We start from the raw sequence: 72,089 nt of genomic DNA, 5'->3' as shown, positions 1-72,089 counted from the left end.
AATGGCTTTCCTGCTGCAGAACTAGTGAGGCATTCCCCTAGTCCTTTGATGTCCACTAGCTTTGGTCCCTCATCCTCATACCTTGCTAAGAGTGCACCCAAAGGGCTGGCACTGAATATGCATCTCCTCTGTTCCTAATTCCAACCCCAATTCTAGGTGCTGGCCAGTTGGGAGTTTGTGTTAACTCAGATCATGATAGCTCAGTGGTATGAATAGCTATGTGTCTCTTCCTTCAGATCACCGGGTGGTTCAAGCCATTCGAAACTGCAGGGCTATCCGCACACTAGTTTTTGTTTCCTGCAAGCCCCATGGTGAAACCACAAGGAACATCATTGAGTAAGTCATGACTTGTTTTCTTAATTATTTTTTTCTGATTGGTAAGGTGATCCATGCTTATTGGATCATGCAGACAAGTATAAACAGAAAATTGTCACTATACTATCATCAAGAATCAGTTACAGAGCCAGGTCCCAAATAAAGCAAATTAGGCAATGCAGTTTGGGTACAGAATTTTAAGAGGATGCCCCAAATTGCCATAATCAGGATACGTTTTTTAATGTATTTTCAAAAAACAAAATGAACCCCCAAAATCCATGATGAACAAAATACTAAGTTTTTTTTAGAAGGTGAGATCCGTGCTGTACTTGCTAAACCCCATCTCATTCTCCTTATCTTAATCCTGGCCTGGTTCCCATAATACTTTATTAAAGTAGGCAGCCAGTACACAGACTGTAGTTTTCCAATCTGATTTTATAAAGTATTACATTGAACTATTTTTTTGATTACTTAGTTACTGAGTTCATTGGTACCCTGAAATTTTTCACCCAAGGCAGGATTGCTTCTTGCTCCCCTCTTGCTCTGGCCTCAGTCAATTATTTTGATTTTATTTAAAGATTTATTTATTTATACAAGAACTGGGGTGCAGGTCAGAGGTACGGGAGGGTGAGAGAATTCACCAGAGACAGAGACAGAGCGGAGAGCAGAACAGGCAGATGGACCAAAGACATTGCTGAGGGGAATAGCAGGCGAGGCAGGAGAGATCTGCTGCGCCATGTGGGTTTCTCCCTGGCCATTGGGGAATCGAACCCACACTGCAGAAGCTGCGGACAGCTCCACAGCGCAGTGCTCAATCTGCTGCGCCACCAGGGAGGCCCAATTATTTTGATTTTTGAAGTATTTTATTTTTGTTTCTTTTTCTCTCTCTATCCCTCTCCTGCTCTCACATGCACACACACATATTCCTTTTCTTTTTACGTGAGTAATAGAACTTATTTGTAATATTTAAATAATACAAGTGGGTATAAAGTATAGCTATAGCTAGATAAGTGAGAAATAAAAGTAAATGAATTGAGTTTTCATATCAGTGAGCTAGAAAAAGAATAATACACCTAAAGGAAACTGATGGATGAAGTCAATGTTTTTAAAAATTTGATAAATTAACTCCAAAATAAAAAGTAAACCTATAGACATGCCAAATAAACAAAGGAGATATTATTCGAAGAAAATAAACTAGATAAGCCTAATCAAGTCTATAAAGGAGTAAAACACAAAGTCGTGAGAAAAAGAGCATAAGTACAGATAGGAATTTTGAGAAGTTTTGTAAAAATTATAAAAAAGTACTTTCTATAGCTCTTTTCCCAATGCATTTGAAAACCTAAATGAAGTGGGTGATATTCTGGGAAACTGTAAATGACTAATATTAATTGCAGAAGCTATAGTAAACCTGAACAACCAGTAATGAAGAGAACAATGAGAAAATTGTGAAAGAGCTTCTCCCACCCAAAATAAAAAAGCTTGAGGTTCATATGTTTTTATAGTCTTATTTCCTTATCTATTCTTGTACGTATACTCTCCTAGTAGTCCTTTATCTTTATTTTACTGTTTAAGATTTTTTTTTAATGTATGATAAAGGTGGCATCTTTGTGGGATCTTCAGTGGGGAAACAGTGTACTATCTAACAAATGCTGGTGGCAGAAGGCTCTTCAGAAACTTCTGGAAAAGATGACATACAATATCATTAAGGTTCACTATATTTTAAAAAAGCTTCCTTTGTTACATGATCACAGAAATTAATTCAATGGATCACAGAAGTAAATGTAAGAACTGAAGCATAATAGTAAATCTTTGTGACCGTGGCTTAGGTAAAGCCTTCTTAAGTATGACATCAAAAGCCCAATAAATAACAATATATATTATATATTTATATATAACACATGTACAGATTGTGTGTGTGTGTTTGAACATCATCAAAATTGAAAAAACTTTTGTGCTACAAGTGATACCATCAAGAAAGTGAAAAGACAAACCATAGTGGGGAAAAATATTTGTAAATCATGTAAGGATTGGTATCTAGAAGCCAGACACAAATGGTCACATAGTGTATGATTTAGTTTGTAGGAAATGTCTACTAGACAAATCTCTACAAAGTAGATTAGTGTTGCCTGGCCCTGAGGTTGGAGGGTTTGGGGAGAAATTAGGAGTGACCACTAAGGGGTGGGTGATATCTTTTGGACTAATGAAAATATTCCCAAATTAATTTTTTGTGAAAGTCGCACAACTCTGTGAATATACTAAAAGCCACTGAACTGTATAGTATGTGAATTATATCTCAATAAAACATAAAAATAACTTGATGATAAAAAGTACCAATAACAGAGAGAGGAGACAGCATACAAAGTGGAAAAAAAATTTGTTGTTCATATCACAAAGAGTTTTTACTTAATTTATAATAAACTCTAGGAATCAATAAGAAAAACAATAGGCTAATAGAAAAATGAGAAGTCATGAAAAGAAAATATAAATTGTTTATGAACCACAAAAGGATGCCTTGGCTCGTCCATTTTCATTGAAAAGCAAATTTCAAGCACTCTGAGATACTGCTTTTTACATCTTAGATTGACAGATGTTCAAATTTGATAATGCATTGTTAGCCATACAATGGGCAAACATGAATTCTTTTTTTTTTTTAAGATTTATTTATTTATTTATACAAGCGCTGGGTACAGTCAGAAGCACGGGAGGGTGAGAGAATTCACCAGAGCCAGAGTGGGGAACAGAACAGGCAGACTGATGAAATACACTGCTGAGGGTAGCAGCAGGTGCGTCAGGAGAGGTCTGTCGTGCCATGTGGGACCCTCGCCATTGGCTGGGGATCGAACTGGTGCTGCAGAGGCTGCGGGCAGCTTTGCAGCCCAGCGCTCAACCGCTGTGCCACCAGGGGAGGCCCGGAAAACATGAATTCTAAAGATTTATAGGTCAGAGTGTAAATTGGTGCTATCCATACGGAGGGGCAATTTAGCAATACATTGTGTTGTCAGAAAAGTCATGACGTATTTTTTCTTTGAAAAACATAGAAAATTGCATCATGACTTTTCCAACAACCCAATAGATTAATACTATAAATGTATATATCCCCTTTGAGGCCCAGTATTTCCATTCCTGAGGCTTTATCCTACAAATCCTACAAATATACTGATGTGTAAAATGACATATATTCAGTTACTTATAGCAAATGAAATATCTTAAATATCCGTCCAGTGAAGAACTAGTTAAATTAACTGCTATATCTTTATGGTGGAATACCATACTTCTCTAAAAATGAAGAGAGGGAGAGTGAAGCCTGTGTATATGTTGGGGTATGAAATTGTACTCCAAAAATTCTATTGTTTTATAAACAAATGGCAAAGGCATAAAATTGGATTTAAAAAAGAATGAAGATGTTCTCTCAGTACTGATATGGAAAGATTTCTAAGGTATCTTGTTTTTTAAATTTTTTATTGAAGTAACATTACATTATAACATTATATAGATTTCAGCTGTGCATCATGATAAATAAGCATCTGTATATACTACATTAAGTTTACGAGTAAAAGTCCAATTATGTCCTTCATACAGTTGACCTCTTTTACCTGATTGGGCTCACCCTATGTCCCTCCTCCCTTCTGGCAACCTAATTTGGTTTTAGAGTCTAAAGGTTTATTTTTGTTTAATCCCTTTATGTACACACATATGAATGAAATCATATGTTTGTTTTGCTCTATCTGATTTATTCCACTAAGCATAATATGCTGTTGGTTCATCCATGTTGTCGCAAATGGCAGGATTTCATATTTTTTAGAGCTGAAAAATGTTTTCCATTGTGTATATATATACTGCATCTTTATCCATTTATCTGATGATTGGTATGCTATATTTTAATACCAGCTTTATTGAGATATAGTTCACATAAAAAATTCACCCTCTTAAAGTTACAATTTGGTGGGTTTTGGTATGTTTTCAGGCTTACGTAGCCTTCATCATCTAATTACAGAATATTTTTATCACTCGAGGAAGAAACCCTGCACCTTTTAGCAGTCACTCTCCATTTTCAACAACGCCCCTGGCCCTTGTCAACTACTAGTCCACTTTCTGTCTCTATAGATTTGGCTGTGTAAATAGAATCTTAAAGTATGTGGTTCTTTGCATCTGGCTTCTTTCATTTAGCATGTTCATTGCAAGCTTCATCTGTGTTGTAGCATGTAGCAGTAATTGATTCCTTTTGTGGTCAAATAATATTCTTCTTTTTAAAAGATTTGTTTTTATTTATTAACGCATACAAGAACTGGGGTGTAGGCCAGAGATGCGAGGAGAGGGTGAGATGATTCACCAGAGACAGAGTGGGGAGCAGGACAGGCAGAGCTACTAAAATATACTGCCGAGGGGAGCAGCAGGCGAGATAGTAGAGGTCTGCTGTGCCATGTGGGTTAGCTCCCTGGACTAGGATGGGATCGTCATGCTGCAGTGGCTGGTGATAGCTTGATAATTCTGAGACTTAACCCTTGCACCACCAGGGAGGCCCCTCAAATAATATTCTATTGTTTGGGTATACCATAATTTTTTTTTATCTACCAATTGGTTGCACAAGTTTTTGTGTGGACGTCTGTTTTCATTTCTTTTGTCTATACCCAGTAGTAAAATTGTTGGGTCATATGGTAACACTGTTTTAACCTTTTAAAGAATTGCCAGACTGTTCCTGAAAACTATTCCAACGAGATTGCCCAATTTCCTCTTCCCACAAGTGTATGAGGGTGCATTTTCTCCACATTCTTACCAACATTTGTTATTATCTGTTTTTTTTTTCCTTGTATCCATTTTAGTGTGTGTGAAGTGATATATCTCTGTGGTTTTGATTTGCATTTCTCTAATGACTAACAATGTTGAGCATGTTTCCATGTGCTCATTGGCTATTTGTATATCCTTTATGGAGAATTGTCTATTCAGATCCTTTACCCACCTTTTAATTGGGTTTTCTTTTTATTACTGATTTTTAAGACTTCTTTATATATTCTAGATATAAGTCCCTTATGAGATACATGATTTGTAAAATTTTTCTCCCATTCTGTGAGTTTTCTTTAGCTTCTTGATGGTGCCCTTTGAAACAGAAGAATATTTAATTTCAAGGATGTCCAGACTATTTTTTTTTATGGCTTGTAATTTTGATTGTAAGGTATGTTACTAAATGGAATCAGCAAGGTGTACAGGACTGTTTATGTAACAGTAAAGTATCTTTGTTTAAAAAAAGGAAAAGGAAAAGAACACATGCATCTATGTACATATATGTATCTATGTGTGTATGAGTATATGTATATAAATGTATATATACAGAGTGAGAGAGAAACTGGCAAGTTCTATAAGAAACTGCAAACAGTAGCTATGTCTGATTGGGGAGAATGCAGGGACAGGAGTCATGGGTGGGAAGGAGACTTCACTGCATACTTTTTATTTATTTATTTTTTTTATTAAACTTTTTTTTTTTAAAGACTTATTTTATTTATACAAGCACTGGGTACAGTCAGAAGCGGGGGAGGGTGAGAATTCACCAGAGCCAGAGCGGGGAGCAGAGCAGACAGAAGGACCGAAGTACACTGCTGAGGGGAGCAGCGGGCGGCAGGAGAGGTCTGCGCGCCATGTGGGACCCTCCTCTGGTGGCCAGGGAGCAGCCGGGGATCGAACCGGCGCTGCAGAGGCCGCGGGCAGCTTCGCAACCCAGCGCTCAACCGCTGCGCCACCAGGGAGGCCCCACTGCATACTTTTTAATATTTCTTCTTCAGTAAAATGAAAATAATCATTATGAGAAACGATAAATTAAAATGCAATGATTAACAATAAACCAAGGATTTTGCTAACATTCATATTGTATAAAAACATGGCTTTAAAAAAATAATGAGCAAAGATGTAAAATAATGATAGTTCAACAAAAAATATATTTTTTTTGGCGAGACAAATATATTTTGAAAAGACAGTATGTGCATATGGTAGGAAAAAATTCAAATATGAAAGAGTAGGAAGCGAAAATGAATCTTATTCCTGACCTGTAATCCTTTAGATGTCACCACTTTTACCTGATTCTTACATAGCCCACCAGAGATATCCTGTGACAATACGTGTGCACATGTATGTGTGCATACCATTCTTTTCTCATTTTTTTAAACAAATAGAAATGGACTATAAACTCTGTTCTGTACCATGCTTTCCACTGAATGATTGATTGTAGAGATTGTTCTGTGATGATATGGAATCTGCATAAGAAGTATAGGTCTACTCATTTTTTAAATAGGTTATATAGTTTTAACTTATGTCATTTAACTTGTCCATTGCTAATGAATTTTTAATTCATTTTTTAAAGATTTATTTATTCATGCATACAAAAACCGGGCCAGATGTGTGGGAGGGTGAGAGGATTCACCAGAGACAGAGTGGGGAACAGAACAGGCAGACTGACTGAAATACACTGCTGAGGGGAGCAGCCGGTGAGACAGGAGAGGTCTGCTGTAACATGTAGGTATCTCGCCAGCCGGCTGGGATCCAACCTGCACTGCAGAGGCTGCAGACAGCTTCACAGCGCTGCGCTCAACCACCTGCGCCACCAGGGGAGGCCCTATTGCTAATGAATTTAAGGTTGTTTTTTCTACTCTGTTACCACACTGTTGCTGTGAATATCCTTGTATACATATCTTTGCACATATGTGTATATATTAAATACCCACTGTGGAGTTGGAGCAAAGCATCTATACTCTTAATGTTTTCATGTATTTTCTAACAGATCTAGAATGAACTTATCAAAAATACCCTTTTGGGATTGTGACTGGAAGTACACTGAATTTACTAATTTAGGGAGAATTGAAATTTTTACAGTGTTTTTCTGTTCATGGGATTACCAGGTACACGGCAGGCAGGGGTGCTGGGGGGCCCGGAGGCTAGCAGGCCTCCCAGCCCCCAGCAAGTCTTCACTCTATCTGGGCTCTCCGGCCTTCTCTGCTTCTCTCTCGGCTTCTGCTACTTCTTTCTCGGCTTCTCTTTCGGCTTCTGCTGCTGCTGGCGTCCCTGTGACGCCGCCCTTAAAAGGCCAGTCTCTCAGCCCAGGTGTACCCACTCCAGGTGCCTGCCATCAGGCATGCATTCAGGACCACAGGGTTCCCTCATCTATCCTAATGGCGGGAGGGCAGAAAAGCCTGATACCTTTTACCTACCCTACACCATGTTATGTTTATTTAATGAAATACCACATTGTCAATAAAGGCGAGGTGGCTTTGCATATAATATAGATGCTCATAATGAATATTGTTAACTGATGAAACTGACTGTAAGGTAGCATGTACAATATGTATAGCGTGACTCCATTTTTAAAAGCCCACTTAAATGTACATGTCCAGAAAAGTTAGCGGTGGTGATCCTTCTCTGAGTATTAAGTTTACAGGTCATCCTCTGCGCTCATTTTTGCGTGGCTACCTTGAAATAAGGGGAAAAAGTAATCTCTTTTGAAAAAGTTCAACAGAATACATTTAACTCAGTAATATTCATTTCTTATCTTCTGGGCGCAAATCAGAGAAAAGTATATGACGTAAGCTCATTGCTCCAATCACCATGGAACCCCTATTCTGGGGCACACACTGGGAACACAGAGATGAATAACAAGCAATTTCTGCCTCATTTCTTTGCTCAAAAAATGATACGCCAGTAAGAAAGGTGGTGAAAAAGAACCTAGGTAGTTATATTAAGTAGGATGCTGTTATAGAGCACATCAGAGGAGACTGTGGGAACACGGAGAAAGGGCTTCAATTTAAGAAATTGTGTTCCCATACGTTGTCCTTGGTTTCTCAGAAATGATATTTTGATCTGTCTCTACAGGCTGTGCTGTCCTTCAAACTCTACTAAGAAGCTTCTAGGCGAGCCTTTCATACTGAGACAAGCTGTGCCTGTGGATCTGTTCCCCCACACTCCACACTGTGAACTGGTGCTCCTCTTCACTCGATAAGCAACCTCCTACAAGGCTTCAGGCTCTTTGTTCAGGCTGAAGTTTCAGTAAATCCCAGGTCTGGCATATTGCTACTCTGCAGACCCTGAGAGCATTGCCTGGGAAACCAGTCTTTGGATCACGAGCAGAAAGAATATAGTAGGCTATTTTAAGCGAGTTTCTAATCTTAGTTTTCACGTTCCCTTGCTTTCATGTGTGTTTCCCTGGTTTGCACCACTACTTGGCCCTGGATCTAGACGGCTTCTTTCTTTTGCTATCAACTTATTGTGCCCTTGGTCCTAGTTTATTGTCTTACCTTTCTGACTCTGCCTGTGCTGGGCTGACAACAGAGCTTTCCTCACCAGCTGGTAATACTTTCACATGGATTAGGATCTCCATATTTGCCCAGAGATTTTACTAGAGCTGTTCCCAGTTCATGAGGTAGCCAAGGGTTGGAACTAGAAACAAGTTTAGCTGTTTAAATTGGCAGAATAAGCTATAAAGTGATTGCAGGTGACTCTGTGAGCACAGTAGAGCTTTATTCCTTTGGGCTTTTGAGACTTTGAGGTTTCTAGAATCTCCTTTAAAAAGTAGTTACTCCTAGGAGCAGTAGCACCAATTAACTCTCACTCGAGGAAGGAGGATTAATCATAGGAAAGAACCTATGGGAAAGTAGATATTCGAAGAAGAGACCGAATGCCTGTAATTGTGCTGTGTAGTGTGGAGGCAGAAATCTCCAGAACCCTATAATGGCCCAGTATATACTATAATAAACTGCATATTGAAACTGGCATTCTCTGGTCTATGATTTCTTTGAATCCAGAGTTGTTCTTGGACACTTGCCCAGCTGTTTAACTTGTTTTGACTCTTTTAACAGGCTAAGGACATGCAATTCAGCAAGTATTGTCTGATTTACAAAATGATATTAGGTCAACTAGTATGTTTAATTCTTTTCAATCATAAATACTTACAGAGAAGCTTCCTTCTAAGAAAAATATGGCTGTTAAAACTACTATATAAATATCCATTTTAAAAAAGACTAGAAGGGAATCATCTAAAGTGCTAAAAGTGTGGATGTATGGTGGGCAGATAGCTTTTATACCCATTTGTCTATTTTTCATTTTAAATAACAGGCTTATATTGTTTTTATATATTAAAAATTCTTAATTTTTTTTCCTCTTCCTTTGTTCCCCATATCTCTAAAAGGCAATCCCATTTATCGATATTAGTTATTTGAGCAGGAAACCAGTGTTATCATTCCTAGTCCAACTGCCTACGAGGTGGTCTCCACCTGGGTATCTCCTAGGTACTCTAAACTCAACATATCTGATGTTGAATGCTTCATCTCTTTCCCCCAAACTGTTCTTCCTCCTATATTCCTAATCTTGATGAATATCCTAATCTACTCAGCCTCCAAAAGCTGGTAATTATTTCTGAGTCCTTCTCCTATACCTCCTACTTCCACCCATTGTATGTTGTCTCTTACCAAATTATTACTGGAAGGACTGTCTTCCCAATGGATGCTGCTTGGATCTACTTTTACTCCCATTGATTCCATTCTCTATAGCCAGGGTGAGTTTTCTAAAATGCCACTCTAGTGTTGTTTCTCCAGTGCTTAAAATCTGTTTGTCATTGACCTCCTGCTTTCCAAATTCCCCCTTCATAATCTGGGCAACCTCATTTCCCTGTCCACATAGAATTCCTTTCCCTCGAAAGGACAGCTCTCTTATGTCCTTCTGGTCTTTTTCACAGTCTGTTTCTCCACTTGGAATGTTCTTTTTCTTCCCTCTGCTCACTAATTTTACTCATCTTTCTGTTTTTAAGAAATGTCTAGTGAATAGAGGAGTGAGTATGGATATTTGGCTTCCTGATAATTCAGCTAGTATAATATCCTGCAAATAAGGTGATTTTTACTTTTTAAGAATTGATTATCATCGTTTTAAAATAATACATAAATTTCAGGAGTATAGTGCAATACCTCGATAAACATATACACCACATTCCACCTACCACCAAAGTTCTAGTACCACTCACCATTATCAAATTGACCCCCTCTACCCATTCCTCACTCCTTCAACCCCACACCCTCTAGTCACCACTATCTTATTGTCAGAGTCTAAGAATTGTTTTTGTATTTTTAGTTTGCTTTGTTTCTTTATATTCCACATATGAATGAAACCATCCTATATTTGTCTTTCTCTTTCTGACTTAGTTTGCTTACCATAATCACCTCAAGCTCCATCGATGTTGTCCCAAAAGGAAAGATTTTATCTTTTTTAATACCTGCATAGTATTCCATTGAGTATATATATATATATATATATATATATATATATATATATATATCACCACTTCTTTATCCAGTCTTCTGTTTTTCCCATGTCTTGGCTATTGTGAATAGTGCTATAATGAACATAGGAGTGCAGATATCTTTTCAAATTAGTGTTTCTGTATTCTTCAGATACATACCTAGAGGTAGAATTACTGCAACTAATAGTAGTTCTAGTTTTAATTTTGGGTGGAACATCCACACTGTCTTTCATAGGGGTTGCACCAAGTTACATTCCCACCAACAGTGTACAAGAGTTCCTTTTTCTCCATGCCCTCGCCAACACTTGTGGTTTCTAGTCTTTTTATTACAGGCCATTCTCACAGATGTGAGGAAGATATTTGCATATCACATTCAACATGGTATTAATATCCAAAATATATAAAGAACTCATAGAACTCAACAACAAAAGAACAAACTACCCAATCAAAAAAATGGGCAGAAGATATGAATAGACATATCTCCAAAGAAGACATACAGGTGGCCACTAGGCACATTTAAAAAAAGGCTCAATATCTTATTATTAGGGAAGAGCAAATCAAAATAAGAATTTTAGGGCCTCCCTGGTGGCACAGTGGTTGAGCGCTGGGTTGTGAAGGTGCCTGCAGCCTCTGCAGCGCCAGTTTGATCCCCGGCTGCCGGGCGAGGGTCCCGCATGGAGCGCAGATCTCCTGCTGCCCGCTGCTCCCCTCAGCAGTGTGTCGTCAGTCTGCCTGTTCTGTTTCCCGCTCTGGCTCTGGTGAATTCGCTCACCCTCCCGTGCTTCTGACTGTACCCAGTGCTTGTATAAATAAATACATAAATCTTAAAAAAAATAAGAATTTTAGAACAATGCTGTCATTTTTGTTATGAACACTTTCACACAGGAAAGTTGAAAGAGTACAATGAACAATGGTACATCAACCACCAAGATTCAACAAATGTTAACATTTTGCCATTTTGCTTTACCTCTATGTGTTTATGTTCTTTGATAAATCATGTGAAAGTAAGTTGTGGCATCTAACACTTCACCTTTAGATACCAAGGCATACATCTTTTAAGCATAAGGACATTTTCTACATAACTATAAGCCCACATAAGAGAATTAGCAGTACCTCCAGTGAGGTCATCTATATATATAGCCCAAATGCTTCCTGAAGTGTGTTCTGCAGACTGCCTTGGGGTCCACAGGGAGATAAGGAACTTGCACCAGAGTGTGTATCAGTGCACCATGCCCTTATCAAGAGAGTCTTGCTTCTCAGGCACTTTCACTCATGTGGAATATATAGAAGAAAAAGGAACTGACAAAACAAAACTAAAACAAACCCTGGAAATATGACTGCAGAATTGAGGGAGGGTGGAAGTGGAAACAAAGTGTGGAGGGAGGCCCAATGGCTTAGGGTAAAGGACTATACTTTGATGGTGGGGGTGGTTGGGTGACACACATCTGAGGAGGTGTGACCTATGTTCCTCAATAGTGTACGGTGTCGGGGCCTCCCCGGTGGCACAGCGGTTGAGCGCTGGGTTGCGAAGCTGCCCGCAGCCTCTGCGGCGCTGGTTCGTTTCCCGGCTGCTCCCCGGCCACCAGAGGAGGGTCCCACATGGCGCGCAGACCTCTCCTGCCGCCCGCTGCTCCCCTCAGCAGTGTACCTCAGTCCTTCTGCCTGCTCTGCTCCCCCCTCTGGCTCTGGTGAATTCTCTCACCCTCCCGCGCTTCTGACTGTACCCAGTGCTTTTATAAATAAAAATAAATCTTAAAAAAAATAGTGTACAGTGTTGTAAATCAATGTTACCTCAATAAAGGGGGGAAAAGGGAGCCTAATTAAACAGTGCCGTGGCATAGTTCATTTACATTTATGGACTTGACTGAGGAACACTGATCTATACACAGATTTCTCCAGCTGTCCCCTAAATGTCTTTTATGGCCTGTTTTCATGTTGCGTTTGGTCATTGTATCTCTTTTTTCTAGAACAGTCTCCCCACTTTTATCTCATGCCACTGCATTTTAGAGACCAGGTCTACCCCACATCATGTATCTGTCTGATTTTAGGTTGACCAACCTGGGACGCTGCTGACCCTGCATCTTGGGATGCCCCTCAATCCTGGACAAACCAGGATGGTTTTGTGCATGGTGGCGATACTGAGCTACTTCAAGCCACTGAATTTCCTTTCAACTGGCCGATGGGTCTTAGAGACTATTAGATTCAGATTAAACCATTTTTTGACAGCAATGCTTTTGGTCACATCCCACCAAGAGGTGTGTCATGTCTGCTGTCCACTCTTAGTAAAGGCAGTGATTAAGGTGATTGCCCTTAGAATTCCTCATGTAATTTTCTCCTTATAATTAACAAGAAATCAGGAGGGGGAGGGTTACTTTGGTACCAGGTGACTACCCTGGTGCCTAATAACCTCTCACCTACAGATTTCAGCAGTCATCGATTACTGTTTCCTGACTTAGTAATTTTTCTCATAGGAAATGAACCAAAAAGGAGAGGTAAAAGCCTAAGCCTTTGCCCTTGACTGCCAATGTTCAGACAAAGAGGTTAATGTCATACTTCTGGTAATAGCAAACTAATTTTTTAATATCATTCAATTCAATGTTTTTATTAAATTCGATGTTCTACATTCAGTTCAGCCATTTTCATTATAATATCCAAATTTTCTTCACATTTCTTCAGTTTTCTAAGTCAGTGGGAACTACTGCAGTTTGTATCACATGACCATTTGACATGCGTTCCATGTCTCTTTCAGCACTGCCTTAGATTCTGGCAAAAGACTCTCAGACCCACGGTCCATTTCCCTGCCCCTGTCCTGGTATTATTTCCAAGGAGCCCCAGTTCCATTAATGATTGGTATTTAGAAGCCAACATCAGGATGCTGGATGTCAGTAGCAAAATCTAATGGTACTGTAGCCCATTTTGTGAGCTGTAAAATAGTATTACGACCAACTGTCCTAAACCTGGAAATTTCAATGCTGAAACTTAGAGCATCCAAAGCAAACAGCCATAAGAAGTTGATCACCCTAAATTGGTCACACTGTTAATACAATAGTAAAGATTAAGGAAAAATAGTGGAAATTGGGGTTGGGGTAATAGCTAAAGTAGCTGTGAATTTCCAGGAGATTTAAGAATTTGTACTGAATGATTTTTTTCCAGCTATAAAACATGTATGTCTAGGGCAGTGAGTCTCTGCACATTACCATCCCCCAAAGAGCCCTTTAAAATCCTGATACCCACCCTGGACAGATCCAATTTAATTCATTTAGGGAAAGCTCTAAGCATCATTGTAGAGGGCTAGACTGGACACGGTGCAGGTTTTCTGATCCAGCAGACCGGGTAAAGGAGGAGTCAGAGTCCTCAGTGGCTTCTGCAGGTCTTTTATTGGGATTTACCCAGTACATGGCAGGCAGGGGTGCTGGGGGGCCGGAAGGCTGGCTGGCCTCCCAGCCCCCAGCAAATCTTCACTCTATCTGGACTCTCCGGCATTCTCGGCTTCTCTCTCGGCTTCTTCGCTTCTACTGGTGTCCCCGTGACGCCGCCCTTAAAAGCCCACTCTCAGCCCAGGTGAATCCCATCTACCCATGCCCACACCCTATTCCAGGTGCCCGCTATCAGGCATGCATTCAGGACCGCAAGGATCCATCATCCATCCTGATGGCGGGAGGGCAGAAAAGCCTGACATTTTTCCTTACCCTACAATCATTATTTTAAAAATGCCCCCTGGTGATTCTCAACTGCTGCCAAGGTTGCAGATGAGTGCTCTAGGGGAGGTTTTACTCCTCAAAGAGGGGCCCCACCCCCCCTCCAACCCCAGCAGTGTTGGCATCACCTAGGAGCTTGTTAGAAATGCAGAATTTCAAACTTCACCCCAACCCTCCAGCAATCTGTTTTAACTTGCCCTCCAGGTGATTTTGATGCACTGTCAATTCTGAGAACCATTGGTCCCTTCTCCGGTTGCACCAGAGTCACCTGGGGACCTTTTAGAACAGAGCTTCCTGGGTGTCATTCCCTCAGGGTGATTTTATTCCTTTGGGGTGTGGCTCTAGTAGCAGTGTTTTCAAAGCTCCCCAAATGACTCTAATGAGCAACCAAGGATAAAAATCACTGTCAAGGGATTTTGTCTCCAAGTCCAGTGTTTGGCTGGATGACAAAAAATACACACCAAGTTACAAATGAAAAAACTAGTTGGGCAATACATAGGCCAAATAACTTGACTAGGAGGAGGCAGAAATCTTTGCAGTCCTTTTCAGAGGTTTTCATACTTTATTTTTTTTTTTGAAGTTAATCTTTTTTAAAAAATATTTCTTTATACAAGAACTGGGGTACAGGCCAGAGGTGCGGGAGGGTGAGAGGATTCACAAGAGACACAGCGGGGAGCAGAACAGGCAGACGACCGGAAACACTGCTGAGGGGAGCAGCGGGTAAGACAGGAGAGGTCTGCTGCGCCATGTGGGATTCTCCCTGGCTGGCCGGGAATCGAACCCATGCAGCAGAGGCTGCGGACAGGTTCACAGTGCTGTGCTCAACCCTCTGTGCCACTGGGGAGGCCCAGTTTTCATACTTCAAAGCATTTCATTTCTCAGTCCTTCTGCAATTATTTTAGCCAGTGTGGTAGAGAGAGGTGCTTAAAAACAACCGGTTGCTAGTAACGCTAGCCAAGTAGGACAGTTTTAGGAGTTGGTCTGCAGTCTGCTTCCTGCCTGTCTTCCAGAACTGTCTTCTCATTAGGCTCATCTTAGAATTGGCAAAACTCTGGGTGCAAATTTTGTCATCTTCCTTGCAGGTTTGGAGTTTAACCTCTGGTAGTTGTTCCCAGTCTTGATTGCATGTTGGAATATCTGGGATTTTGAAAAAAAAAAAATGGTTCAACATGTATGGGCCACACCCCAGAGCAATTCAGTCATCACAATCGCTGGGAGTGATGCACAGGCTTTTGGTAGTTTTGAAGTTTCTCCAGTGATGCCAATGTACAGCCAATGTTGAGAACCACAGGGTTAGGGCACTGGATTGTTTGGGGGTTGGGCAGGAAAAAGAGAATGATTTTCTTTGGTTGACATTTTTAAGCCTTTTTTACCCCTCATCTTCAAAATCATATTACCAATTTACAATTTACGGGATCGTCATGTATTTCAAGTTTGTATAACAGTAGTGCAGTCATGAACGATTTGGTGCTCCCTCTGCCCTCACTAGTTAATGCAAGTGCAAAAAGATAGCTAAAGTGGAATGTTAATATTATGTCCCAGACTTAAAAACTTTCCAGCAACTGATTTCATTCCATTATTATATGTATTTCCATATTATTTCCTATTGCTTCTCCTCAAAGGATACTAAGTGGGTGGCAATCTAGCCCAGAGCCACATGATAGAGAACATGTCAATATCCCGAGTCCATTCCTAACTGGTAGGATCCTGAGGCTATATGGAGGGAGAGGCCTCGGTTTTGAGGACTTAAAACAGGAATCTAAATATTTACAGATGTTGGCAAAAGGAACTCTCCTACATTACTGGTTGGAGTGCATACTGGTCCAACCACTATGGAAAGCTGTCTGGAGGTTACACAGTCTACTAAAAATGGAGCTACCATATGACCCAGCAATTCCACTCCTAGGGATCTACCCAAAGGCCATAAACACATTGATTCAAATGAACACCTGTACCCCTATATTTATTGCAGCACTATTTACAATAGGTGAAACCTGGAAACAACACAAGTGCCCCAAAATAGATGACTGGATCAAGAAGATGTGGTATATATACACAATGGAATATTATTCAGCAATCAAAAAGATAAACTCATGCCATTTGCAGCAATGTGGATGGAGCCAGAAGGAATTATGCTCAGTGAAATAAGTCAGAAGGAAAAAGAAAAATATCGGATGGTTTCACTTATAACAGGAATATAGGGGAACCAAATAAGACATCAGTGTAAAAAAATAATAACAGTACAAACCACAACAAAGCAAAAACAGATGATTATAAACCAGAGATATCCTGCAGGGGAGGAGGAGGGAGAGGTGATCAGAGGGGGGAGGAAGGAGCACAGGGGACCATGTTGATGGTGCACGGGTGCATTGGTGAAGGACATTCTATGGGGACTACACCTGAGGGGGTGGGGAGGAAGCAAATATTGTTTTAAAATGAACAATGATGTAAAAAATAAAAAAAATTAAAAAATATTAAAGATGCTGGCATTCACAAATTACATTTACTGATCACCTTAAGTTAAAACCAATCCAAGGCATACTTGAGAAAAAGAGGGCTGTATACTTAGCTGTTTAAGGATCTCTCTCCTCCAACTAGATTGTAAGGCTTGAAGGGATAGAGCTGTTATCCTACTCACTGTTGTAGCTGTCTGGCACCCAGCACAATGTCTGAAATGGGGCAAGTGCTCTGAGAGGCAGTATAGCATACTGGCCAAGAGGACCAGCTTTGGAACCAGGCTGACCTGGCCTCGAATCCTGGTTCTATCGCTTACATGCTGTGTGACCTTGGGAAATTTCCTGAAACTCATCAACCCTCTGTACCCTGGCCCTCTCCCTCTAAAAGATAATAAAAGCACTGACCTGATGGGATTGTTGTGACTGATTTAGTGAAACAATATTACTAAAGCACTTTGCAAACTGCCTGGCCTGTACTTGGTGCAAGTTAAATGGGAGACATTTTTTAATAATCTGATTATTTGTTGAAGGAAGAAATGGATGTCATAGCCTGCTTTCCTTTCCCACGCTTGAGATGAACTAGCAAAAATAACCCTATTCGTTTGCTTTCTATAAGAGTTCAATACTTCATTTCAGGCAAACAAAACCAAATGTGCATAGGAAAGAGTCCTTTCTCCATCACTGTGTTATGTGCTTCTCGGCATCTATGTTAAAGTCAGTTTGAAGAAAAGGAAACAGAAAACAGATGAGGAAGGCCATCTCTCTCATTTTGTCACTTCCATAATATTGGTTGCTATAATAACCTACTTGTCAAATCCCTTTGTACTACTGTGAGAAGTGTTGATGTAAGACGTGTTTTCTGAAAATAACCACGATGAGGTGTCATGAATTAAGAGCTTTGATACAGAAGAGGTGGAATTCTTTTTAGGGTAGAATAGCTCAGGACTAAAAATTTCCCAAAGCATCTACTGGCTTGCTCTTTCTACCTCCTAAAAGGAAACTTGTTTCTGGGGTGATCTTTTTTTTTTTTTTAACTGTGCATACCATAAATGCTGCATGGGATCCTGGACTGGATCCTGAGCAGGAAAAGGACCTTAGAAGAAATATTGGTGAAAGTGGAATCAAGTCTGTAGTTTAGTAAATAGTATTGTGTTGATGTTAGTGACTGAGTTATGTGAGGGGTTAGTGTTTGGGAAAGCTGGGTGAAGGATATACAGGAGCTCTCTGCGCTAATTTACAATTCATCTGTAAGTCTAAAATTACTTCAAAATACAAACTTAAAAAAATCTAAACATAATACTTGAAAACTAAACATACCGATTGAAAGTTAATTCTGGAAGCCCAGGTCTGGGCAGGTGTTGAGGCCAGGGCACCAGGAATAACATTGGTCACCAAAACAACGTGACAAGGGGTAGAGGGTAGTATGTATTGGTTCTTCTATAATAAGGAATTTCTGGCGGCCTATCAAAAAAACAATTCTTTTCTCTTGGTATAAGCTAGCCTCATTCAAAACACAGCAGCCTGACTTAAAAAATGTCCAAATATGTTTTTGTTTTTGAGTTTCAGATATTTATTAATCAGTGTAACCTCCAACACAATATACCAGCATGATTTCATGCATTTAGAGGGGAAGTATTTCCTGGTTAAGTGGAAAACAGTTCACATGGCTTCTGGAAGACCTTCATTTTAAGCATCTTTATAGTGAGATACTTCATTTAGCAGTCTGGGCCTTCTTTCTTCAGTTTGCTGTCATCTACATTCACCGAGTAGAACTTGCACTGAACTTTGGGTCCCAGTTTGTTCCCAGGGTCTAGGTTTATTCTTTTTGTCCCAACTGACATCTAGATTGAAGAAAACCAGTAGCATGACATACAGCACTGCTCCATAACCACCTCCAATAAAGACAAAGAGGGGACCAAGCTAGGATGCTTCTTGGCCTGACGAAGGATCAGGTGAAGCATGGTTGCAGGAAAGGCCTTGGGTTTCGGGCCCTTGCAGGGCCAAGGACTAAGTTTCTGCAGTGAATCTATGTGGAGTCCCCCAATACCTGTTTTCTTAAAGTGCCACTTTCGTGTTATTTGATTAACTGGATGTTTGGGAGGAATTTCTCATCATAGTGCTGAACTGGAGATGGGAAGGGGTAAAGGAAGGCTCCAGCCACCTTGAAAGCACCAATCCCTTAGCACTCAGTTCTTCTTTACTCCTGAGTCAAATGATCTGTGGGGTTAACTCCTGTGTCAGCTAAAACACAAGTGTCTCTGCAACCCAGTGTGATCAGGATGGCAATGAAAAACAAATGTTTTAAAGCAAAAGGTATTGGGGGAGGGGAGTTGAATCTGGTAGGACTATGGCACTCTTCATTTTTGTAGGTTCTTTAGGGATGAACTTTTCCAAGTATGATTCCCATAGTTCCGATCAGCACATGTATGATGCTGTTTTCACTTAACGTTATCTCACATTTTGGTTCCCACTTGCATTGTGCATATAACTGTTGTCTTTAATGGCTATGTAACATTCCATTGTATGGAACAGCATGATGGTTCTTAGCACTGGGCTCATTTTTCTGAGCAGGTATAAAAGGACTGCTGTCTCTTAGCCCCAGAAGTCTATTTTTGTTTCTGGAAGTGGCGACTAGCATGAGTGTGGGATCGCGTGGGATTCCTGAGTCATCATCTCAAGGCAGTTTGAGTGTGTTGTTAATATCGCCCTGCCCACCACCCGACAGCAGAGACTCCTGGGCTCCCTGGACTTTAGCCGGGCACTTCATGGGCACAGGGGCAGAAGTCCAAGCCTCCCTGACTCCCACAACTCTCAGCTGATACTCTCTCCCTGCCAACCACAGGAAGTTCCTGCTGCTTTCTCTCTGGCCTGGGATTATAGCTCCACCTGTATTTTCCACACAGATTGCTGTGACAGAAAAGACAAAGGGAGTGGGAAGATGGATCATTCTAGGCAAAGGGCTAAGGCATAGGTCAGGAGTGCAAGAGCTACAGGTTTTTAGGTGACTCTAAAAATGAAGTGGGACGAGGGGATGATTTCAAGTCCTGGAAAGTCGTGTGATAGCTCTCGTTCTCTCCACCCCTTCCTGTTAGAGAACCATGTTCGGGCTATCTAGCAAAGAGTTGACAGGGGTGAGTGACAAAGCAGTGAGTCTAGGCGTGGCCCCTACCCCACCTATGGCCACGGACATTTTATAGCCGAGAACGCTAGTTGGCAGGTTTTTCCTGAGAAGAGTGCCCTTGTGTTTGGTGCACTTGAGGTCTCGCCGGCAGCCACTGCCTTGAAAACTAGTGATTCTAGTAGGTTGCCAGGAGGGAAGAGTGATATTCAAAATACAAGTGGTATGGCTTAAGCACCAAACGCTCAAATCTCTAGGGAATTCATGGCAGGACTGGCTACTTACTGCTGGGGTCCATGCTCCTGCCCTAGACTTGTTCTTCCTTAACTTGTTCTTCCTTAATCCTTCCCGTGTACCAATTAACCCGTGTTCTGCAGGTCATACAGGATACCAGCCCTGTGGGTAGTATGCCTCTGATGGGTAGAAAAAAACAGATCAAGAGTGGTGACCAGACCTCAGGAATTGAAAACCATTGAGAGCAGAGGGACCCCTCTACTATCATATTGAATTCTCTAGTCAGAAGCTGTAGGGTAAAGAAAATGTCAGGCTTTTCTGCCCTCCCGCCATCAGGATAGATGATGGATCCTTGCGGTCCTGAATGCATGCCTGATGGCGAGCACCTGGAGTAGGGGGTGGGCAGAGGTAGATGGGATTCACCTGGGCTGAGACTGTGCTTTTTAAGGGCGGCGTCACGGGGACGCCAGTAGAAGCAGAGCAGCAGGAGAAGCCGAGATCACCGGAGAGCCCAGATAGAGTGAGGATTTGCTGGGCACTGGGAAGACTGCCAGCCTCCTGGCCCCCCAGCCTGCTGTCTACCGTGTAAATCCCAATAAAAGACCTGCAAAAACCATGGAGGACTCTGACTCCTCCTTTACCCGGTCTGCATGGGATCCTATAAAACCTGCACTGTGTCCATTCCTGCCCCTACAGAAGCCCAGCCCTGTCTTGTAGATCAAATGGACAAGTACCCAGAGCCTCATGGGACTTGTGGAGTGATGGGACCCAGTCGTAGGCCTGTACTGTCTTGGACAGGAACCAGGCTCTGAAAGTCCTGGAGTAGGGAGGTCAAGACATTGACAACGGAGGGAGAGAGACCCCTAGGCAACCACTTGCTGAAAAACACTGTAGGGTAAGGTAAAAAAAAAGCATCAGGCTTTTCTACCCTCCCGCCATCAGGATAGATGATGGAACCCTGCGGTCCTGAATGCATGCCTGATGGCGGGCACCCGGAGTAGGGTGTGGGCAGAGGTAGATGGGAGGGCGGCATCACCAGGACGCCAGCAGAAGCAAAGAGAATGAAAGAACAGAACAGCAGGAGCAGAGAAGCAGAGAGAATGAGAGCGAGAGCGAAAGAGAAGCAGAGACCGCCAGAGAAGGCCGGAGAGCCCAGAAAGAGTGAAGACTTGCTGGGGGCTGGGAGGCCTGCCAGCCTCCCGGCCCCCCAGCACCTCTGCCTGCCGTGTACCTGCTAAATCCCAATAAAAGCCTGCAAAAGCCACCGAGGGCTCCAGGACTCCCTCCTCCTTACCCTGTCTGCTTGGGTCATAGATATCCTGCTGTGTTCCCCTGCCTCCACAAACATTTTCCTCTCTTGGGTCACAACCTCCGGAGCATCGCAGGTATAACCTGAAACTCCCCCTCCCCCGTGCCCTCCCTCCCACCCCATACAAGGAAAGACAAGAGAAAGGCAGGCCACTCCATATTGGTAAGCGGCAATTTTAATAACCAAGGGAACTTACTTATGAGGCTTTGTCTGGGGCAGCTGTAAGACGAGAGTTTTCTGTACTACCCACTAAGTATTAAAAGTTTATATATAACCTTTACTGCCTTTAATCATGTACACTATCCAGATGGTCCCAACAGCATTTTTTATCTCAGGGATGTATCCTTGGGCAGCTTCTGGGAGCCAGGAAAGCAAGGGAAACACACATTCCAAGAACCAGGGAAGCGGTGAAAAGCCTCCAATTGCCCGGATTCAACTCATGGGTCAACAAGGGGTCACATTCTCTTGATTGCCTTCCCCAGCACCCTCCAAACTCAAGAAACGGCCCTTGATCTTGGTTCCTGGGCTGACACATGGCTTTTTAAGACCTCTTTGGCAGATTTCGGATCCTCAAAGATGGGATACGGGAGGCAATGTTTGGCAGTGGTTATAGTCACTCTACATTCTCTGTTCTTTGTGCTTTAGAATTGAAGACATTTATCTCTGGGTTATTCTCTGCAGAAAAAAGGATCCCTCTCCCAGAAAGGGGAGGTTCCTAGCTGTCTAATGATCTGACTAAGCCCCTCCCCTAGTCATAATAGTAGTAGCTAACATTTAATGAGCTACTTTGTTATGTGCCAGACCCTATGCTTAGGGTTTTTATATAAGATTGTCTCTTTTGATCCTCCCAACAAGCCTGTGAGGTAGGTACTCTTATTCCTGCTTTGCTGGGGGAAATTGGCAAGTCACCCAGCTTGCAAAGGGGTTTGAAGTAACAGCCTGCAGCAACCACATTAAGATTCAATTTTAAAATAGAATTTTTCCTTTATAGAAATAAGAGTATGCTGGCTATATTGGGGGGAATAGACTTTAAATAACCTTGTGATGGGTAGAGTCTATGTAGGTAAATATGACTGACACCCAGGAACACATACATTGGACACAACTGAAATTCGTATTTGTTAAATTCCCCACCCTGCCCACATTCACAGGCAGTACTCCCACCCCCTTCTAGCCACACTTCCCCTTCCCTCTTGACTGAGAAAGTGCTTGCCTCATAAACACATGTGCCATAAAGAGAAATGTGGATGATCCATGCTTCCTACGAACCAGGGTTTACAGTCTTGTAGGGTAAAGAAAATATCAGGCTTTTCTGCCCTTCCGCCATCAGGATAGATGATGGATCCTTGTCCTGAATGCATGCCCGATGGCGGGCACCTGGAGTAGGGCGTGGGCATAGGTAGATGGGATTCAGCTGAGCTAAGACTGTGCTTTTTAAGGGTGGCGTCACGGGGACGCCAGCAGCAGCACCAGTAGCAGCCAAAGCAGAAGCCGAAAGAGAAGCCGAGAAGCAGCAGAACGAACGCTAGAGAGCCCAGATAGAGTGAAGACTTGCTGGGGGCTGGGAGGCCTGCCAGCCTCCCAGCCCCCCAGCCAGCACCCCTGCCTGCCATATGCCTGGTGAACCCCAAATAAAAAACCTGCAAAACTACTGAGGACTCTGACTCCTCCTTTACCCGGTCTGCATGGGATCAGAAAACCTGCACCGTGTCCAGTCCTGCCCCTACAAGTCTCCTGCATGATAAAATGCTTCTTCAGTAGAGACACTTGCTGGGTGAGAATAATTGTCAGCAGAATTTTCCAATATTATTGATTGGGCAAATTGGCATGTAGGGAAAAATGGAGTGGCCCAGGCTTTTTGTCTGCCTTCCCATTGCTGGCCTCTATGGCCTGTACCTGCAATCTTGCTTTCCTCCTAGGTTTCATTGTCCACACATGATATCACGTTGGTGCAAGAGGCATTTAGGAGCATGATTACAGGGCATGCACAGATACCTGGGGCGGAGAGGTGTGAGCATGGGGCCTGTGATTGTGGACACCTGCGTCAAGAAGCCAGCGCCTGGGGTGTGCACATATATAAATGCAGAAACCTGGGCCTAGAAGCAAGGGATAAAAGGGACTCCTCAGCTCTCACATTCACGTTGGCATCACTCTGGAGCAAGATGAGATGAGATAGAGGGAGACTGAGAGAGAATGCCAGAGAGAAGAGAGAGAGTGTAGATTGTGGGAGCTGGGGGGTTTGGTTGCTACCTGACACCTGGCCTCCCTGCCTGGCCTTCCTGCCCAGCCTGTCTGCCCACCGGTCTGCCTGTTGTACCTGTTTCCCTGCTTCAGCATTAAAAGGCCTGTCAAATCTGTTGACGGCTCCAGGACTCTCTTCCATCTGCCCGAATCCATAGTGAACCTGCCTGGTCTGGGATGCTTCCCCAACATGGTGGAAAGCAGGTAGATGGAGAGTGGCCAGAGAAGACCTCGGAGAATGTAGTATTTTTGGACAGGGAAAGTGGAGCACTGACTGGGACATGCGAATCTGGATTTGAGGAGTATCCTGTCATGATTATTTGTACAGTCTTGGGCAAGTCACTTAAACATTCTGTACCGCAAATTCCTCATACATTTCACAACCAGGGTTACAACTGAGGTTTTAAGCCCCCTTCCAGCTTCATGACTAATAAGATGAGCCTCACTCAGAATCTCATCAAAGACCCACAAAATATTAGGGGGGGTTCCCTTGGAGATAAGGCCATGTGCAATATATAACAGCAAGTCATGCAGCCTTAGCCAGTATCAGGCCCTCCAGATGGGGTTTTAAGACTGAACTTTCTGTGTAAAGTTTCTATCCCTCAGAAACAATTATGGGCTAGTTGGTTTACATAGTCAGGCACGACCATATAGGGTAGGAGTTAAGAGCATGAGTTATGGAGTTGGACCTTCATTTGAAAATCAGTTCTGCTGCATCCTGGGGGCATACATAATATACCCTCTCCAAACATCACTTACTGCCTCTGTAAGATAATGATAATAGAACCGACCTTGTAGGCTCATGAAGAGGAAAGACAATAATGTATGTAAAGCACTTAGCCTGACACCTGGCAGAATGGAAGTGCTCAGTCAACCTTGTCTGCTACTACTATTGACACGCTTATTTCTATCAGTGTAATTTTCCTGACATGGGCATGGCTAAGCTCCAACATTTTTCCTGGAGATAGCTTTTCTTTCTGGGTGGAGTTTGAGAAAGCATATGTAAATCTTTCTGGCCTAAAGTAGCTCTAGAGTCAGATCAATTTCCTGCTCTCTTCTTCCAGGTTATGGGACCTTGGACAAATGATTTAACTTCTGGTGCCCTTTAGTTCCCTCAGCTGTGAAATTCAGTCAGGTACATTCCCTACCCCCAAAGGCGGTTGTGAATCAGGTGAGTGTGACCTGAGTGCTGTGTCTGCCCATCCAGAAGGCATTCAATCAACGGTGGTTGTGGAGCTGATGGTGCAAGTAATAGTCGTATCATAGTAAATAAGCGCCTCCACTCCCACCCAGTGTCACCCTTGGGATGGAGGGTTGAATGTGTTCACACGTCTACAGGTTTTGCATGCTGTAGGGTAAGTGATTTTCAGGCTTTTCTGCTCTCCCACCATTAGGATTGATGATGGACCCTTGTGGTCCTGAATGTATGCCTGATGGCGGGCACCTGGAGTAGGGTATGGGCATGCGTAAGTGGGTACACCTGGGCTGAGAGACGGTGCTTATAAGGGCGGCGTTACAGGGATGCCAGCAGAACCACGAGAACAGAGAGCAGAGAAGCAGAGAGAATGAGAGTGAAAGAGAGAGCGAAAGAGAAGCAGAGACCACCAGAGAAGGCTGGAGAGCCCAGAGTGAAGACTTCTTGGGGGCTGGGAGGCCTGCCAGCCTCCCGGGCCCCCAGCACCCCTGCCTGCCGTGTACCTGGTAAATCCTAATAAAAGCCTGCAAAAGCCACCGAGGGCTCCAGGACTCTCTCCTCCTTTACCCCGTCTGCTCGGGTCATAGATAACCTGCTTCGTGTCTTCCCACCCCCTTACACATGCCTAACCAAGGTCTTAGCAGAACCAGCCCTTGTTCCCGAAGGGACAAGAAATTGTTGCTCGGCTTCCCAGACAGTGTCTGGGAATTAAAATATTTGGAGGCATGACTGAAAGTGATTCAATAGAGCATAATTCTCAGCAGAAGAGTTCTATTTATTTTTTTTCCAGCCTTCTAATGCCTAAGAACCTTAAGGAAAAACGTAGTTCTATGTTGATCCCATATTTTCAAGGCTCAATTTCAGATGGTGATGGACATGTTGATCACCGACGTCATCAGGTGTATCTAGGTGTAATGACGTAAACGTTGTCTTCATTCTCATAGAGACCAGCTAATTTTTCCTATGGGCACAGGATCTATGTGATGCCCACACAGGAATTGGTGGTAAGATTCATGTGTATGGCTAGAATGTTGGTTTAGGAACAGTAGCAGTTCTCAGGGATGTGATATCACAGTAGGTGGTGTCGCATGGGCACTGTTGAGATGTGGCAAATCAAAATAAAAAAAACTGAGTGGCCTGCTGGATCTGGAGAGGAGGCCAGTTACTCAGGGAGGATATTAGATGTTACTTTGACTTCATTTTTCTCTTTAGTAATCTGCTAAGTCTAACAAGAGAAAGAAAATAGCCAGTCACTGCAAGCAAAGCTAAGCACCTGTCCTGCCTAGATAACTTCAGGTTTAGAAGGTGTTGGTGATTTTCTAAAGAGGTATAGACTGCACCCCACAAGGCACCCACCCTGTTCCCCCTGGCTCTATACTTTTTCGCTTTTGCCCTTCCACATTGCTGCTTCATTTAAGACATACTAGCCATAGGATCCAAAGCTTTCTTCAAGGGGACTTTCTAATAACATATCCTCCGCGTCCCAGGTATCCACCATCATTTTTGTCCTGGGTTCTGAGGTGATAGAAATAAGACATGGATTTGAGTTTTGAGCAGATATTTAGGGAAAGTTTCTGACACCTAGAAAAACACTTCCTTCCCTCTTATTAGCTAGATTACTTCTATTCAGCTCTCATCCTCATCTCCCATGCCCACATCACTATCTTTCTCCTCCTCAGTGACCCTCGCCAAGTCCAGACCCCTCCATTCTGGTGGAACAACACAAGGCTCCTGGGGTGGATGGAAGGGCCAGACACCGGGAAGATCAGGTGACATACTATTAACAGCCCACGGTCTTGGGGACTAGGGTCCCAAGGAACACTGAGGAGTGGCCTTTATTGTATTGGGAAAAATGAGAATTGTGTAAAATAAAAAATAGAACAAAATCTGAAGAAAAGCCTTTTCTCAAAATCATCTAGAATCTCACCAATCATCTAGAAATCACGACTGCTAATGTTTTGGTGATTTTCCTCTAGATATGTTCTGCATGTAGCCACATCTTGCTGTTCAAGTTGTACTCTGGTTGGCTATTTTCTCTAGTAAAATACCAGCTTGTGGATAACTTTCCCTGTCTGTAAATATAGCTAACCATCAGCTCTTTTCAGGTCTGCATATTATTTGATTGTGTGGATGCACCGTATTTATTTAGTTATTCCCCATTCTTGAACATTTAGATTGTTTCTAAGTTTTAGCTATTATACACAATGCTGTGATTGAACAACCATGAACATCCTTTTTCTTTGTATTTGTGTCATTATCTTAGCATATAGTTCAAGATTATGAGATGCTTGGCTTAAAAGGTTTCCACAATTTTAAAGTATCTCTCGGAAAATAGGAGGGACAACTAAACTACACTCCATAAAGCTTGTGGGAATTTCTGCTTTCACACTGGAAATCATAACCTTTATCATTACCCTATCATCATCTAAAGATCTTGGGTCACCCATTGCTGGGACATCATACTGGGTTACCAAAAAGTGTTTCCCAAGCACTCTTCCTGCACTTCTGCTTCTTCCACACTGTGTCCTGATCATCAGCCACAGTATGAGTAAAGAGTTTCAAACTCAAAATAATACTCCTTTATAAATTGTGAGAGATGGCCTGGTAGCACAAGGGGTTGAGTCTCAGCACTATCAAGCTACTACCAGGCTCTGCAGCACGAGTTCCATCCCCAGCCAGGGAGCTACCCACATGGCACAGCAGACCTCTCCTGTCTCACCTGCTGCTCCCCTCAGCAGTGTATTTCAGTCAGTCTGCCTGTTCTGCTCCCCACTCTGTCTCTGGTGAATCCTCCCACCACCCCCTCACCTCTGGCCTATACCCCAGTTCTTGTATGCATAAATAAAATAAAAAATAAATCTTAAAAAAATAAATAAATTGTGAGGGAAGGCCTATATATCTTTTCTTCCCTGCTAACCACTGACCCATCATTACCTTTGAAAAGATCATCATCCACAGCATGTGGAGCTGGGATTGGCAAGTTACCACCACTCTGATTGTGGCAAAACTCCACAGTGTTGGAAACACCTTTTCCTCTACTACATTCACCTTCCTCCATGAGTTCATCCAATGCAAATGTTACGGATATATTCTTTTTGTTTGATCTGAAACCTTCTTTCTGTACAACAAGGAGATGGAGGAGGAAAAAGTCAGGTGGTGCCACAGAGTGGTCCCTGTGCAGTTTTACCACCACTAGCTGTTTACCTGTAGGATTGGCTTTAGGGGTCTAGCTTCGACTGAGTGTTGACCTGCACGATGTGTTTTCCCTTTGAATCGCCGAAACCTAGCGGAGAAGCTGGGGAAGATAGAAAGGACAGAGTCAGAGTGAGAAGACATACTTCGAGCTCCTTGATTGAATGCAGCTATTACCCAGTCTGCACCATATGCCTTTGCACAATGAAAGGGAGAACAGAAAAGAGGACATTTAGATCTTTTACTGTTCAAAACCGTGGTCACCTCCTGCTATCTCTTTTCCATCTGCCTTTACTCTCCCATCTTATTGGAAGGATCAGAGAACTGGAAGCAGGGAATGTGGTGTGGCTCCAGGACATTAATCTATAGAATATTATGAATAAGCTCCTCGAGGGACTCACGCTTCCTTTTTCCTTGTATAAGCCAGGGAGTAGGAACCTTGTTTTGCAGAGGCGCTAATACCAATAGCTTTATGTTTCTACAACTCACCCCATATTGTGCTGAAAGTAGGGAGAGGGAGGCGTACTTAACAATGTTGGAATGTTTGTGGTCACTGCCCAAGTCCCATTTGGGCCAATGCATCTTGACAGTGTTGCTCAGCACTATAGACTCCCAGTACCTCCCAGAGCTCCCTGCTTATGTTGAAAACTGACTCGTGCCTCTATTCTTATCAGTATACATAGCTGAGGCAGTACAGTACCTATCTGACGAGCATCTTTCACCAGATTTTTTCATGCTCTTAGAGGTTGAGATGCTCGAGGTGAGTGGCTGCTGCTGCGGTGTGTGCAGCTCTTCGTATTTATTGTCAATGGCAGCCAACAGCCAACGAAGACTTTCAATGATGGACCGTTGCTGCTTCTTAGAGAGGGTTTTGATGACTGAACAGGGTTCCTATGACAAAAAGAGAAGAGAAGGCCCCAGCTCATGAGTCTGGGACACTTGGGGCCCACATTTCCAAACAGGAGAAGTCCACATAAGTTCTGTTGGGCCTAGAGTGGTTCTTAAGACTTCCTAGGAGACATTGAGCATTCATGCCTGAGAATGCAAATGAAAGATCCAAAAACTAAGGTCCTTTGATAAAGTTATTGTGGCTTTTCTTGGATGTGTGACCCTGAGAGAGTTACTCAATCTCTGAGCCTTGGCTTTCTTGCCTATGAAATGAGGGCATTAAAATTTCCAACTTCACAATACTCTTTTGAAGTCTCAATGAGAAAAACATGTGAAACTGTTATAAAAATGTGATACTCCATTATGACCATCAAGCCAGAAATGAACTTGATGTTGCCTGGTGGGGAGAGGCTTTGCCCCAGGTCCAACATCCAGGGCTAGTTGTGTCCTGGGCCAAGGGATGCATCAATGGGGCCCCAGAGGGCGTGGGGGTGGGGAGTGACACTTACTACATGGCACAGGATCTTGTTCTCCTTTAATAGCTTTTCCAGGAGTAGATGTTCCATGATATCACAAGGTAGGAGGGCGTCTCTGTTGTCTTGTTTGCTTGCCAGGCTAGTGCAGGGTATAAGAGAGAGGGAAGGAAGACAAGGAAGTGTGAAACAGAAATAGAGGCCAAGAGCAAGAAAACAAGGGAAAGAAGGGGATAAGCAATTCCAGTACAAGTGTTGCCAAATCCTAGGAACTAGCTTGAAAGAGGGACCCGATGGTCAGCCAGATTTTTTCTAACCAACACTCAGTGGAGGAAGGAATAGCACAAATAATTTGAATTCAAGATAACCCCCAGGCCTCATTTCTCACTTCCTCTACATTATGCCATCAACATTTAATTAGAATTGCTAACTGACATATGAACAGATTTGGAGTTTTTATATCCTCTCCCAAACTTGTTCATGCTTGAGTGGAGGAGGAAAAATGGTAGTGGGGGAGAGGGTAGGGTAGTTGGTGAGCCTGAATTACCACCCGGGCATAAGTGATAGTCACATAACTCTTGAGCAGACTGCCAAGGGAGGGGGACATTGGCGTTGATTATACAAAATAGGGATTGTTTTCTGCCACCATCTCGGGGTCAGAGAATGAAGCTAGGAAAGAGAAGCAAAGAAGGGTCCAAGGATGGGGGTGGTAGATCTGGGCATTACTCGCCCTTTTTCCTTGATGCTTGTTGTCAAAATTACCTTTGCATGATTAGGCAACATGTCCCCCAGTGGCAGTTTTTGGTAGAAAGTAACTCTTGAAAACATCCCTAGAGGACTGGGCTGCTCTTTCTCACTGAGCCAAAGGGAAGAGGACTTCTAGTTGAAATGGACAAAGGGGCCCCCCAGCCCTTCCTCTACTTCTCTTCAAAAGGGGAAATGAAGCACAAAAACAGAGTCTTACAGTAAGATGGGTTTTCCTGACACTCTCTTATCAGACAATAGACGTGTTAAGATGATCCTTGCTTCTTCCATGCGCCCTAAGTCACTGGAATCTAAGACATAAACAATCCCATGTGCCTGGGCATAGTAGTTCGGCCAGATTTCTCGGCCCTTCGTGTCCCCGTTCAGGTCATAGATGGTAAGTTGATAGTTGTCTAGCAGAAGTTTCGTTGGTCCAGATTTCAAGTAACTGTTCAGTCTTCTGGGGAGTACTATACATAGGGGGAGAGAGGAGAAGAAACCGCTGAGCATGGGGATAGATTTAGATCAAAGAATCTGTTAAACAATGACCTGAACCTTGACCACAACCTGTTCTGAGGACTGGATGATGCAGGGAACACTGCTGAGGCACCTGCCCTCCTGCTCACATTCAGAGGATCACCGTTCTCCATGGGCACTTTGCCCCTGCTCTCCTCTCCTGGCTCAGGAAACTTCAGGGGGTGCCCGCTGCTTCTAGGATGGAATAAAGACTCCTACCTGCCAGACCTGTCTCTTCCCTGATTGGTGTCCCTGGAACATACCCAGTCTCTTCCTCCCTCTGCTCCTTGGGTGGCTTGACCCCTCACCACATGTTGTGTCCTCTGGCCCTGGGTCTTCACAAGATACTATTCCCGAGCCTCCCTGGTGGTGCAAGGGATTAAGACGCAACCTATGAAGCTATCTGCAGCCACTGCAGCACGAGTTCCAGCCCCCACCCAGGGAGCTACCCACATGGCACAGCAGACCTCTACTGTCTCACCTGCTACTCCGCTCAGCAGTGTATTTCAGTCAGTCTGTTTGTTCTGCTCCCTACTCTGTCTCTGGTGAATCCTCTCACCTCCCACCCACATCGCTGGCCTGTACCCCAGTTCTTGCATGCATAAATACATAAAAAAATCTTAAAAAAAAAAAAGATACTATTCCTGCTGTTAAGAACACTACTACTGGGCCTCCCTGGTGGCACAAGGGATTAAGCACCACACTATGAAGCAATCCGCAGCTTCCGCATCATGAGTTTGATCCCCAGCCGGCCAGGGAGAAACCCACATGTCGAGGCAGACCTCTCCTGTCTCGCCCACTGCTCCCCCTCATCAGTGTATTTCTGTCAATCTGCCTGTTCTGTTTCCCACTCTGTCTCTGGTAAATCCTCTCACCCCCCGCATCTCTGGCCTGTACCCCAGCTCTTGTATGCATAAATAAGTAAGTCTTAAAAAAACCCTACTCCTGTGTTTTGCTTGATTAATGTCAATTGCTTTTAAAACAATATATTGCACTGGCCGGGGCAGCAGCCCTTCTTCTGCCCACCTGTGTCTATGCAGGTGCCTCTTTTCGCCAACTCTCTCCCTTTTCGGGGCAGCAGCCTCCTGCCTGGCCGTGACCTGCACCTGCCGGGGCTTCTCCTCACTGACCCCCTCAGCAGAGGCCGCTCTCCTCAAGGCCCCCACCTATGACCATGCAGGCCTCTCTCTTAGCAAACCTGTCCCTTTCGGGAATGAAGTAGTTTGCAACCCTGAGAATGGAAAACTGAAGCTCAAAGCTGGCTAGTACAAAGTGTGTTATTGTAACAGGGGGGTCCCTAGGAAAGCGGGGGGTTCCAGGTTCCCTGCCCCACCCAAGGAGGGTGGAGCTGAGCAGAGAGAAGAAGCTGCAAAGGAGACTGAGGAAGGAAGGAGCAGGATGGAGCCAGAAGGAGACCTGGAGGAGGCACATGGAACAGAGAGATGCGTGAAGAAACTGCGCTGGCCTTTTGGTCGTGGATGGGGTGACACAGATGTGGAGCAGATCTGCCCCAGAGAGAGGGGGGCAACTTCACCCTGATCTCAGCATGAGAAGGCACATGGACAAGAGCCCAGCACTGCTGTGCAGGACCACGGCCATAGCAACGAAAGCGTATCTGCTGCTTCTGTGATGGACCATGAAGAGCACATCATCTGCTGCACCAGCCAGTGACATCGTGAGGCTTTTATTACTACAGAAAACCTGACTAGTACAAGGAAACAAAGAGGTTCAGGTGAAATGGATAGATTTTCAGGAATGATTTTTCTGAGGTGGTGAGAAAGACAATGATTTACTACTCAAATGCTTGTCTCTGTTGAAGGTATAAATTAGCAAAGGGCTGAATGTATGCAAAAATAGTGGCTTATGTAATATAGTTAGTTATATTTATAGATATTGACATGTAGTAAGAGACAGTGACATGCACATTTATGCCATTCAGACATGAAATGAACTAGAAAATACTCTGCATATAGGAAAAACAATTCGTACTTGAGAAATGCAGAAAGCTCCATGACAGATGTAGTCTATTTCACCCTCATTTTTGGTTCTATTATTGCCACTTTGTTAAGTACCACCAAACAAATTTCTATTTTGTTAACGTCGTGTTTCTTCACTCAGAAAAACTTGATTAAATGCCTTAACATAAAAAAAAATAAATAAAACAATATATCAATTTAGATCTTGTTTCCCCTAGAAAGGTTACCCTACTTCCACTACCATCTCCTTTCAGAAGACAAGGTGACTTTCTTCCAGGCTACCACTCTCACAGCACATATTACAATGTTATACAGTCTATGAGTTTCTCACCTGGGTTATAAACTGCCACAAGACAGGAGCCCTTTCCATTTTATTCACCATATTATTCGGGTTGCTGACCACAGCTGCTGGCACACAGCTGTTCAATATGTTGAATGAATTTGATAAGCTAATGAATGAATGAATGAGTCAATGGGGGGGGTCCTTCTTTGCCACCTTCTCTTCAAGGTCCAGCTCAAGTATCAGGTACCACTTTCTTTGCCTGTTAGACCTACCCAGCTCTCTCACTTTTCTCTTTCATTGGGCACATGGTCTGTTAAACTTGTCCTTCACCTCTTTCTGTTGCATCCTATTTCCCCTGCTAAAACACAAGCTCGGTGAGGGTAGGGCTCTGTGTGACCTTATGTGCACTAAGTGTTCAATAAATGTTTATGGTACCTGTTATTGTGGGTGAGAGTATGACGTCTTCTTCCCTACATCACCTCCAACAAACCCTGGCAAACTCAGAAACATTTGCCCTTTCAAGGCTGTGACTGGATTCTAATATCCTCTAGGGCATCCCATACCTCACTCAGCCCCCGTAGAAATGGAGTTCAAAATGCAATCACATTTATAGCCATTCCAGACTGTTCAATTGACAGTCTGGCCCAGCTGTCTGCCCACGTCAGTAGCAAAATGATTTTAAAGATTGTCTACACTCACGCCTGGGAGTTCCAAGACCAGAATCAGTAGCTTCTTATTTATAGTCTCAGATCTACCTGTGACATTTCCTTGGGATTGCCAGAATGAGTCACTTGGTAGAGAAGTTAGTAAAATGCTTTCAGATCTTTGAAAATGTATGATTATACACACATTTAGTGTACACATATCTCTGCATTATTATCATTACATTTTAATGTGACCTTGTAACTCCTCTTCTGTTTTCATGTTCGTCAATTATCTTTTTAATTATAGTTTTCAAATAACATATAATTTGCAGTCACAACTTTGATGTGATATTTGCTATGTTTGTATTAGACTACTAAAAAATAATAAGTGAATAGATTAAAACCCTAAAGGTAGTTTTTAATTCTTGCTTCCTGTATTGAGACTAGCTTTATATTGTTTATTTCCCTGTCAGAGCAAAACATTTTCCCTGTTACTTTTTTCCACTTGAAGCCTTGACAATTCCTTCAGTAATGCAGCGTTTTGTTGGTGACCCCTAGAAGACGTTGTTCCCTGACAATTTACATTTTTCTCATTCTCTCTATTAATTTATAAACACCCTGAGGACAGGTACCCAGTCTAATTCATCTCGGTGCCCCTGGTGGCGTGTTTCGTAAGGCATCCTCTGGGGACTGTCTGCTTCAGCGTTATGTGGGTGTGGTTGTTAAGTCCTACCCTAGACCAAATGAATCAGAATTGCTAGGCTTGAGACCCAGGCGTCTGTATATTTAACAAACTCCTAGTTACCAGCCCCTCCCCTCACCTCTTCATGATTCTTGTGCACTTGAAAACCTGAGAACCACTGCCCTGGGGAGCGATGACCCTCATGCCTGTGCACCTCAGCACCGTCTAGTGCGCTTGTTAACATTTAGATTTCACGGGCCCTCTGCAGACCAAAGTATCTGCATGTCCAGGCCCAGGATGGGCAGGCGTGAAAGCTTCTCGGGTGATTCTGAATCTTGGCTCTCAGTCCTGTGCTCCAGGATCACCTGGGAGTTTTTGAAACCCGTGCCACTAGGCCTCATTCTCTGAAGGTTTGATTGCATAGATCTGGAGTGGGGCGCAAGCATCTGGATTTTTGAACCACTCCCCAGGTGATTAAGATGTAGAGCCAGATTTGAGAGGCACTGCTTTAAATGCCCTCAGTTAGGGCACCTGTTTGTGCTCACCCTTGGATTTCTTGTTCCACAGACTGCACCAGACAAAACAGTTACAGTGAATGGTGTCATCGAAAATAATGGCTTATGTCCCAACATATTTTATAACTGGCGTCTTCAGATGTTCACATAAGTTGCTACTTGTAAATTGGAATTCCTTCCTAGGCAATTGTCTGTTGCTGGCAATCACAAACATTTGAGGGGCAGGAAAGGGGAACCTGACTTCCACTCTGGGAGCCTGACAACCTATTAGATTGACCGTGGTGGTCCAGCATGGACAGAGGTGGCTGGAGGTGTTCTTTAGAACAACACATCAGTGGCACTTTGCTTCTTGGTCATTGGCAACTTCTCTGTGAATGGAGTCACAACCATTGACCCACTGTTTTATGCATCAGCCCCAAGTTATTCACCAAGCACAGGACAAGTTAGACAATAACAAATTTGACTCTGGGCTGTATCTTTGAGGAATTAGAAAGGAAAGCAGACACTATTCTCAGAGACAAAATAGCAGGTGGCTAATTGCACATTAGTGCTTCCTAAAACTGACTGACCGCCAGAAATGCCTGACTTCTTCAAATAAAGATTCCCAGGTGCCACCCAGACTGTGGGAATCCAGGAATGGGGCTGGGTTGGGGTTCTAAAAATGATCCCCACTTTGATCAGTATTCTTGTGAATTATCCTATTGATATTTCCTTGATTTTCATGCTGCTGTTTGCCATTCTATCAGTTCTGCCTATCAGAGAAGCGAGGAGTCAAGTTTGCTGCTTCTAAAGTGGGATATTAGACTGAGCCCGTTGACCTGAATGTGGTCCCTGGGGAGGCCACTCTTGGGGGTGGGGGTGGGGCTGTGAGAAGGGAGGAGAGAGAAGTTGTCAAGAGGTAACATGTGGACTGAGCAGAATGGTGGAATGGGGGAGAACCTTCATTCCACAAATATCCATTCAATACTCTTCTGGAGGGACTGAAAACACAGAGACTAAAGATACAGAGATGAGAAGATCCATTATTTCTCCTCCAGGGGCTCATCGTGTCGGGGACAGACTTGCAGTCACACAATGACATGTTGTAAGTGCATGATTGAGGGAGGCACAGGCTGCGATGGGAGTGGAGGCAGGAGGTGTTCTGGGGCATTAGGGAAAGGTTTCCTGAGGTCAGGCTTAGGCTGTGACTCACGGCCTTTAGTTAAGCAGGTAGGTAATAGAGGGGATGAAATGCTGGGTATAGGGGGATGGGATCTACAGAAGGTTCATGCATGTGAACCAAAAAGTTATGATGGGGGAGGGATGGCAGATCCTTCTTTTTGCTCTCTCAGGGGTCAGCTGTGGCGAGCCTGGGAAATGAAGCTGGAGAAGTCAGGGAGCAAATCATGGAGGGACTGGTGTGCTGCTCAGTAAGTTAAGTTTGGTTTGGTGCCCATGAGGGGGCCTGGATTTTCTTTAATTTTGTATGATTTTTGGATGGATTTATAATTTTTATTTTCTCAACAGAGTCATTTTTTTTTTATTGTGGATCCATTGATTTACAATGTTGTATGTGATTCAGAGGCACAGGATCAGACTTCAGATGGCTGTCCACACACCACACCCACCACCAGGGCACCCACAGTCCTCCACCATAGTCAGGAAGGGGTACAATGGACTATGGTGGAGGCATGGCATTCTATGCCTTGAATAGATAGGGAAATGTCATGAAGTCCTTCTGACAACTGTGTGTCACCTGAATACTGGAGTGGGGGTAGGGGGGGCAACTAGAGATGGCTAGAACAGCCAACAGGCTGTTGCTGTAGTCCAAGGTAATTGATGTAGGCTTCAAATAGGTCAGTGGCAGGGGAGTCAGGTTAGGCCTTTCGTGTACTTTTCTGAGGGTTGCCGGGTTATATAAAACCCAGGTGCAACATCATACCCCTTCTTTTATTTAATAAACATCAGTGGATGGCATCCTATCCTAGCCACTGTGCCAAGCTCTTTGCTTGATTGTCTGGTAGTTAGCTGGGTCTTCATAACAAGAAGAGCAGCTTCCTGAAATTCTGTGTTACTGCTTCTTGAAATGTCGAGGTATTCAACTGGAGATCTAGTATTAAACTTCCACATCTCTAAACTGACAACATTTTCAAGCTCCAACCCTCTGTATCAACTGTCACAAGGAGTTTCATGTTATTAAACTTCTTCATCGTCCCACACTTGTCTCTTTTCTAGACCAAGTTCCACTTTAATTGAGCTCTGAAAGTAGATACTGTTTCAAACATTGCTGTCCTTCATAATTGACTGAAATGCTTTACATAGTTTGAGCTAATTCATACTGACACTATGAGAGGACTTTCAATTAGGACATCACATAAAAGCACCAGGTGACAGACATTATATAAATAAGCTGCATTATATAAATAAGCTGACACCAAAAGAGAGGGATTTGTGTGTGTGTGTGTTTGTGTGTGTTGGGAAGTGTTTATCTTCAAAAGAGGGAACCTGAAGGCCATGAAGGAAAGCTAGTGATTATTTCATTGGTCTCTGAGACACATAGGAGGCTTAAACTGGTACCTAATGATTTTAAATCCTTACATCGTCGGAAGGCATCCACAAGGAAAGTTTTCCCCGAGTTGTCCAAGCCGATGACAATGATGTTTGCATTCCTGAAATGGAATAAGAAATGAGTCAAAACCGTAAAAGCCCTGTTAATTCTTAGGCTAAACCAGGAGTCCTGCTCTTCCTCAGTGTTTGGGGCTCTGCCTGTAGTAGTTCCAATACCTGTGCCATAAAAGGCATGGCCAGAATGGCAGACAGTGAGAAGCTCTCCTGAGAGGTGCCAAGGATGCTTTTCTTCCCTGATTAAGAATTTCTCATCCGGGCCTCCCCTGGTGGCGCAGTGGTTGACTGCTGGGCTGTGAAGCTGCCCGCAGCCTCTGCAGCGCCGGTTTGATCCCCGGCCGCCTGCGAGGGTCCCACATGGAGCGCAGACCTCTCCTGCCGCCCGCTGCTCCCCTCAGCAGTGTACTTCGGTCCTTCTGCCTGCTCTGCTCCCTGCTCTGGCTCTGGTGAATTCTCTCACCCTCCCGCACTTCTGACTGTACCCAGTGCTTGTATAAATAAATAATCTAAAAAAAAAAAGAATTTCTCATCCAGAGCTAGAAGGAATTATACTAGCCGAAATTAGTCAGAAGGAAAAAGATAAATACCAGATGGTCTCACTTATATGTGAAATATAGAAAAAAACAAACAAAAGGTCAAGAAAAAGTCAAAACTAGCAAGCTCACCAGAGAACTGAGGCATATAGCGAAGAGGGGGTGGAAGGGGGGGCAGGGGAGAGATGAACACAAGGGAATATGGTGATGGTTCAAGGGTGGTATGGTGGTGAATTATGGGGACTACAATGTTGTAACAAAAAAATTTAATTAATTTTAAAAAGAAAAGAAAAAAGAAGGTAAGAAATTAAAAAAAAAATTCTCATCCACCCCAAACACTACTCCCAATTTTGTAGACACTGCTTAATCACCTCCCCTAACAATATATATCATGAAGATTTGTCCCTTGAGGACTTCAGGCAGATATATTGGAGGAAGTGGTAGAATAGGTCTAGAGAAATAATTGCAATATTACCTTCGTTTTGTTTCAGGTCTCTTTAGCCGAGTCCAGCAGGAGCCCAGTAGCCGGAACATGATCTCAGCTTAGTTCTTACATATTAAGGACTCAAATAAGTAAGATCTCAGTCCCATAATTAACACTGAACTTTACTCAGTTTATGGTTGTACTGGTGCTGATGAACATAAAGGCTGGGGCTATAACAACTTTGTCTATAAATGTAATAAAGAAAAGGACTAGTTTTCTTCAACTCTGCTGGCTGTTCCTGCAAAAATGGGAATAATATGTTAAGGCAACCTACACAGTCATAATGGCATCAGACATGGCCTATCCCTTCAATCATAGTTCATTCCTATTAGGATTATCTTTAGTCAACCTGGGAGGGGGGCATTGGAGAAGAACCAGCTTGGATTTCAAGAAGGACCAATTGGGAGACCTGCTCTAAGTAACAACTATCAATTGGGCTTGGTTTTCTTACTGCTTCTGCTTCAAAAATGTTGTTGTTAGTAGTCAACTGTCCTACATTTCATACAATTTCTCAAGCTGTAAGGGACGTTAGAGATCATCTAATCTAATAGATTTCAAGTACCAGTTCAGGTCTCCTACTTTCAAAGATTCCCAAGGAACTGCATAAGCTTCCCAGATGAATTCAATGTACAGCCATATTTGGAAGTGATTGCCTAAATAAAAAGAGTAACTTATACAATCATTTCAAGGTTCACCCAAGTTGTAGCATGAATTGGTACTTCATTCCTTTTTGTGGCCAAATAATATTCCCTTATATGGCTATACCACATTTTGTTTACCTGTTCTTCAGTTTATGGACATTTGAATTATTTCTACTTCTTGGTTCTTATGTATAGTGTTGCTATAAACATTTGTGTACAAGTTTCTGTGTGAACATATGTTTTCAATTCTCTTGGATATATACCTGGGGGTATAATTTCTAGGTCATGTAATAACTATGTGTAACCTTTTGAGGAACTACCAGACTGTTTTACAAAGTGGCTGCTACATTTCACATTCCCACTAACTGTACAGGAGGGTTCCAATTTCTCCACATTCTTACTGATATTTGTTGTCTTTTAGTTTAGAGTCATCCACGAGGGTATAAAGTGGCATCTATCTTTAGTTTTTATTAACACATTTCCCAATGACTGTATTGGAGTCCAGAGCTGGGCAGAAGCTCTTGTTGGCTTAGAAAACTACTTTGGCTGATACACAGATAGGCTTTGCTTAGCTATTTGACGAGTACAGTGTATGTGCCAGTTAATCAATGGATAACTGTGTTCTCTGGCGTTATCCACTGTTTTGAAGAACTGCCATTCCCAAATGCTCATACTTTATAGTATTTCTTAGAGCACAGCTCATACCCTAGGAAATCATTTGACTCCTAGAAAATGGATCTGACTTGTGCCAGATAAAAGGGAAAGCTCATATATGGCCTGTGATCAAAACCAGCTTTACTCCAGCTTCACTTGAAGCTAATAAGACCTGGAGCCTGAAACGCCAGAGTCTGATTGTCTGGGTTCCATGATAGCCACCTCCCTTTGAGACAAAGACAGTAGTAGCTTCATGTTCATTTCCTGATAATTGGCAGAGCTTTCTGGCTTGATTGCAGGCTCTCTGAGATCTGAGATCACGCTTAGAAAGAGAGCTTTCTTAGTGCCACCAAGAAAGTTCAAATAGGCATCACACAAGTTCTTCTATAAGAACTTCTCCTAGGGTACATAGGAAAACCAAGGAGGAAAACTACTGGACTAGGGATTACTAATCCTTTTTTTTTTTTTTCATTTCCAGTGCCTCTAGCGGTTTCTCTAACTAAATCACTTAAACATTTTCAGATTTCTTATCTCTAGAATGTAGATAATGATATATTTTGCTTACCTTGAGGTGGTTAATTATGTATCTGATTAGAAGGTGGTTCTTTTTGGATGAAAGTCCTAAGAAGTGTAGAGTAACAGGAAGGTGCTGAGATTTCTAGCCATCTTGCCAGTTTAACATGGCTGTGGCCTATTTATGAGGGGTATGGCGATGACCTAACAATGGCTGTTAAGGCTCTGGTATATCTATGGCAACCACTGCCTGGTTCATAGCAACCGAAACCACATCTTCCTACCTTATATGAATGCAGCCATTTATTAAATGAATCTCTGTCCCTCGTGGGTTTTTTCTTATTTACAAAGTATTTCTTTCTATAGAATTTACTATGTGCTAGTATTCATTTAAGTACTTTACACATATTAACTCATTTAATCTTTATTACATGACAAAAAATAGGGACTATCATTCCTACTATTAAGAGGTGAGGTTCACAAAGAGGTTCAAGTACCTTGTCCAAGATTACCCAGCTAGTAAGTGGTAAAATCTGAATTCAAACCCTGGTGATCTGGCCTCAGAGTCTGTGTATATTAGGTTAGGTCTCACAGGCTGTGTGCGAAGATCTCAGGTACAAGAGAAACTACTGCTGCTCTGAGCTTCTCCCTCTCTTGTGGCCAAATTATATCATACTTATTCCTTTTGATGTGATTTATTTATTTATTTATTTGCTTACTTATTTTACATTTTCAGAGGACAGGTTTGTTAGGTGAGCTTCCGCCACTGCTTTGCAAAGGGGAAGGTTCTGTGAGAAGAAATGCCTGCATAGTCACAGGCGGCTGGGAGAGTTTCCTGCAGTGAATTTTTACAAATTAAACTTTATTTTAAAAAATGGTTTAAGACATACAGAAAAATTGCAAACATGGTATAGAGTTCCATATACTCAGCACCCAGTCTCCCGTATTATTTACAACTTAACACTAGTAAGGTGCATTTGTTACGATTAAGGAACTTTATTAATACATTATTATTAACTAACATCCATGTTTCATTCACATTTCCTTACTTTTAATGTCCCTTTTCTGTCCCAAGATTACAACTGGGACACCACAGGCCACTTAGTTGTCGAGTTTCCTTAAGCTCCTCTCGGCAGTGACAGTTGTTCAGATTTTCTTTTTCACCCGCAGATAGAATGCCCCTCACTCGGTGTTGGCCTAAAGTTCCTCTCATGATTAGACTGGAGTTATGTGGTTTTGGGAGAAAGACCACAGAGATAAAGATCCTCTCGTCACATCGTATCATGAGTATATGCTGCTAACATGTTTATCACTGATGATGTTGACCTGGGTTCCTGGCTGAGGTGGCTTTTGTCAGATTTCTCTGCTGTCACCCTTTCCATGCTGTATTCCTTGGCTGTGACTATGTGCAACTCACACCCAAGGAATAAAGAGTTCTGTTCCACCTAAGTATTTACATAAATTATTTAGGATTCTTCTGTGTGGAAAGATTGGCTCTTCTTACCCATTTGTTTTCTAAATCATTTCGTAATACTGTATGGACTCATGGGCATTTCTTTTAAGTTGGAATTATAATCCAACACTACTTTTATTTATTTTCTCACTCAAATTGTTTCCAAATTTGGCAGTGGGAGTTTTTCAGTTAACTCCTGTATCCTTTTGTCATAGCTCCATTATTGTGGTTTTTGCTGGTTTGTTTTGATTGCTTCCTTATTTTCTGACACTGTAAAATGCTTCAGACTCATCTTCTGTATTCTTGCCATATTCATAGAAATAGCTGTTTCTCCAAAGATTTCTGGATCATTGCATTAGAGAATAGTCTTTGAAAATAAGTTTGGGCACTAGATGTGTTATATTGCTACTGGTGTGTCTGCTTCTAGGCCCTTTCAGATGAAAGAGCAAGGCATTATATGTGCACTACATATACATTTGTGTATGTACAAATATATATACAAATATTTGTGTGACCATGTTCATCTACATTAAGCTAAACATGAGGTCTTCCTGATATCTTCAACTCTAACATCATTCTAGCCTCCAATTGATAGGTATAACCTTCTGCTCCAACGCTAACAAATATGGCTTCCACAATCCATGATCTGTTTACTTGATTGCTCAATTCCAATATGCATGTATAGCAGTATCAGAATTGATTTTTTAATTATTTTTATCTTATATATATTTTACATACTTTTTAATCTGTGCACAATGTATGCGTTTTCATCTTGGTTATAGTCCCTGTACAATTCCCACCACCCTTGTTTTGATCCTACTCCCTTCTCCCCCTCCCCCCAGCAGCGCATCTCTGGTTTATAGTTGCTTGTTGATTTTGATTTTTATAATTTTATAATTAGTCTTTTTCCTGGTCCCTTATTTAGGTTTTCTAAATTCCTGCTATGAGTGAGACCATCCAGTATTTTTCTTTTTCTTTCTGAGCATGATCCCTTCCAGCTCCATCCATGTTGTTGCAAATGGCATGAGTTTATCTTTTTTGATTGCTGAGTAATATTTCATTGTGTATATGTACCACATCTTCTTGATCCAGTCATCTGTTTTGGGGGCATTTGGGTTGTTTCTAAGGCTTAGCTATTGTAAAGAGTGCTGCTATAAACATAGGGGTGCAGGTGCCCTTTTGAATTAATGTTTCTGTGTCCTTTGGGTAAATACCTAGGAGTGGGACTGCTGGATCATATGGAAGCTCCATCTTTCGCAGATTGAGGAATCTCCACACAGCTCTCCATAGTGGTTGGACCAGTTTGCACTCCCACCAGCAGTGCAGGAGAGTTCCTTTTTCTCTGCAACCTTGCCAACATTTGTTGTTCCTAGTTTTTTTTTTTTTTAATATGTGCCATTCTCACTGGTGTAAGATGGTATCTCATTACAGTTCTGATTTGCATTTCCCTGATTACAAATGATGTTGAACATTTTTTCATATGCCTGTTGGCCATTTGCATTTTCTCTGTGGAGAAGTTTCTTTTTAGCTCCTCTGCCCATTTTTTGACTGGGTTGTTTATTTCGTTTTTGTTGTGTCTTGTCAGCTCTTTGTAGATTTTTGTGATCAGTCCTTTATCATTAGTGTTGTGTGCAAAAATTTTCTCCCAGTAGGTGGGGTGTCTCTTTGTTTTGGTTACTGTCTCTTTTGCTGTACAGGAGCTCTTTAATTTGATGTAGTCCCAGCTGTTTATCTTTGCCTTCACTATCACTGCTTTGGGTGATGTGTCTTTAAAGATGTTACTGAGGTATTAAAAAAAAAAAGATGTTACTGAGGTGTATGTCATGTAGTGTTTCACCTATATTTCCTTCTATCTATTTTATGGTTTCAGGTCTTATGTCCATGTTCTTTAATCCATTTTGAGTTGTTTTTTGTGCATGGTGTGCGGTAGTAAAGCTTCTTTCTTTTGCATGTAGCGACCCAGTTTTCCCAGCACCATTTATTTATTTATTTTTTAAGATTTATTTATTTATTTATACAAGCACTGGGTACAGTCAGAAGCGTGGGAGGGTGAGAGAACTCACCAGAGCCAGAGCGGAGAGCAGAACAGGCAGATTGACGAAGTACACTGCTGAGGGGAGCAGCGGGTGGCAGGAGAGGTCTGCGCGCCATGCGGGACCCTCGCCCGGTGGCCGGGGATCGAACCGGCTCTGTAGAGGCCACGGGCAGCTTCGCAGCCCAGCGCTCAACTGCTGTGCCACCGGGGAGGCCCCAATAAAAGTCTAGCACCATTTATTGAACAAACTTTCTGTGCTCCGTTGCATATTCTTTGCTCCATTGTCAAAGATTAGTTGATCGTAAATCTGTGCATTTATTTCTGTATAGTATCAGAATCGTTAACTCATATACCACCATAGGAAACAACTTGACCACTAGGTTACAACAATTTGTGCAATTCCTTTTGCCTTTGGTATTACAAACTCCACTTATTTTAAGTTACTTGAATTAGCACACTTACCCTACTCCTTCAGTGAGGTTCTATCATACATTTGTAATACATACACTGTGATAAGTTCATTTCATGTGTCAACTTGATTGGGCCATGGGGTACCCAAATATTTGGTCAAACATGATTCTAGATATTTCTGTGGAGGGTGTTTTTAGGTTAGATTAATATTTCAATAAATAGACTAAGTAAAGCAAATTGCCCTCTATCAAACATAGACCTCATCCAATGAGTTGAAGGCCTGAATAGAACAAAAATGATGACCCTCCCCACTTCAAAAGAAGATTCTTCCTGCTGATCACATTTGAACTGCAATATTGGCCTTTTTTTCTGCCTTTAGATTCAAATTGAAACAATGGATTTTCCTGGACCTCAAACCTACTGGTCCTTGACTGGGACAATACTACTAACTTTTCTGCTTCTTAGGCCTTCCAACTTGTACTGGAACTAAACCATTGACTTTCCTGGGTCTCTGATGATTCATCCTGGGCTTTCAAGACTTGCCAGACTCCCTAAACACATAAGCCAACACCTAATAATAGACAGATAGATAGATAGATAGATAGATAGATAGATAGATAGATAGATACTATTTATGGAGCTGGGCATTCATTACAGGTAAATTGTAATGCCTGTTTCCTTTTAACTAGGTGAAAGACCTATGAACTGGACCAAAGAAAGACCTCTGAAGTGGACCAGATGTTTTAAGAAAACATCAAGCAGTGATATATGCGCTTCCATGTTTATGGCAGCACTGTTTACAATAGCCAAGAACTAGAAACAACTTTAGTGCCCATTAACTAGTGAATGGATAAATAATATGTGGTACACTTACACAAAGGAATACTATTCAGCTATAAAAAAGATGAAATCCTTCCATTTACAACAACATGGATGAACCTAGAGGGAATTATGCTTAGTCAAATAAGCCAGACAGAGAAAGACTAATACCATATGATTTTACTTTTACATCGTATATGAATAAAACAAACAAGCAGATGAACAAAATAAAACAAAATAAAACTTTCAGACTACAAGGCCAAATAGTGGTTACCGGAAAGAAAGGAGGAAGGGGTCAGGGATTGAGTATGTGGGGAGAAAAAGGGAGAATGGTATGGTGAAAAATAGAATTGGACTTTTAGTGGTGAACTTAATGTAGACATGCACATGTTGATTTTCAATGATGCACACTTGAAACTTACATAATGTTATAATGTAATGTTAATTCATCAACAACAGGAAACCATCAAGCAAACAGCTGGTTAAAAGTCATCAGGATCATGAGAACTGATGATAAAGACTTTCAACCAGACGATAGAACCGGTTAGTTCTCTTTCCCATCCTTTGTAGAGAATCAGTAACCAATTATGTATAGCCATGAATAATTTGTTAACACTAATCAGCTCTTTAATCATTTACCTCATCTTGCACTTTTCCTCTCATAAAATCCCCCAACATGGAGACAGCAAAAGGTTGGGTTTTGTTTCTTAATACAGGCTGCAACTCTGTGTCTTTTTATTGAAGAGTTTAGTCCATTTACATTTAGAGTTAATATTGATATGTTAACATCTGTATTTGCCATTGTGTTTGTCTTTCCTTTGATTTTATTTATTTATTCTTTTAATAACTTTTTTTTTTTTGGCCTTCTTTCATTGTTATTCGTCCCTCTGAGGTTCTGGCTTTAGGACTCCTTGTAGTATTTTTTGGAGTGGGGGTTTAGTTGCAATGAAATTCCGGAGTTACACAAAAATCAACTCAAAATGGATTAAAGAACTAGACATAAGACCTGAAACCATAAAATATATAGAAGGAAATATAGGCGAAACACTACGTGATCTGCACATCAAAGACATCTTTACAGACACATCACCCAAAGCAGTGATAGTGAAGGCAAAGATAAACAGCTGGGACTACATCAAATTAAAGAGCTTCTGCACAGCAAAAGAGACAATAACAAAAACAAAGAGAAACCCCACCAACTGGGAGAACATTTTTGCACCCAACACTAATGATAAAGGACTGATCACAAAAATCTGCAAAGAGCTGATGAGACTCAACAACAAAGAAAATAATCCAGTCAAAAAATGGGCAGAAGAGCTAAAAAAAAACTTCTCTGAAGAGGAAATGCAAATGGCCAACAGGCATATGAAAAAATGTTCAACATCACTTGCCATCAGGGAAATGCAAATCAAAACTACCATGAGATACCATCTTACACCAGTGAGAATGGCACATATTAAAAAAACTAGCAGCAACAAATGCTGGCGAGGGTGTGGAGAAAAAGGAACTCTTCTGCACTGTTGGTGGGAGTGCAAACTGGTCCAACCACTGTGGAGAGCTGTGTGGAGATTTCTGGACCTACTAAACATAGAGCTTCCATATGATCCAGCAATCCCACTCCTAGGTATTTACCCAAAGGACACAGAAACATCAATTCCAAAGAACGCCTGCACCCCTATGTTTATAGCAGCACTGTTTACAATAGCTAAGCTTTGGAAACAACCCAAATGCCCAAAAATAGATGACTGGATCAAGAAGATGTGGTACATATATACCATGGAATATTACTCAGCATTCAAAAAAGATAAACACATGCAATTTGCAGCAACATGGATGGCGCTGGAAGGGATCATGCTCAGCGAAATAAGCCAAAAAGAAAAAGAAAAATACCGGATGGTCTCACTCATAGCAGGAATCTAGAAAACTTAAATAAGGGACCAGGAAAATGAATAACTATAAGAAAGTGAAAATCAAAATCAACAAAAAACTATGAACCAGAGACACTTTTAGGGGGGCGGGGGCGGGAGGGGAGGGATTGGGGTCAGAATGGGGGGGCTGCAATTGTATGGGGAATATAACAATAAAATTTATTAAAAAAAATAAATCAAAAAAAAAATAAAGTGGCAAATTGAAAAAAAAAAAAATCCCCCAACATTATACCTCTTAGGGACACATTTTAGGTTTTCTACCTGAATCTGTGTACCCTGAATTGCAACACACACACCCCCCACAACATACACACACACACATACACACACCCCACAGCACATACACATCCTATTGCTGGGATAAGAATTATATATATTCTTGCATTAGGACCTTACCCATTATATCCTGCCTCCAGTTCTCTGCCTGAAATACTCTCCTCCCACCTTTCACTTTAATGGTTTCTCCTCATCTTTCAATTCTCAATTTAAATGTCCTCTCCTCAAAGAAATCTTCCCTGATTGAGGTTGTTTCCCCTTCCCCTTTTTTTCCTGTTACTTTATTTTTAACAACTTTTTGGGTAAAATTGGCAGACATAGATAACTGCATAAACCAAAACTTGCCTTAAATTTTTATTATAAATTGAACATCCTAGTAACCACCAGGCACCACCAGCATCAAGAAAGAGAACTTTGTCCCCAATGCCAGAAGTTCCCTCTCCCTCCCTGCTAAAGTAACCACTATCTTGACTTTTTTGTTTTTCCATTGAGGCAACATTGGTTTACAACACTGTATATGTTCTATGATTACATTTTCTCATAATGTCAAATAATCTTGACTTTTTTAGTACTCCCTTCTTGTGCTTTTTTTATGGTTTTAATCACCTAGGGGTGCATCCCTAGACAGAATTAATTATGTAAATTAATTAATATTGTAAATTTATAACAATGTAATTTAAGTTGACACCACCTTAGTTTCAATAGCATACAAAAATTCTGCTCCTTTACTGCTGCACCCTCCACTTTGTTGTCACAACTTACATCTTTCTGTCATGAGCCCAATAATATAAATTTAAGATTATCTCTGTCTTTTAAATAATGTAGGAAATAAAAATGAAGTTACAAATTGAAAAAAATGCAAAAACACTGGCTTTTATGTTTACACTTACCAGAGACCTTTATTTCTTTTTTTTTTTTTAAAGATTTATTTATGCATATAAGAACTGGGGTGCAGGCCAGAGGTACAGGGGGTGAGAGGATTTACCAGAGACAGAGCGGGGAACGGAACAAGGAAAACTGACTGAAACACACTGCTGAGGGGAGCAGCAGGCAAGTCAGGGGAGGTCTGCCGTGCCATGTGGGTAGCTCCCTGGCCAGATATTAAACTTGTGCTGCAGTGGCTGCGGATGGCTTCATAGGTTGCATCTTAACCCCTTGAGCCACCAGGGAGGCCCAGAGACCTTTATATCTTTGTGTGACATTGAGTGATCATATACTGTCCTTTTGTTTCAACTGGAAAGATGCCTTTTAACATTTTTCATAGGGAGGTCTACTGGTAATGAATTCCCTCAACTTTATGTGGGAATGTCTTACTCCATTTTTGAAGATTTTGACAGATACAGAATTCTTAGGTAACAGTTTTTTGTTTGTTTGTTTGCTTGTTTGTTTGTTTGTTTTGCAATTTCAGTGAAACGGCCTAGGCGAAAGAAATTGTGAGCTGTTAGGATGAGTTGCCCCAAGTCCTATTTTAACAGGTGGGCTAAATCATGGACTAGAGAGCTCTGTCCAAACAGTATGACCTACTACACTCACCATAAGGTGCCATGCTGGACAAAAAAAAAATCATTAGATAATCTCACAATTTCTTGGAGGGAGAAGGCCAAGACCTTGCAAGTGCAGTTGGAATATAACCTGTCTGCTCATGCCTGGACATAGCCCACGCCAGAAAAAGCTATGATGTTGCTCTTCTCCTCCTCACCAAGGGACCTAACCTTTAAATATCTTCTTATTCTCTTGGAGGAGCTAAGCTAATTTCTCTGTTCTGGCTGTAGCTCTCTCATGCATGTGTCCCTAATAAAGCCTTGCTTGGTTCTACTACACCTAGCATTCGCTGGTGAATTCTTTCCCTAGAGGGCAAAGGACTCACTTTTTTGGGTAGGGACCTGGAACATCAGCAGTTTAAATACGTCATCTCATTGCCTTCTGGCCTGCAGGATTTCTGATAGCTGATCATCTTATTGCCTTACAGTTTTTTCAAATGGTGCCCATCATTTTTCTTCTCTGAATGAGTTGTTAGGTGAAACAGAGACTACCACTTTGTGTTAGATCTTCAGGTATACCCCCTTCCCCACACACACATAAACACAGCTAGAAAGTAGTAATTTGCAAATAAAGATGGCTCTGCTCTCCCTGGATTAAGGGACCATAGTCCCACACTGGGAAGACAGGTTGCCATTTTGAAGACCACCAATGAGCTTGGGAGAGATTGGGGCAGGGACAAATAAAACTCCACCAAGCTTTCCTGCCATGTTTAAGTTTTCTTTTTTCTTTTTTTGTTCTGTGGGGTTTAGGCATTGAAATTTTTTTAAAGATCTATTTATTTATGCAACAAGATCTGGGGTTCAGGCCAGAGGTGCGAGGGGTGAGAGGATTCACCAGAGACAGAGTGGGGAACCGAACAGGTAGACTGACTGAAATACACTGCTGAGGGGAGCAGCGGGCGAGGCAGGAGAGGTCTGCTGTGCCAAGTGGGTCATCTCCCTAGATCAAACTCGTGCTGCAGTGGCTGCGGACAGCTTCATAGTGCTGCATCTTAACCCCTTGCGCCACCAAGGAGGCACCAAAGCGTTGCGATTTTGAAAGCTCCCCAGATTTTTCTACATGCATCCAAGATCAAGAAGCATTGCACTAAAGGGATTAATTGCCCACAGCCTTTCACAGAGCAGTGGTTATGGTTATTGCTTTGGGTCCAGTATTCACTCTGTCCTTCACAATTTATTGGATTAAGGATAGTCAATTTATAGGATGGATAAATGTTCATGGCATGTCTTTGAATGAAAAAATAAGCTAGTCAAATTATATATTTTTTTGAAATTTAATTGGAACATACAAAAAAGAAGGTTGTAAGCTAGTTCTCAAACTTTATTGGACATTAGATTGCCTGGAAACTTTTAAAACTTCTGCTATATACACATTAAATCAGAATGTCTAGGGTGGGACCCAGGATGAGTGTATCTTTTAAAGATCACAGGTAATTACAGGTGCATCAAAATTTGGAGTCAATGCCTAAGTGGTGGGAATATAAGCCTAATGGTCATGATGATGTAGAGCAGCATTTTTCAAACTGAAATGTTGATTCTGATTTAGTAGACTTGGGGTGAGGCCCAAAGTTCTGCATCTCTGACAAGTTCCCAGGTGAAACTGATGATGCTAGTCCACTGCCTATACTTTGTGTAGCAAAAGAGAGCCCCAGAAACCATAAGGGGAGGCACAAATCAGAATGAGGGAATGAAGTTTCCTCCCTTCCCCACTTGCCCTGATTTAGTGTTCGCTTGGTTGCTGTATACTTCCCCCCCACACACACATGTTGCTGACAAAGTTGACTCTGACAATCTGCTTGTTTTTCAGTGTTTCTGAGTAGAGATGGAAGTTTGGACCTGCCTGCTTGGCCATTTTGCTGCTCTCAGTTCTCTACATTCCATGGTATTGCCTATTTTAAAAAATGATGCTTGGTGGCCAACAGGTATATGAAAAAAATGTTCAACATCACTTATAATCAGGAAAATGCAAATCAAAACCACAATGAGATACCACCTTACACCAATGAGAATGGCCCAAATTAAAAAAACTAGCAAGGGCCTCCCTGGTGGCGCAAGAGGTTAAGATGCAACTTATGAAGCTGTCTGCAGCCACTGCAGCATGAGTTCCATCCCTGGCAAGCCAGGGAGCTACCCACATGTTGCAGCAGACCTCTCCTGACCGCCCGCTTCTCCCCTCAGCAGTGTACTTTGGTCGATCTGCCTGTTCTGTTCCTCACTCTGTCTCTGGTGAATCCTCTCACCCCCCATGCCTCTGACCTGTACCCAAGCTATTGTATGCATAAATCAAAAATAAATCTTAAAAAAATAAAAAAAAAACTAGCAACAACAAATATTGGTGAGGATGTGGAGAAAAAGGAACTCTCCTACACTGCTGGTGGGAATGCAGATTGGTCCAACCACCATGGAAAGCTGTGTGGAGGTTCCTCAGACCACTAAAAATGGAGCTGCCATATGACCCAGTAATTCCACCGCCAGGAATCTACCCAAAGGACACAAAAACATTAATTGAAAAACATTAATTCAAAAGGATACCTGCATGCCTATGTTTATTGCAGCACTATTTATAATAGGTAAGATATGGAAACAACACAAATGCCCCAAAATAGATGAGTGGATCAAGAAGATGTAATATATATACACAATGGAATACTATTCAGCAATCAAAAAAGATAAACTCATGCCATTTTCAGTACCATGGATGGAGCTGGAAGGGATTATGCTCAGTGAAATAAGTCATAAGGAAAAAGAAAAATATTGGATGGTCTCACTTGTAAGAGGAATATAGGGGAACCAAATACAGAATCAGGGAAATAATAATAATAAATTAAAAAAATAGCAGACAATTATAAATCAGAGACCTTCTGCAGGGAGAGGTATCAAAACGGGGGAGGGCAGAGCACAAAGGACTATGGTGATTAGTCACAGGTGACTTGGTGGTGGGAATTTTATACGGACTATACCTGAGAGGAGAAAGCAAATATTTTACAAAAATGAACATTGATGTAAAAAATATCTATAAATGATTATTTTGAAAATGTTATTTTAACGTATCTTTTAATCAACATGTTTCCCTTTTATATCCTTTTATTTATTTATTTATTTATTTATTTATTTATTTGGCCTCTATTTCTCCCAATTTGCAGGCCCTGGCAACTGCTGCTCTATTCTGTTTCTGTGAGTTTAGCTTTTTAAGAGTTCACATGGAAGTGAGGCCATATGGTATTTGCCGTTCTCTACCACCTTACTTCCCTCAGCTTAATGCATCCAGGCTCACCATATGTTGTCACAAATGCAGCATTTCTTCTTTTTAGGGCTTGATTATATTCCACTGTATACTGTATACAGTACTGCGTTTTCTTCATCTACTGAAAGTGTGTGGATTTAGGTGAATTCCATTTCTTGGCTGTTGTGAATAATGTTGTGGTGGATGAGGGAGTGTAGATATCTCATCAAGATAATGATTTATATGTTGTTTTTTTATTGTGGTATAGTTGACATATAACATATTAATTTCAGGTGTACAACAGGATAATTCAGTATTGTTATATATTGTTTTTTATTAATTTGTAAGTTGTTTACATAGATTATTTTGGGGGTACACTTCACCCCTCCATATGTGCATATGCTTCACTCGCCCTCCTCCAAAACTCCAGTGCCAATGTCCTATCCCCTTCCTTTTCCTATTCCCTTCCCCCCACCCCCTCTGGAAACCAGTATGTTTTTCACGATCTAAAAAATATTTTTACTCTATATATTGTGAAATTATCACCACCATAGTCTACTTAATGTTTGTTCCCATACATTTTTCCAGTCTTCTTTTCTTGTGATAAAGACTTTTAACATCTACTCTCTTAGTAAATTTCAAATATGCAGCACAGTATTACTAATAATACTCATCATGCTGGACATTACATCTCCATAACTTACATATTTCATAACTGGAACTTTCTACATTTTGACCACAATTCCTTTTTGTCTACCCAACCCACCCCCCATCCCAAAGCCTCCATCTATCAACCACCAATCTGTTCTCTGTATGTATGAACTTGGTTTTATTTGTTTGTTTTTCAGATTCTACATGTAAGTGAGATATATTGTATTTGTCTTTCTCTGTCAAGTTTATTTCAGTTAGCATAATGTCTTCAAGATGCATACATGCTATCACAAAAGTCAAGATTTCATTCTTGTTTGTGGCTAAATAGTATTCAACTGGGTATATACCACATCTTCTTTATCCATCCAGCCACAGATGGGCACTTAGATTGTTTTCATATCTTCACTATTATAAATAACTCTTTAATGAACAGGGAGGAACATACATCTTTTCAAATCAGTGCTTTCATGTTCTGATAAATACACAGAAATGGAATTGCTGGATCATGTAGTAATACTATTTTTAATTTTTGAAGGGAACTCCATACTGTTTTCCATAGAGGATACACCAATTGACACTCGGCACCAATAGTGTACAAGGGTTCCCTTTTCCTCCACACTCTCACCAACACTTATTATTTCTTGTCATTTTGTAAATAGCCATTCTAACAGGTTTGAAGTGAAATTTCATTGTGATTTTGAAATGCATTTCCTTGATGAGATTAGTTGCCTTTGCTTTCAAGACAGATCCAGAAGATCATTTCCAAGACTGATGTCAAGAGGATCAGTTCTTTTGGATAAATACCTGAAGTGGGATTGCTCGATAATATGGTAATTCTGGTTTTAATTTCTATACTGTTCTATAATTTTGTCCTCCCCCCACAACCCTCATACCAATTAGAATTTGCTCACATTTTCTTCCCACCCAGTCTCAGGCAACCACTAATCTACTCTCTGTCTCTATTAGTGCCTTTTTTTAATGCTTCATATAAATGGAATCATACAATATGTAATCTGTTATAGGCTTATTTGACTTAGCATAATATTTTGAAGATCCATTCATGTCATTGCATGTATCAACACTGTTTATCAATGAATAATATTCCACATTTCGTTTATCCATTCATCAGTTGATGGATATTTGGATTGTTTTTGTTGTTTCTATGCTCTTCTAATTATAGCATAAGCTCTTTCCAAAACAAGACCATAGGAACTCCCAGGTTCAAGTGTGCCCCTGGGCTCAGTCCACTTCCTCCTTGCCTTGGTTTTCATTCACCACCAGTAAACCTCAGGATATAAGATGTGATAAAACAAGACTCCCTCCATTGCAGGAGTCCTTTGCTCATTCAGAGGAGGTAGCAGAGGCCAAGATGGAAAACGTACAGGAACTTTTTCTTGGAACTGGGTTTTGATGAGAATTGCCTGCATGGACGTCACTATCTTTTCGCTGACCCTTTCCCTCTGGTTTCTGAAAGCAAAGCAGCTTCCTCAGTGCCCCATCTACAATCACACGGGAGGCAAAAAGAACCCTAGGCAACTCACCACTGTAGTGTTGCTTCCATCCTAAAGTTCCTCAACAGTTCACTTTCTCCTTTCCACTTCTGTTTTTTTAAAGGTTCGGGTAGTTCTTTTTTCTTTTTTTTAAGATTTATTTATTTATTTATACAAGAACCGGGGTACAGGCCAGATGCGCAGGAGAGTGAGAGGATTCACCAGAGCCAGAGTGGGGAACAGAACAGGCAGACTGACGAAGTACACTGCTGAGGGGAGCAGCAGGCGAGACAGGAGAGGTCTGCATGCCATGTGGGATCCTCGCGGGCTGGCAGGGATGGAACCGGCGCTGCAGAGGCTGCAGACAGCTTCACAGTGTGGCGCTCAACCGCCTGCGCCACCAGGGGAGGCCCTCTCCTTTCCACTTTTCAGAGTCTTCCTATCCTATGCCTGATTGTTATGTCCAACATTATTTTGTTGTAAGAGGGAGGGCTAGTGTGAAATAAGCCATTGATTTTGAAAACATAATTATTAATTCCTTCTTCCTTTAACTATATTTTATTGTCATTTTTCTGTATTCTCAAGTTCACTGTTGAGTTCATTTATTGTCAGTCAAAATAGTTCATGTATTATCGGTTGAAATATATTAGAATATATTGGAATAAATAAATGAATTTAATGCTACAACTTTCTCATGAGCACCACTTTAGCTGCATATCATGGTTTTTGATGGGTGCTGATTTCTTTGCTGATCATTTTTAAACAGTTTGGTAATTTCTGTTTTGATTCTCTATTTAACCCAAGGGTTATTTAGAAGAGTGTTGTAAAAATGCCAAGTGAATAGATTTGAAGCAGAGCTATTCTCTATGTCTGCATATTTCTACATAAGGCCATGCAGCTCCTCAGAGAGTTAGGGTTTTTTCTGAGAAGTTCTCATGAAAATATGAGATTAGAAATTTGGTCCCTTGCTACTCTTTCCCTATTCTTCATTCTTCAGGTGTTTATTGTGTGTTCATATTCATCAAGTCTCAAGATGCTTGTTCTTGACAAAGAGAAAAAAAGAAGTGTCATGTCGGTTGTGGTGAGTATATGTATACCCAAACCAGTTCAATAGCAGTACCTGACAGTAGTGACTAAATGACTGGCAATAGCAATTCAGAGAAGAGGGAAATCAGTGTAGGCTAAAATAGTTAGGGAAAGACCTCTTGGAGGAGGGAGAAGTATTTGAATAAGACCTTGTAGGATAGGTAACATTTAAATACAGGTAGAAAGACTGACATATCAAAGTCTACAATTGACAGATATGAGAAGTTGGGTTATGGTGGTAGATGAAGATAAATTCAGTTTTAGCTGTGTTGAATTTTAGACATCAAGGGGGAGATACATGGGAATTACAGATCCTCTTTTAGTAATAAACTAGTTGAGTTTAGCTTTGTCCAAAAACAGTTGTCTAGTCTGTTTTGTCTTGGTTTGGACAGAGGAATAGTGTTATGTTTGTGAATGTGTCACAGATGGTGTACCAGATTATCTTCTACTTGCCCCTCCTGATCCAATTTCACTCCTTTATGGGAGGCTAACCTATATGGATTATATCAATGAGTTCCCTTCCTTTCTTTTTTTTTTTAATGATTTATTTATTTATGCACGCAAGAACTGGGGTGCAGGTCAGAGGTGCAGGGGGTGAGAGGATTCACCAGAAACAGAGTGGGGAACAGAACAGGCAGAATGACTGAAATACTCTGATAAGGGGAGCAGCAGGCGAGACAGGAGAGGTCTGCTGCACCATGTGGGTAGCTCCTTGGCCGGGATTGGAACTTGTGCTGCAGTGGCTGCAGATAGCTTCACAGGGCTGTGCTTAACCCGTTGCACCACCAGGGAGGCCCTCCCTTACTTTCTTGACTTCTGGTAGGATTTGGGCAGTGGAGATCCCTGCTTGAACAAAGAAATTAACGTCAGAGAGATTAGTAGGAGGAAAGGAACAAGTTTGTTTACAAATGTATGGAGAATTTACATGGCTATAAGTTCTAGAGTAAATGAGACAGACTGAGGGTTTTATTCCCGAGTTAAGAAATGGGATAGAGGCCTAGGTGTCAAAAGGAAAAGAGGGGTCTCATATGGTGAGGAGAGGGTGACTCATGACAAAATCAGATGTTCTAGATGTTTGCCCTGCCTTGATAGGTTTCTCTGATAGAAATGTTATTTTATAGAGATGACCTAATCTGAGGGTAATCTTCATTCTTTAAGGTGATAGTAATTTCTCTCAGGGCCTGGGTTGACCTTAGCTCTACATGCCAAGGTGACATGTATTGGGAAAAGTCTGCTTTGGACATTTTTTTTTAAAGATTTATTTATTTTTATACAAGAACCGGGGTACAGGCCAGATGTGCAGGAGGGTGAGGGGATTCACCAGAGATGGGGAACAGAACAGGCAGATTGACAAAATACACTGCTGAGGGGAGCAGCAGGCGAGACAGGAGAGGTCTGCTTCGCCATGTGGGACACTCGCTGGCCGGCTGGGATTGAACCGGCGCTGCAGAGGCTGCGGACAGCTTCACAGCACGGTGCTCAACTGCCTGTGCCACCAGGGGAGGCCCTGCTTTGGACATTTTTTAAAGATTTATTTTTATTCATGCATCCAAGAACTGGGGTACAGGCCAGAGGTGTGGGGAATGAGAGGATTCACCAGAGACAGAGTGGGGATTCACCAGAGACAGAGAACAGGTGGATCTACTGAAATATACTGCTGAGGGGAGCAGCAAGCAAGACAGGAGAGGTCTGCTGTGCCATGTGGTAAGTTACCTCCGTAGCCGGGCATTGAACTCGTGCTGCAGTGGCTGGTGATAGCTTGATAGCACTGACTTTAACCCTTGCGCCACCACAGAGGCCCTGCTTTGGACATTTTTGGGAGATCTATCCTTCAAAACTGAGGTCAGGGTGTTTATTCCTGGCTTCCTCCTTGCAGGATGGCCTCAGGCTGGCTCCTAGCCTTTAAGTGAAAGGTCATACATACCTCCTCACAAGGGGACTGTCTCTATACCACAATTTCTTTTTTCTGTTATCTGTTTCTTCCCCTCATCCTTTTGGGTGTAAGTGTGTAACAGCCCCAACTTACTGCACTATCTATCCTTCTTGGATTTTCTATACTCTGTCCACACCTTTGTACATAGTTCTTTTGTTAAACTTTCCACTAATTATGCTAATTTGAGTGTGCCATCTGTTTCCTGCTGGGACCCTGACTGATACAGATGAAGTCTCAATTTTCAAAGACTTAGAATACAATAAAAAAGCCTAACATCAAATATGACTAAATAAGATTCAATCTGTCTCTCTCTGATTAATTTGGGTTCTTGCAGTGCATCTAGATAATCATTCTGAACCGCATTCTTCAGAGTATCATAGATGTGTGCAGTGCCAGTTCCTGGAATATTAACAATAGCTAACATTTGTTAGTTACTTTACTCTCTCTCCTTGCACAGTGCTAAACATATTTTGCATGCATTATTTCACTTAACCTCCACAACAACCCTACGAAGTAGGTAATGTTGTTAATCTTTGTGGGTGAGGAAAGCAAGGCTCAGAGAGATTAAATAACTTGCCAATGATTTCATAGCTAAGCAGAGCTGGGATTTAACCTTAGGTCGTTGTGAGTCTGGAATTTATTTATGTTCTAAACTCAAAGTGTGGTCCACAGAACGGTAACACACAGTCTCAAGACCACCTCACATTTTCTGAATCATAATCTGCATTTTAGAAGATCCCCAGGGGATTCACATGCATATGAAAGTTTAAGAAGGACTACTCTAAAGCATGTTGCTCTGCTACTATACAAAGTTCTGTTTGATGCTGAGTAATAATTCACCATGTATGAGTATATTGTATCAGAACATCATATTGTATGCCTTGGATACATACAATTTTATTTTGTCAATCATCTTCAATAAAGCTGGGAGGAAAAAAAAGATTTGCCATTCTGTGCTCTTTAACATTGACAACATGTGGTCTAGCTGGAATCCACAAAGCTAGTGCCTTCATTTTTGGAACAAAGGCATTCTGAGCCAGGTGGGAACCTAACCCCGTGAGAGGTGTCAGGAAGCAGCTAGAGCTGTTGCTCTGTGGAAAGGGGAGCTTGGACATAGACTGCTGCCAGGAGTTTTTAAACATGTTTTACACTCACTTTTAGCTGCTGCACTTAAGAGACTCCTGAATCGGTGTGTGCTCGGCCAGTCCTCAGAAAAACTGGTTTGCTAGGAAAGCTGGATTTCAAGCCTGGGGGCTTTCCTTTCCACAGTATTCGCTTCCTTCCCCAACCCTTAGTCACTACCCTTCCCCCATGTCCTTCCTTTCTCCTTCTCTCCCTTCCTCCCTTCCTCCCTTCCTCCCTTCCTCCCTTCCTCCCTTCCTCCCTTCCTCCCTTCCTCCCTTCCTCCCTTCCTCCCTTCCTTCCTTCCTTCCTTCCTTCCTTCCTTCCTTCCTTCCTTCCTTCCTTCCTTCCTTCCTTCCTTCCTTCCTTCCTTCCTTCCTTCCTTTCCTTTCCTTTCTCTCTCTCCCTCTCTCTATCTCTCTCTCCCTGTTGATATCAGCTTTAACAAAATATATCAAACGATAAATCTATGACATGTGCTCTCTCTCACTAGTCATCAGGGAAATTCATACTAAAATCCTAAGGTACCACTCACTATGTACCCATCAAAATGACTAAAATGAAAAAAAGACCAACAATGTCAGGTTTTGATGAAGATGTGGTTGGATTAGAACATTTGTCCTTTGTCCACCGTTGGTGGCAATGTAAATTGGTTAAACTACTTTGGAAAACTATTTTGCGGAATCTACTAAAGCTGAAGGGATGCATCCCTATGACCTGGTAATTCCACTGGCAGATATTTATTTATTTTTAAAGATTTATTTATTTATGCATACAAGATCTGGGGTACAGGCCAGAGGTGCTGTGAGGGGGTCAGAGGATTCACCAGAGACAGAGTGGGGAACAGAACAGGCAGACTGACTGAAATACACTGCTGAGGGGAGCAGTGGGTGAGACAGGAGAGGTCTGCTACGCCATGTGGGTAGCTCCCTGGAGGGTCGGGGATGGAACTCGTGCTGCAGAGGCTGCAGATAGCTTCACAGTGCTGTGCTTAACCCCTTATGCCACCAGGGAGGCCCAGGCAGATATTTAGTCAAAAGAAATCCTCTCACAATTTCACAGGGATACATATTCATATATAGTGAAGTCCACTGAATATATGGTGAAGGATAGAATCAGACATTTAGCTATGAACTATGTATTGTATATACATGTTGATTCTCAATGATGTACACTTGAAATTTATATAATGTTATAATGTGATGTTAGTACAATAAAAAGAACTTATTTTGAAAGATAATAAAAATGTAGCAAAGCATAATGTAGCAATGTAGCAAAGCATAATGTTGAGGGGGCAAGTTGCAGAAGATGCTGTATAATTACATGTATGTGAAGTATAAGAACACAGAACAATATCCTACAATGTTTATGGCACATTCACAGAGAATAAAACCCTAGAAAGTTGATCATAGAACTGTGACCAGCAGAGGAGGAGGGTCGGGGTGCATCATGAACAAAGGGGGAGAGCACAAAGGACTATGATGGCAGACTGTGGGTTCTCTGGTGGTGAGTGTGGTGTGGCAACAACACCTAAATGGAGGAATCCTATATGTCTTAAACATACACAATGATATCAACCAATGTTAACTCAATGAAAAAGATAAAAATTTACATGATTAAAGCTTTTCTCTCTGACACTAGATATGCTCGTAGTCAATTTTATTTTTGATTCTACTTCCTAGAATATTTTATATTTGCCTACATAAAGGCAGCATATTTTAGCAGGTTTATGGCATTATATAAATTATCTTGTATCTGAGTTATTAAAAATATTCTCCTGGGCCTCCCCTGGTGGTGCAGCAGTTGAGCGCTGGGCTGTGAAGCTGCCCGCAGCCTCTGCAGCACTGGTTCAATCCCCGGCCACTGGCGAGGGTCCCACATGGCACGACAGACCTCTCCTGCCGCGCCCGCTGCTCCCTTCAGCAGTGTATTTTGTCAGTCTGCCTGTTCTGTTCCCCGCTCTGGCTCTGGTGAATTCTCTCACCCTCCCGTGCTTTTGACTGTACCCAGTGCTTGTATAAATAAATAAATAAATCTTTAAAAAATAATAAAATAAAAATATTCTCCCATCCAAAATTTTATTTGTACACACACACGTGTACACACACACACACACACGGCCAGTCACTTCCAGAGATAGGACACAAAGCCAGTATTACTTCTCTTTATTGTTTTAATTAAGATTTTTTTAAAGATTTATTTATGCATACAAGAGCTGGGAAACAGGCCAGAGGTGCGGGGGTGGGGGGCGGGTGCTGGTAAGAGGATTTACCAGAGACAGAGTGGGGAGAAAAACAGGTGGATCTACTGAAATACACCGCCATGTGGGTAGCTCCCTGCCCGGGGACGGAACTCATGCCACAGCTTCACAGTGCTGCGCCTAACCCCTTGCACCTAACCCCTTGCACCACCAGGGAGGCCCCTAATTAAGATTTTTTTTTACAGCAGTTTAAAGTCCACAGCAAAATTGAGAAGGTACAGAGGTCTTCCATATTCCTTATTCTTCTTTAACCTAAGTAACGGAGGCTTCAAATTTGGTCTGTGCAACAGTAGCTCGGCCTTGTGGAACTTAGAACACATTATGCGAGCGGCATGAGTTTTGGGGGTCAATGGGGTTTATGGTCTCTTTTACATGAAGACAGGGAGTAAGCCTGCTCTAAACTTTCTTTTCTACACCTTTACCTTCTGTCAGTTGGCCAGGAATGCTGCGTTTGATCTTAAAGTTATCAGTAAATAAGGTAACATAGGACACTAGCAAGTGGTGACTGTTCTTATCTAAGGCCACACCCCGCTAGCATGGCTCTGTCATGGCTCTGTCATTTTTCGACTAGTGCTGGCAGCAGCGGCTGGATTCAAAGCCTGCCCCCGACAAGAGAAAAGTTATAAATGTTCTCCAGTGTAATTAAAATGGACTGTTGGCAGAGTGCTTGAATCAAAATCCTAAGTTCTGAACCACACAGCGTAAGGTCCTACAGGGTACTTAGTTGAAAACTGAATTCTTGAAAATGAAAGGCAAGATGTGGACCCTGTTCTTCCTAACTTACTGGGGCTACTTTTTTCTCAGTTACTTAACACTTGGCTTTAAAGTCAAGACCTTGTTAAGACCTTGAAAATCTGCCAGAGGGATGTGTGAGATAGAATAAGAGCTTTAAAAGGGGAGAGGGGAGAAAAAAATAGAGGAACCTCTTGAGTGGTTGTTTCCTTTCTTTGATGTTGAAATTGATGGGCTGCCCCACCTATTTCAGGCAGTTGATCTATTATAGTAATGACTCCAGAAGAGCCTTAAAAGAGGTTTGCGTTCTAGTCCCAGCACTAGCACTTAATAACTTTGTGACCCTGAGCAAATGAATAACCTTTTTGAACTTAATTTTCTTCAGCTACAAAATGGAGATAATAATAGTATTTACCTAATGTGGTGGTTGATGTGTCTTGCATATCACAGCGCCTAGCACCTGGTGAGAGCTCAGGAAATTAATGATCATTCTTGTTATGATCATTCATGGAAGCAAAAGAGGAGATTGTTTTGAGTAAGAGGAGGAAATCTGGTCTACTTATTGCCAAATGCAGCAGACAGGTCAAAGTGCATGAGAATTGAAAAAAAAACATGGGTTTTGAGACTTGCTTAGAAATACAGAGTGATATTAACATTTGAGACTTGTCTTCTGATCTTCTTTTTACTAGAAATGGGAATCAGAGTTTGGAAAGGAAATTCATCACTTTTTTTAGTCAGAATACATATTTATTTTAACTTCAGAGCAAGTGATGTTTATAGAGAGAACATGTAAAAAGGTAGCTGCAGCTTGATATTTTAAATGACTAGGGTCTAGGCACCAGAGCCTGACTTCTTGGATTAAGTCCCAGCTATACTATCCAAGCTGCTTTAGCTTAGGTAAGACACTTAACTTTTATGTGCTTCAATTTCTTTATATGCTGAAGATGATCATAGCTCCTTTCTCATAAGGGCATTATGAGGATTAAATTAAATAAAAATACCTTCCAACAGTACCTGACATATTGTAGGCACTCAGTTAATATTAGTATTGTTAGGGTGCAGTCTGAGGGGCACCTGGGGATTGTAAAACCTGCATGCTCTAAGTGGGTTCTGCTGTCCACCGCATAATGACAAAACATACTCTATTGCATAAAATCTTCAATAAAAAGAACTTTAATGCAATTAGTGTGCAATAGAGAGAGGATAAAGAATATAGTTAAAATAGTTTCCCCATGAAACAGCCAAAGTTACCCACTCCCTCGTGGATAAATGCCCAGCCAAACAGAGTTGGCCCAAAGCAGGGCAGCTGAGACCCAAAAACTTGCCACAAGTGTAAGGCACCTGTGGGTGGAACCACAGGAAATTGGCAGAAGGGGCCAGGCAAGTCTGGAAGGAAAGGAGCAAAATCAAAATACAAGTCAAGGTAAAAGCTGCCTTTGTCAGCCTCCCCACGGGTCTTGCACCCAAACCTCTTCCAAGTACTTCCTTCCAAGACCCTGGTGCAAGTCCCTTCCTTTCAAGTACTTCCCTAAGTCCCTGGTGCAAGTGCCAGGCAGAGAAGTAAGTGCGCCCTCCTTCACACTTCTGCTCCGTGAGTCTCCTCCTCCAAGTCTGCTTCTCACAGCTCCACTCCACCCTTCATTAGGTGGGGCAGGAACATGGGGCCTCCCCTTTTTATGGAAATTACACTGTAACATCATTACTATGATTCAAACTAAAACGCTCTTAGTTTATTCCAGTTTGTGTAATAACTAAAGCTAATCATTTACCTTTCACGAAAAAAAAGTGTTCCATTGGCCCATTCAGAATATTAAAACCATTGCCTGGACTTTTTGCGTCATGAGTTGTGTGTCAAGCATAATTCTTCACTCAGTTTAATGTAGGATTGTCCATAAAACAAGTCTAAACAGAGGAGATGAATCGTTCTTCCCACTGAATGTACAAACCTATATGGCTAGTTTCTGGCTAGGAATTAGGTATCTTTTAAACTTGGTGCTTTCTTATTGCTTCTCGTTTCCACTGAATGCTGTTGGAGATACTTATTTCAGGAAAAGAGAACGAACTCCTTTTGCTCTTCTAGGAGCCTGATAGTGAAAATAAAATTCAGTTTCTCGCCAGCACATGTGGCCAGCTGTCAGTGACCCCACCGTGCCCTGTGGCTGCAGAAACGGCTTTTTTGAGGAACAGGAAAGTCTCTGTAGGCGCCTAACTTGGGAGTTTGTGCACTTCTCCTTTTTTGCTTCTGTAATACATTTATTTATTTTTTATAATTAAATTTATTTTTTTTCTTACACTGTTGTTCATTTTTGGACAGTATTTCATTTTTCCCCTTGGGTGGAGTCCCCGTAGTTCTCCAAAAACCATGATGCATCTTCCCTGTCTCCCTTGTGCTCTTACCTCCCCTGTTTTGACCCCTCTCCCTGCCCCTCCCCTGCTGTATGCCTCAGATCTGTGGTCAGCTTACACTTTTTATCTTTTTCCTTACCCTTTGTTCCGTTTACCTATATTCCACCACTTGGTGACACCAGCCGATATTTTTCTTTTTTCCTTCTGACTTATTTCACTGAGCATAATAATCCCTTCCAGCTCCATCCATGTTGCAAATGGCACTTGTGGCTGCTATTTCACTCTTGCTCTAGGCCTCACCCCAACAGAGGCTGCTTCTAGCCTCTTCATTTCCTAGCCTTTCCAGTTTCCGCTGTCCGTTGCCTGAAGGAACTCTCGAGATGGACTGTCAAGTCTTGAGGGCAGAGAGGGACAGAAATAGTGAAGACCACTGATAGCCACCTACTCAATTATGAACCAGGCTGAGCCAGGAAACTGCCTTAGATTCTACTCTGATTTCAGAAACAAAGTCACTCCTAACTTTGTTTAGGTTCTCTTGGAGGGTTGAAAAAAGATGGATATGTGACATGATTGGTTAAGGTTTGTTTTAAATAAATTTGAATGGATGAATACATATTTTCCCTACCATGTCCCTACTTGTCTATTTTCCTTCCTTTCTTGTGTAACTTTCCAGAGATAGTCTATACTATTTGTATGTATGTGTGTGTGTGTATATATATGCCTTTAATTATTATTTATACAAAATGTAGCATGCAATAAATGCTACTCCACATCATGCTTTTTTTTAGCTTAATATATATGGGAGACTTTTATATCAGTACATAAAGAACTTCTTCATGCGCAGTACTCTATAATCATTATAGACATACCAAACTTTATTTAAGAACTCCTTTGTTGGAGAATGTTTAGATGGTATCCAATCTTTGACTACTATAAACATGCTTGTACATATTATATTTCACACATGCGACTTTATCTCTGGGAGAAATTGGTTGGGATCCACTGATCATTTGCTCCTTTAGTTGCTTGATGGCTATGAGACCACAGTACTATGTGTGGAATCAAAGATTCTAGGAGGCCTAGCCATGCCTAATTACTTGGATGTCACAGGATATTAAGCTAGAAGGAATTTTAGAGATCCCAGATAGGACCATGATCACACAGAGATTTAAAAGCAGGTCCAGGATTATAACCCACAGTTCTACTCCAGTCTATAATGTAGCTATTTTTACTATACCACTGTACCATCTGGGAGAGCTTAGGCACAGCATGATTTCTGTCCTAACAAGTAGGACATTATTTGGCCTGCTGTGATCTTACTGTCCTGTCTTTACCTGATTTTCTCATTTCAAGGTCTGACTTTGCCAGTTGAATTTACCTTACTTTCTTGTTTTGACTTTCCCCCACTAATAACTCCATCTATTTTTTTAAATTAAGCCCAAGTCCTTTTTGATTTGGTGACCCTTTAGTAGGAAAGCCAAGTAGGAGAGGCAGAATGCTGGGGAGATTATCTAGTAGTGACACAAGATTCACGATCTTATCTGTTGTTTTCTACTCTTAGCTTGTCCACGCAGTTTAGGGGAGTCCTCTTTCCCACTTCACATGGCTCCTTCCCTTGGTACCTCATGCTTAGCCTTAACGTCCAACAAGTGTTTAATGTGCCTAATAAAAAAGAACAAGAAAATGTGGGCAGATAGCTTAATTCTTACTGACCTGTATTAAGAAGCAAAGTACAGGTGATATTCTTTGTGAGAAGTACAAAGAAATTAAGGGTGGGCTTTGGCATCAGAGACAGATCCTTTGTGCAGAATGACTCTTCAGTTTATACTAACCGTGGCCCAGACCACAGAGGTGTTAACTGCTGCCAATATTTATGAAATGCACACTATGATGGTGGATAAAATCATTCTAGGAACAGAGTGTAATAGATTGTAGTTGTATTCAGGGTATGATCTCCTAGGCACCAGCATTGCTTGAAGGATGGGGCCCTGGAGTTGCATGTAGTCTCCCCCAAAGAGAATTACTGTCTAAGGGATGGAAAATTGGGAAGGTAGTCATGAGCATTTTAATTGGGGGTGACAGGAGCTGACTAGCAATTCCAGGTGGCATGCAGTTACTTCATTTGAGAAGACATAAGACTCAGTAGGTGCCCCCTCCATGCTCCCAGACTCAGTGTTTCTAACATGACTTATCATGCTGTGTGATAATTGACTCTTTTGTCCCTTTTCTTTATAAATGTAGAGGGTTCTCAGTGACAAGCAACAGATGGCTAATTTAAGAAGGAAGTGTTTGTCTTGAAAATATAGCAAATTGCTCACGGAATCACAGGTTGGACTGGAGAATCAGACTCAGGGCCACCCAGCCAGCACTAAGGCTGACATGGCACTTCTGCCGCCACTGCTGGGCACCATTAGCGTGTTAGCTCAGGTCCTTGGAGGAGCTGATACCCAGCTGGGATAGGACATGCAAGAGATTTAATGGGAGAAATGCCAGTGAGGAAAAATAGGGAAGGTGCTAGTGGAGGCTGGGTCAGCTGTGAGGCTGTAGTATAAACCTGATCTTTATGGGTGAGAGAGGGAAAGAAGATTGGGTAGGAAAAGTCTTAGACTGAAGTGCAGTGCTATGAAGCTCAGCTAGGATGATGGGGAATCCTTTTGCCAAGGGAGCAGGTACATCATCCTGTTTAATCTCAGAAATGGGCCTGACTTAGTATCCCTGCCATGCTCAGTGGACTGGGAGCAGTGTGGCCTCGAAGCATAGCAGCAAATATTGGGGTGAATTTACAACCTAGCATCTGGGGCAAAGATCAGTTACACTCCCTGTAGTAGGTGATATAAAAGTTTGGGGACTATTCAGTGGTAATGACTCTGCTAATATCACTGAATTTTGCCTTTCAGTTCTTCCACTGAATTGTATACCACATTCTGCTCCTGAGAGGCCTATGAGCAGTGTTCTGTAGGCTGTGGTGGCTTTGAAAGCTCAAACTCCTCCTGAGCCTTACATGCCTCACAGGGGTTCTGAATGTGAATAAAGATGCCAAAGAAATTTTAGACCAGATGGTTTTTAGACACATTCTCTGTTACTATTGAGTTGAAGGGTGAAGGTGAAAGATAGGGGGATAAGGAGTCAAACCTCAAGTCTCCCGTTTTTGTAGATTGGCAAGGAGAGGAGATTGCCCCGTGAACACTAACATTCAGGGGGCATCCTAGGGGTATCATCTCAAATGACCTGTCTTTGGAAGGTCAGGGGTCTTTAATGGGGAACGGGTTCCTAGGCCTTGGCAGTCTCAGAACTGTCAATATTTCTAGCATTTCTAGTCCTAAGTAGAATAACAGGCTGGAGTCTAGAGAATTCCTGAAAGAGGATAGAGAGTTGAACAGAAACAGGGCAAAATTCTCAGTTTCTCCCAGCAGGGCAAAAGGAACAGGGAAATAAGAGACCAGAGGATTTAGTGACCTAAAGCGCCAGAGAGTCCTAGGGCTGAAAATAGAGAAGCTGGTGGGTGAGGGGGATCAGATGGCGGAAAGTTACTGGTCTATACCAGCCATGGGGAAATGACACACACAAAAAGTGTAACAGTAGGGGCTCTGTCTTTAAAGAGCTTAAGGTAATTTAATTGTGGAATAAAAAAATTAATATACTTAAAATAATTTGTAATTTGGTGCAAAACCGTGGTATTGACCAAAAAAAAAAAAAAAAGAACAAAAAACAAAAACCCACACGCAAGTACTGTAGGTATTCAGAGAATGGACAGATCATGTGGGCTGGTATCCTCTGTGATCTAATGGCTGATGGAGGCAGTGGGTGATCCAAAGGACTTTATGCCTCAGCCAGAGTGGCAACAGCTTTTAGAGATGATGTGCCGAGTCTTGCATAGTTTACTGGAGGAAGTATGGGTGAAGAATCTTCATCATCATTTGTCAGTCATGACTGTCATCAACAAGTACCATAATAAACATTAATGGAACATCCCTTCCAGAATTTACCCTCTTGTAGGAGAAGCAAAGCAAACACAGAAAGAGCTGAAGGACTAGTGCAGGAGAGCAGGTGGCAGTAGCATAAAGTCAGAGGGAAAAGTGAGGGTTGGGGAGGTGAGAGAAGGCTTCCTGGAGGAGGTGTACTTGAATTGACCCTTGAAGGACGGTTAGGGCTTGGATTAATGGAGAAAAGAGTAAGAGCACTGTCCATGGCCCCACCGAGGCACAGAGGTGGGAGTGAGCAAGACCAACCTGATTAAGTGAGAAAACCCTCTGGACTGGAGCAAAGGGTATGTGATAGGGTAACATCGGTGATGAAGCTGGAGAGGTAAGTAGTGTGGTTATTTTTACAAAGGAGTCATTTTGGAACAAAGGAGTCATTTTGGAACAAAGTAGGAAGGCACTGTACATTTGTATGGGGTGGGGGGTGGTGACAAGCTCACAGGCAAGGAGGAAAGGCGAAGAGCAAAATGTTGAGTTGCCACAGTCCTTCATTCTCCCAGGTTAGGGTGACCAACATTTCTAAGCAGCAAACTGAGATGAGTCGGTCACCCTACTTGAGAACTACCTTGAGAAGCGTTTCCTAAATAAGCCCTAAAAAGTCCTACACCCCACACCGTCGGAAAGTCCCAACCAGTCCACACTATGTGCGCAGTGTTCTGAAATAGTGTTGACCTCCCTTGTGAAACAGAAAGGAGGAAGGATGAGCTTGCTACCCCAGCTGCTAGCACAGGTGCAGACCAAGCTGGGACTTCTGCTGCAGAGGCAACAAGCTTTAGATGTTGCTCTGTCCCTGAATCAGCCCTAGGAAAAAGAAGTGACAATTGCAGAAATCTTAAAAAACAACACAAGACTGTCTTTCTCAAGGCCATCATTTCAGTGGCTGCTCCTTGGCCACTCATATGGATTCTTTCTACTGACTTTCTGCAGCAAAAGGACATTAGCACAGGCTGCTACATTTATATTATTATCAGGAGACAGATGTTTTCTTTTTTTCTCTGGGGTTTAGAATTATGCAAATGAAGGCATGAAAACAAAAGCTCAGTGAGGTGGGGGAGGATTGCTCTTAAAAATCCAGGCAATTTTCCGAGCTCCTTAAGACACCCCTCTCAGTTTTTACTAACAGCTCTGTTGGCTCCTTGCCAGTCTATTTAGAATTTGGCACTTCTTCAGAACCTTCCAGCCAAAGACCTGAAAGTTTATTCTAAAGTTCCTAGCTTGGCCTCATTTTGCAAGTGGAGAAATCAAGGCATATAATAAGAGCTTTCAGTGCCTGTGGGCTGACCTTGAGTCTTGACACCGAGGCTGCCCCCACCTCACCCCCGTTCTTCTTAATCTTCCCTCTGCTGCCTACAACCTTGCCTGGAAAGGAAAGGCTATATATATGACCCGTTTGCCTCCCAGGTCTCTCCCCCTACCCCCACCCTGTGACCCCGTGGTAGTTATCTGGAGGGCAATAGGACCTAGCAAGCTTCAAACCTGAGGCGGCGGGAAACACACCTGCCTACCGCGTGGGTTGAGTGAGTGTGGGAGCCGGGAGCGAGCTAGTCGGGGAGGATGGGGTAGAGGTGGGCGTCTGCTGCTGGTTGAAAAGAGGAAAGCTGTGGCTCCCTCGGGCTCCGGGCGAGGTGGTGGTGACCAGTGGTTCTGCAGGCGGGCTCACGTCTCTCTGACGGTGCACGCGGAGCATCCTTTCACTGCCTGCCAGGCACTCTCAGGCTGGTTTTGGTTTGGATGAGGTTGTCCCTCCCATTTCGTCCGCCCTCGCCCTCCCGCGCCTCAGTCCCAGGAGCCGCTGACCTCGTCCAGCTGCAACCGTGGGCCCGGCTGGACGGCGGCAGAAGAAGGAGCCCAAGAGTTTGGCAACAGCTGTCCAGCCGGTTGGCGCCCCGCACATCGTGCCTCTGGCTAGCAGAGTTTCTCCGTGGAAAAGAAGCCCCTCCAGCTTTCTCTTGATCATGTAGCGCGCGCGCTCTGACATTCCCTCCCCGGAGACTGCGCTCAGCTCCGGGGACAGGGTGGTGACACACTTCTGCCCCCGGCCCGGCTGTCCTGGGGGCGGAGCTTGGGGAATCCGAGGAGCCACCCAGGGCTCAGCGCCTGTCGGGCCAGAGCGCCGGCCAGCAGGCGAGCGGGCGCGCCACTAGCTACAAGCCCAGTCATAGCTGGGATACCCAGGCACGGAATTGAGTCCCTGAAGGGACGCTCAGGCTGCGCCCCTTTTTCTGCCCTGGCTCAGTTCTTGGCTGAGTTGGGAGGGCACACTGCTCAGAAGTCCTCGCCATGAGCTGCTGGGGTGTCGGTGCCCCGACCAAGTGACAACTCACTGCCTAGGGGCTGCAAGCCGAGGAGCCGCCAAGGAAACAGCTGTTCCCATGGCTTTTCCTGTGCCTGGAATGGGACTCCGGATTGGGCGCTGGGACGCTTGCTGTTGCCTTGTCCAAGTTTCACAGCACTTACGTTGTTGACTAGAATCCTGGGCCAATCAAGAGTCAAGTTCAAAGTGGTACTACTGGGTTTTCCATCCCAGACTCCAACTAATCACTGGAAAAGAGGGACTTTCTGCCCTAAGTAGTAGATCTGCGTTCTGGAATTGGACTTGACAGCTCCCATCAATACTTGCACTGCATTAGATACGGGATTATTGTATGTAGGCCCAGGAGCTACTCGGAAGACCAGACCACAACTCCCAGAAGCTGGACAATGGACCGAGTTTATGAAATTCCTGAGGAGTCAAATGTGGATCCGACTTCATCTCTGGAGGAAGATGTCATCCGTGGGTCCAACCCCCGGTTCACCTTTCCGTTTGGAATCCTCTTCTCCACCTTTTTGTACTGTGGGGAGGCTGCATCTGCCTTGTATATGGTTAGAATATATCGAAAGAATAGTGAAACCTACTGGATGGCATACACCTTTTCCTTCTTTATGTTTTCATCCATTATGGTCCAGTTGACCCTCATTTTTGTCCACAGAGATCTGGCCAAAGACAAGCCACTGTCATTGTTTATGCACCTAATCCTCTTGGGACCTGTTATCAGGTGAGCAACTTTTTAATCTCTTCCCTCCCACCTCCCCCAGATTTGTACAGATAAAGATGAAGCTAATTTTTACAAGACTGATTCTGTGCTTCCAATCTAATTGAATCTCCCCTTCCCTCCCAGTCTTGGCTTCCCTCTGACCATCCTCCCACAAATCTTATCTGAAATCTTAAATGCCACCATGATGAATAAGGTGGCATGTTCCCGTGTTCCAAAAATGATGTATGGGACCATTGTAAGACTTCATTAGACAACATTGATCTCTGGATTGGGTTGTGAAATTAGTATGGGACCAACTGACATGGTCACATGTGCGCTTCAGAGTGTGCTATTTTGATTCTACCTCTTACACTCTATAAATTGGATGAAAGTTCCTCCCCCGCTCCATCCCATTTCACATTCAGTTTCTTTACCCTGAGCTGCCTGGGGTGGCAATGCTGCCATTTTCAATTTTTCCAGAATTATTTAACATCTAGAAAATATTTTAAGCCCTCTGTGGTCATCTGGTACCCCAGCCCATTGTAGTTCATTTTCCTCTGTCAGTTCATCAGTCGCCTGTTAATTTTGTTATATCTTTATGCTATAAAGATACATGGTTAGAAGGGGGCAAAGGAAGATAGTCCATCTCTCCATTTGGATGCTGTAGCACAAAATAATATTACCAAGTCTTTCCATTCAGATTGCCTTGATTGGACAAGATTGAGCCTTATCATAGGGAGACAGGCATCTGTGTCATCAGTCTCATCTGGTCACTGTGGGACCTTCAAGGTAGGGAGATGTTGCACAACTTATGAGATCAGGAGGAAAGAATGGGCCAAGTTTGTCTTGATTACATGAGGCAGGAACCTGCAGTCAGCTGAAGAATATGGGTCAGAGTGTTGGTGTTGAAATTGCAATGGGAAGATATTTCATCCTTAAAGAACTAAACACAGTCTGAAATGGATTGAGGAGGAAACTCCCTCCTTATATATTTTTAAATGAATGTGTATTTAAACAGAAGAAACTGATTAGGTTTTATAAGTGAAAATATGGGATAGCAACAGAAATGGTAGCCTACAATTCAGAAGACCTGAAATCTAGTCCTCCCTCTGTCATTGACTGGTTGCATGGCCTTGTTGAAATCTCTGAAGATGCCTTGGGCCTCAGTTCCTTCATCTGTAAAATAAATGGTTTGGGTTAGATCTTGGGTCTCAAGGTCAAATGCTTATAGGGGCCAGACAGGTATCATAAATGAGTGACGTGGGTTAAGAAAATCAGTACCTCGTGTGTGTGATGATAAATGAAAATGAAGCCACAATGTTATAGAAGTGATGGAGAGTAGTGAATACTGGGTGATCTCTAGTCCACACAATTTGCCTAGAGAGGGGAGCTGCCCCACAGCTCCAACCCATTGTTTCCCTGTTGGAATTCAGATCCAGTATTGCCAGATCCCCCAGCTTTTAAAGAGAGGCCCCAAGACATGATTTTATCATGATTTTTAGTGTTGGCAGGTAGTTAAATTAAAACATGGTATGATCCAAACCACATCTGTTGATCAGATGTGACTCAGTTGGCCTAGATGGAAACTTTGGACTAGGTAACCTGAAGGTTCTT

The 72,089-nt window shown here is 42.3% G+C and overlaps 3 protein-coding genes and 1 pseudogene across 4 annotated transcripts in view; 2 read left to right on the top strand and 2 right to left on the bottom strand.

Annotated features, from left to right (window-relative positions):
* TRMT2B (tRNA methyltransferase 2 homolog B) overlaps positions 1 to 8,293 on the top strand; it is a gene marked incomplete at both ends in the record, with an annotated part of 28,964 nt that extends 20,671 nt beyond the window's left edge. Inside the window, 2 exon segments of the mRNA XM_084258071.1 lie at positions 237 to 336; positions 8,167 to 8,293. Coding sequence (XP_084114197.1) covers positions 237 to 336; positions 8,167 to 8,293 — 227 coding nt within the window.
* Positions 8,294 to 18,451: 10,158 nt separating this feature from the next.
* Positions 18,452 to 18,697, bottom strand: LOC311187601 (cytochrome c oxidase subunit NDUFA4-like; annotated as a pseudogene). Its single transcript has one exon. The product of its transcript is annotated as a cytochrome c oxidase subunit NDUFA4-like (transcript).
* A 7,762-nt stretch (positions 18,698 to 26,459) lies between these two features.
* ARL13A (ARF like GTPase 13A) lies at positions 26,460 to 38,417 on the bottom strand (the record flags this gene model as incomplete). Its single annotated transcript, XM_084258952.1, has 8 exons — positions 26,460 to 26,542; positions 27,768 to 27,951; positions 28,038 to 28,128; positions 28,726 to 28,916; positions 29,423 to 29,528; positions 30,351 to 30,600; positions 37,324 to 37,394; positions 38,359 to 38,417. The coding sequence occupies 8 exons, from the start codon at positions 38,415 to 38,417 to the stop codon at positions 26,460 to 26,462; spliced, it is 1,035 nt and encodes a 344-aa protein (XP_084115078.1).
* A 31,744-nt stretch (positions 38,418 to 70,161) lies between these two features.
* Positions 70,162 to 72,089, top strand: part of XKRX (XK related X-linked) — a gene marked incomplete at both ends in the record, with an annotated part of 10,363 nt that continues 8,435 nt past the window's right edge. Inside the window, one exon of the mRNA XM_084258951.1 lies at positions 70,162 to 70,496. Within this exon, the coding sequence (XP_084115077.1) occupies positions 70,162 to 70,496 (335 nt within the window). The remainder of the gene's footprint in view (positions 70,497 to 72,089) is intronic.

The sequence above is a fragment of the Talpa europaea genome (genome assembly GCF_964194135.1).
Source record: "Talpa europaea genome assembly, chromosome: X".
NCBI classification, from domain to species: Eukaryota; Metazoa; Chordata; class Mammalia; order Eulipotyphla; family Talpidae; genus Talpa; species Talpa europaea.
This window is presented reverse-complemented; position numbering and strand designations above follow the sequence as displayed.